The sequence below is a fragment of the Rhineura floridana genome, chromosome 4 (genome assembly GCF_030035675.1).
Source record: "Rhineura floridana isolate rRhiFlo1 chromosome 4, rRhiFlo1.hap2, whole genome shotgun sequence".
NCBI lineage: Eukaryota > Metazoa > Chordata > Lepidosauria > Squamata > Rhineuridae > Rhineura > Rhineura floridana.
In genome coordinates, this window is record NC_084483.1 from 36,881,055 (window position 1) to 36,953,143 (window position 72,089).

Genomic DNA, 72,089 nt, shown 5'->3' on the forward strand with positions numbered 1-72,089 from the left:
TATTGGCCATCGGCCGCAATAAATGATAATTATTATGCTGTAAGTCCCCCAAAGGTAGAGAGGCCCTCTGTAGCACTGATGCTTCTTCTCTCTGGCAGTTATATTTATTTTATTTAATTATTGCATTCATAGCAAACCATTACTCCAAGGAGATCAAGGTGGTGTACATGGTTCTCTTCCCATTTTATCTTCACAACACCCCTGTGAGGAAGGTTGCGCTGAGAGGATGTAGCTAGTCACCAGTGAACTTCATGGATGAGTGAGGATTTTAAATGGGCTCTTTCCAATTCTCGTCTGCCACTCTAACCCAGTGTTCTTCAACCTTGGATTCCCAGAAGTTATTGGGCTACAACTCCCATTATCTGTTACCATTGACTGAGCTGGCTGTGTACGATGGGAGTTGTAATTAGGGAGGAGGCAGAATGTTGATTCATTTTACATTTAATTTACACTTGTTGAAGAACTATGCTAACTCAAACGCAGCCATCTTTCTAAATTTACGCTTCTCTGAATTTTGCAGTGCAGTTCTCCAGCCAAGCCATGCGTACAAACATGCATATACTAGGGTAAAGTGTACATAAAAATGCACATATTGGTCAAAATAACATGCACAAATGCATTGTTTTGTAAAAATGTATAAATTAGGCAAAATTGCATAAAATATGTATTAGAAATGCACACTAAAAAGCTGGTCAATTTTCATGAGCACTTTTTTTAAATTGCAAACTGAAGAGAAAATGTGAAAAACTGGATTTAAGATTAGAAAAATGAGGAACTGAGAGAAACCAAAACGGACAAATTCCTAGTTGTACTCCAATGATACCTGGGGACCTAGAGCTAAATAGCAGTGTTCTAACCACAGCACCACACTAGCTCGCTAGTTATCTGGGCAGTAACGCCATCCTCGATGGAGATAGCAAGGCTTCTGTGCTAACAGTCTGTGCTAGAACTAACAGGCACAGAAGACCCTAGAAACACTATTATTACCTGAGAAGCGCTGGAAAATGGGAGGCATCTTATTGTCTTGCATTTAATACCGGAAGATGATATTAACACTTCTATTGTGCAATTGCAAGGAGGATGCCTGCCCATTGTTTTGTAATCAGAGCAAGAAAATGCATAGGTGGTTTTTTTGAGTTTCAAGGTACATTTGCCTTCAATTATAAGGGTGCCCTAGCATGTTAATGCAGCCCACAAACCACATTTTGTGGTCTGCCAGGGTGCCTGGGTAGCTACCAGACAGGCAGGAAAAATGGGAAGTATATTGCACTCCTGTTTTCAGCATGGTGAGTCACAGGTTACGAAGGCAGATTCTACATAATCAGCCCTGGATAATTTCTGGGCAGTATGCAATTATCTGTATCTCCCTCTATCCCTTCAAAAGACTTGTTGCCCTTGATGCTTGCCTCCCATAAGACATGTGTGATGTCTCTTCTCTTACTTCCTTCAAATGCCTCTTCAAAACCCACCTTTCCCATGACGCATTTGACACAGCCCCCTAGTCCCTGTGCCCAGAGCCTGTAACTAAGCCCAAGTATGGATAGCTGAAATAATCTCAGGGTCTTCCCTTGTTTGCCCCTGCCTTTGTTTCCCTCCCTTCTGTCTATTTCTAGACCGAAAGCTCCTTGGGGCAAGGGCCTGTCATCTCATTCTTTGTAAAGTGCTATGCATATTGATGGTGGTAGTGATGATGTTGTTGCTATTAATAATAATAATTTATCATTATCAATATCTTCTTTTCCTTCTTGTAAATTCCCATATATATGCTTATTAATGTTGCATGCACTTGACTATTCTAAGTGCTTCTCAAAAAACACACGTGTGTGACAGTGCTATGCATGTTGCTTACTCTAAAGCAATCCCCACTGTATTCAGTGGACTTACTTCCAAAGTAAGCATGCCTAGGGCTGCAGCGTAAAACTTGTGGGCTGACAACAGCCAACTGATTGTATGCCCTGTTGCTTTGGCAGTGTGGATTGGACTCAGGCTGCTGTCAGCAGCACATGAAGAAAGAGAAATGGACAAAAGAGGCTCTGAGAGCAGATGTTGACACTAGAAGCATGAATTCTAGGATCCTCAGACTGTGGATGTGGAAGTCCAGCTGGGTGGAAGAGACAGGCTGCATTCATTGAGCCTCTCTGGGATCCTTGCCCCATGCAGGTATTCAGCCACTGAGAGACAGGAAGATGAAAGGCTGCTCCACAGATGTCACCTATGGAGGGTTCAGCAGCCTGTCCAGAAATGTCATGTTTGGCAGCTGGTGCAGGATCCCTCCCACCAGTTCTGGCACGCAGATTCTCACAGTAGTCTGGGAAACTTGCTTACACTAGGGCTTCCTAATGAGACTACCTGAAAGAGTTTTCTTTGGCTTCTCTGTGCAGTAGCACATTTGACATTAACCTAGCTGCCCATTTATTATACAGTTCCGCCGGAGATCAGTCACTCTAACAGAATGCATTTTAAAGGCAAGCAACATGTCAGATTATACTGAGTTAGCTCTGGATAGGCAGTGATACAGAAGGAAGCAGTGCCCTGGATCCCTGATATGTTCTCTTAGGAGGAAGCTGAGGCTCTTCCAGACAACCTGCTTATGGAGCATTCATCCTGATTTGCTTACACAAAGCTTATGTAGAGGTAGGGATGGAGGAAAATGTTGATGCAGTTCATATTTAAATGTGAACCTACCAAATTTGCACTTTCTGCAACAACACACCAACCAAAAACACAGCTAGCCATCTTTTGAAATTCACACTTCTCCCGATGTTTCAGTGGAGTTCTCCAGCAAAGTAATGTGCACAGAAATGCATACGTTGGGATATAAAGTGTGCATACAAATGCATATATTAGTGAAAATAACATGCAAACATGCATTATAAGGCAAAATTGCTTTGCAAAAATGTCTATATTAGGCACAATTACATTAAGAATCCCAAGCTGATGTGGAAATGTGAACTGAATTTAAGATTGGAAAAATGAGAACCTGAGAGAAGCTGAAATTGACAGATCTACCCATTCCTACACAGAGATTAGACTGTGTCCCATCTTTATCAGGCCTTCCTTTTGATTTGTTTGTGAAGCAGCTATCTGACAATGAGCTTTCATCCTGATTTACTTGTAGGGTGTTTAATATGTCTTCTTGTTAAATTATTTCTTCATCCCACACTTTTCAATACATTTCCCCATCACTTTCCTAACTGCAAATGTATGTATGTACGTATGTATGCATGTATGTTTCTTTTTTAAAATGGATATGTGGTCTTTGGGTGTCAGAGTGCTTTAATCCATTTTAATTGTGCATACCTCAATTTATGGTACTTGATTGAATCCCTGCTACAAAACAGTGACAGCCTGAAGGCATCCTTGGTTTCTCATGGCAAGAATCAAGTGGACAACAACACAACCAGCAACTTCTAAACAACCACAGATAGCTTCACCTATTGATCCTTTTGCATGGCTACAAAATATCAAAGCATTTCAGCATACAGCCCTGTGTAATGCAACAGATGTACTCCTTTTGCTAAATTGTAGCGAACTGTTTTCTCTAAGAATAGTAGCCAGACAGCCTCATGCGCCTCAGATGGCAAGAAGAAATAAAACTGATGTCACCAGCCTATGGGCAGCATCCAACTCCCAAATGCCTGGTGACCTCACCAAGAGAATTCATGTAGATGTCGATCAGCATGGGAGACAAGATGGAACCCCATGGATCAACTGCCATGGGGTGAAATAGAAGTTCTCCAATGCTGTCCTCTGAAATGTGGCCCTATAAATAAGAGTGGAACCACCATAACACTGTGTCTCCCACTCCCATCTCACAGAGCCAGTACAGAAAGAACATGGTCAATGTTATCAAAAGTTGCTGAGAGGTCTAGAAGAATCAACAGGGTCACATACCTCCTGTCTCTTCTCTGAGAAAGGGAAGGGACAGTGAAAGAACAGAGCATTTAAGTAAAAGGCTTGTGCATATATCACCTTATTAAAGCAAGACATGAGCATCTGAATATAGCCGTAGAGAGAGAACATAAAATTCTACACAGAATTTACATATTTGATTTTTGTGTTGGAGCACAAGGGAAGAGCTATTGTTCAGTGGAAGAGCCTTGTATGCAGGAAGCCCCTATTCCTCGGATCTTCAAGTAGGGCTGGGAAAGGCTTGAAACCATGGAGAGCCTCTGCCAAACAGTGTACAGAGCTAGATGGGCCAATGGTCTGACTTGATACAAGTCAGCTCCTGTATTCCTAAGAAATTTTAGATGATGTTCAGCTCTACATTTAATTGATTTCATCTTCAGTGTTGAGCGTACCTAGAAAATCTAGAGAAATCTCAGATGTATCCCAAACAGGATATGAATATAAAGTTACATACTTTGTGTATGGTTTTAAAAGGTCAGCAAGTCTTTATTTAAATCCACATTTGGGGTTCTTTTACTGATTGAAGTGGTTTCTGACAGAAACATATTAATTCATTCCCCAAGCCTGTATGTGGAGCCTTGGAAATGATCATTTGACAGGAACTCTTGAAAAGTCTAGTATGCAGGACAAGCTATGCCTGTGTTGGTGCACTGCACATCACTTACCCTTGAAGAAAACATTTCATGTTCTTTGGTTACCTGCATCCACCTCCTGCAGAGAATTAGAGACATCATTTTCTTAGGATAGAGAAAATGAGACCACTGCTTTTGATGATCTTCTTTAGTCAGATCTTTCGTTAGAGAGCAAATTGCTCTCAAGCGGAGCCGTGGGAGACATCAAACACACATCTGAACAAGGCACTGAAATATTTAAAAAGCAAACATGCCCCACCAACAGACATGCACACACTTTAATTGGGCCCAGCCTCTGCCATGTATCCTGCCAAATGTGATGTCATTGCATATGCCTTTGCAGCAAAATAAGGAATATAATCTCATAGTCCAAGAATACAGGAATGACAATCTAAGCTTTTAATTGCTCTAAAGGGAAAGGCAGTGCATATTAAGATCTGTCGCAGAAAGGGCCATGTCCACTGTGAATGACTAAGTCTAAACACTGCAAAAGTTTAATAAAAACAGAAACTACATTGGCTTAACCTACTTTAGCTGTGTTTTTGGCTCAATGACTGATAATTTGTTTTGGAAGCCAGGGAGCCTGGTTTTGATCCCAGTGTTAATGAATTGTATGCTGTGCTCGCTCTGCAGTTCATGAAGGAAGGTAAAAGACAATGCTTGGATGTGAATTATTTATGCATTAACAGCTCTTCCAAATGTCTTCATTGGCCAAGTAATGACCCACTGGAAAAGCTAAATGCCCAAGGAAGGAGGATCCAAATGTAGAAAGATCATCTGATGATCCAGGGGATACTTATGAAATTATTGTTGACTTTTTTTTTCTTTTGTAATTAGATTTATTTCTTTGGAATATTAAAAAAAACTGACTCCAATTAATAACTCACTTTTGTATTATGGCCAGAACACTTTCTATAGCAGACAGAGTCTGTTAAGTCTTGGTTTGTTTAATGAGAGATTATTTTTGTCTGGGGCAAAAAGACAAAGTAATAAACTGTGTATGTAATACACAGGAGGGTTTATTCAATGAAATGTTCTGCTCAAACCATGCAGGCTTTGCTGCAGTGCATGTTTCATTTTATATGCATTGGGTTGTATCAAATGTTGGTTCAACTCAGAGAAGACCCATTGAAATTAATGGACATGACTAATTTAGGCTTATTAATTTCAGTGGATCTACTTGGAATCAAAATTAGTTGGATAGAATCCTTAGAGACCTGTTTTCTGTGAAGCATAGGCTGAAGATTTGGAGAGCTGTGCATGGTTTTTGACACCTGAAAATAACTTCCTCCTAAGCCCTTTAGGATGTGTGAAATCCTCCTGAAACAGTTTATTTGGCTTATTTAGAATTCTGTTTGCTTCTCTCGGAATTCCTCATAGGGTTTGCCCAAATAAAGAACCCCCAAATGCAACTCAAATGTTGTTTCAGGTAAACTTCAGTAACAAGTCTAAATATGCAGGACAGCTACATATGGTCTGAAGGCACATAAGGCCAGCTCCCTGCTGAAGCTAAACAGGGTCAGGTCTGGTCAATGTCTAGATGGGAGACCACCTGGGAACCATATGTAAGCCACCTTGGGTTTCAATCATGAAAAGAAAGGTGGGGTATAAATGAAATAAATAAATAAATAAAATGATTACTGGACTGACTTCCAGATTTGATCTCTCAGTGAAGAGATACTAGGCCATATCAATGTCCCTTCGCGATTTGCCAAAGTCCAACCATGAGCATCTTCTGAACATAATAAGAGCCTCACTGGATTGGACCTAAGATTTATCAAGTCCAGCATTTTGTTCCCACAGTGGCCATCCACATGCCCTCCAGTAGGAAATTAATGTAATAGTCTGCTGTTGTTCCACAGAATTGGTATGCTGCCTCTGATACTGGAGGTACTATAAAGACATCGTGACTAGTAGCCATCAATAGCCTTATCTTGAAAGCCCTGTGTGGCCTATTTTTTGACATGAATGTGGGAAGTACAATGTCATTAGATAAAATTCAAGGGCACTACCCTGTTGATCTGTTGTAGCCAAAACAACCAAGAGTTCTGTAACCCTTTAAAACGGGTGGGGAATCATTTTGGCCCAGTGGGCTAGATCATTAGCTGTCCTCATCCCCATGGCCAACTTTGACATTATAACATCAGATGATTGGCAGGTGGGCTGTCTTACTCACCTGTTGAAGTTCCTTGTGCAGTGCTTCCCATGCGCTCTACAGCCAGCTGATTGTTGGGCGCTTGGGAACTGTAGCACAATGGGCTTTGCTAGCTCCATGCTTGGTGCACAGAAAGCAGAATTGCTTTCTGCAGGGAATTCTGTCATGCAGCTGATCCAGCAGGCTTGAACTCACCACCCACTAGCCCATGAAGGGTAGCTTCAAGCCTGCTTTCTGCAGGGATTGGCTGTGCAATCAAGTTCTCCACAGGGAACTCAGTTGTGCAGCTGATCCAGCCGTAACTACCTGCTCCACACCTGATATAAATGACATCAGATGTGAGGCAGGTGGGCCTTCTGAGCCAAATTAGGACCTGTGCTGGATGAAATTTGGCCCACAGAGCAGAGGTTGTTCCACATACCTATTGGTGTGTAGTGCCTGGAAAGCTGCCCAGGGAGGAACATGGCCCTTGGGCTGAAAAAGATGCCCCAACCCTGGTGTAGTAGAATTGCACCCTGTCTACTATGTTTTCAGGGTGAGGTTAGACTTACCTTAGCATTTGTTCTGTATTCAATTTTTTTGTGAATTTTGGTAGCAGGTATAGAAACTCTATTAACGCTTCTGCTTGAAACCTTGCTTGTTGACATTTGTCTTTTATACTGTAATGTGTCTGGAGTACTGAGACTTTTTTTAATTTGAGATTTATTTATTTTCTCTTCTCAGGAAGTTGAGTCTGTAGATTAACATTGCTGGGAGTTTTATCATAAACAGAAGGATGGGTCAGGAATCAAATAAACAAATAATACTCCATGAAATGCTCCGCAGTGTTACAACACAAGACAGGAAGTTTAACACACAGTCCAATAATGTCAGTGTCTTGGTAGGCAGCACCTGTTGCTGGTCCTGGGTTTGTAGTGCCAAATGTGGGCATTTGAGTAATATTTTCAAATAGATATATGAACAGGTTTTTAATACAAAGACAGGTTTTTATTATGAAATATGGTGCTGTGGATTTATATTAAGATGCAAAAGTGTTCCATGCATCAAGAAACTCCTTGCAACTAGGGACTGAAAGATGTGTCAATTTCAGTTCTCTCAGTTTCTCATTTTTCCAATCTGAAATTCAGTTCTCTAAATTTCTGCAGAAATTTGTGGGTTTTTTTTTAAAAAAAAGAATCCATAAAAATTCTCCAGGATTTTAGTGTGAATTTCTCCTAATAAACACATTTTTGTAGGCAGTTTTGACTATTGTACGTGTTTTTGCAAAATCATTATCCTAATATAATGAATTTTTGTATGTTATTTTCATTGATATATTCATTTTTATGCCCACTTTTCCCTGACATATGCATTTTTGTAAACATTATTTAGTTGGTGAACTGGATTGCAAAATTCAAATAAGTGCGAGTTTTGAAGGATGGCTGTTTCAGTTCTTGTATGGTTTTGAAAAGTGTGAATTTTATAGACTCAGCTTGAAATGCAAACTGAATCGAATTTCTCACCCATCCTTACTTGCAACTCAGATTTTAATTTCAGCATCATAAATACCACCTTGACACACACAGAGAGCTTTCAGGTGGAGCTGTATCATAGTGATGGTGGTTCTTTCTCTACCTGGGGACATGATACCCTGGAAGCACCAAATTACAGGAATAAATTGCATGGCTGTATTATTTTGTGGTATTTAGTCTGGCTCTTCCCCACCTGCATGAAAATGTTTCTCTTGCTGTGTGTCTAGACAAAACATCTTGATAGTCCACAGAGGAATGAACAGGCTTGGTGCTTACCAAATATATAATCAAAGTCTCAATCTAGTTACTATGTCTGCAGTTTTATTATTACATTTGAGCTAAAAATATTTCAGTGCTATCTCATTCCATGTGATTTCACCATAGGCAACATAGTTCAGTGCCCTGTTAAAATGTGGTTTCCTCACATTTGGGTCCTTTCCTCAGCACAAGTGCCAATTTCATGAAATGTGTATTCAGTTAAGTAACCATTCAGAAATACAATAATCATTGAGCCAATGGGTGGTGAAGTTTACTGTACTAAAGTCCAGTTGATATAAATTGACTTAGACTACGGATACTTGGGAGTTCTGTACGGTCTGCATTTTTAGCAAACTGACCTGACTCGCACTTCCCAGACTAATACCCGCATCAAAATACAGCTATCTTTCCAGTTTTTCACTTCTCATAATTTTGCAGTACAGTTCTTGTCTCAAGAAATGCAGGTAAAATGCTTATTTTAGGTTAAATGTCTACCAAACCACTTATTAGACATAGAAACAGGACAAAATGGACTTAAGAATGACTACATGGGGAATTGACACGTACAGGAAATAGACCTGTCCATCCACCACTGGCTTAGACAGAGGAATGGTATCAGGCATTTTCCTTTAAATATATTCTGAGATTTCATGGAGTTAATTTGGATCTGAAGAAATGCAACTTTATTCTTGATGCAAGTTCTCATTTTCTTCAGGAGCTGAGATCAAGAAAGAGCAATGAACCAGAAATGAATGTAGTATTTTCTACCTCTAGTTTCTACTGTATGTATCATTATCTAACCACACAGTTTTTTTTAGGGGGGAGGGGAAGGAGGAAGAGAGACTAGTCCTTTTGTCCTGGTACATCCTGTCACCAGAATGGATTCCCATGTGTGATGCGATTCTTTTTGATTTGATAGGTTTATAAAGATATTTTGCTATCAATACTGTTCACAATTTAATTACAATAATTAACATAGTTTTCCAATATTTTTTCTGCATTTGATTATACGCCTAAAAATGTTGCAGCTGTGTTTACCTATATGCCTTTTGTCTCGGGCTTCATCTGAAATGAGAAGTAAATATCATTTTATATATAGCTTTCCACTTGCTTTGTGAACTGTTTTTCATAATCCCCCATTTGAAGATTCATACACATTTATACAGATGTGCTCAGATCTCTCAAATTAGGGCCCTTCTGGGACAGAAATCAGGGTAAGCTGAAAGTCCCTGTTGAGAGTGAATAACTCCCCACACCATCATTTTTATAAATAATTTTATGATGTTCAGACTTCTTTGCCAGAAAAATATATGAAAATCCTCCACATCTAGGTGATAAAATGAAATATAGCTTTAATCATGAACACCATCTGGGGTTCTGCTGGACAAGCAGAACCTTGTGGCTTAGGCCTCTATGACCAGAGGTTGTGAAGACTCCTTCATGAATCTTATTATCCAAACCCAAATATGGGGCTACATATGCATGGTAATTGGCTTCCATGTACATCTAGGGCCTAGATAGATAGAGAACCATGTGCACAAATGGATGCAGCATGTATAGTTTGCCAGCCTGATAGATTGCCAGGCTGCATGCGCATAAGTCTAGCAAAATGAGCTGAAATCTAGCCAATTGGCTCCTGAGAGGAGGACTAGGAGATTTAATCTGACTGCCTTGTATAGCTCCTTGCTGGATTTAGATGATACATATCATGACAGTGCCTCACACTTCTGAACATGTAGCAGATATAGCCGCTGAGCAGCATGGACTAGTAAAACATGAGGATAGCCCAATAAAATGAAGCTGGAATCCTACCAACTGGTCTTTTTTTTTTTGGAGGGGGGAGGATAGGGGAGTAGGAACAAGGTATCTGAATCCAGTCTCCTTGTTTCCCTTTCTCCACCAAACAGCTGATCATTTTTTCCCCAGCTCCTTTTTCCTAGGCTATGTAAGTGGAACCCCTGCTGCTCTGTGCACATTGTGTTGGATCAAGACCCACTGGAACAGGATGAACCTTCCCAATTCAAGTGACAAGCAATGAAAAACAAGTCCCAAATACGACTGTGCAAGAGCAGATCGTGCTGGATCAGTTACAATAATTATCTTGTCTAATCAAACCTAACAAATATGGTATATGGACTGTTTATTAGGGTTGCCAGTTCCATGGCCTGAGATTGATCCTGTATCTTTAGGAGAAGAGAAAGTCAGCCAAGTGCAGGTGTTCTTGCAACACTATAATGGGAGTTGCAAGAACACCTGCACTTGGCTGACTTTCTCTTCTCCTAAAGATACAGGATCAGTCGCAGGCCATGAACCTGGCACCCCTAATGTTTATGAAATATACAAACAATGTAACCCTAGTAAGATAACATCACTGTAGACAATACAAGAAATAACAGGCACAGTCTGCAGCCAGGAAGAAACTAGGGCCCCATCTGCACTGTCAATCGAAAGCAGTATCATACCACTTTAAACTGTCATAGCTTTCTCCAAAGAATCTTGGGAACTGTAGTCTGTTAAGGGTGCTGAGAGTTGTTAGAAGACCCTCATTCCGCTCACAGAACTACAATTTCCAGAGTTCCCCTGAGAAGTAGGATTGCTTGTTAAACAACTCTGGGGCTAGTAGCTCTGTGAGGGAGAATTGGGGTGTCTTAACAACTCTCAGCACTCTTAACAAGCTACAGTCCCCAAGATTCTTTTGGGGAAACCATGACTATTCACTAATAGCCAAAAAATCTTGCGGTTTAAGAATGTACCTATAGCCCACAGATATTTCTATCCAACTTTAAAAAGCAGGGAAATTGGGCAGCTGTAGTGAATGCACCAGGGGAGCAGGAGACCTGACCACCTCTCTGAGATATTGGACTGCCCTACAAATTTGTCACAATGCAAACACAATTTGGGTTGATCTTTCACAGTCCAATCCACTTGCTGTGTAGCTTGGAAGAATTTGGTAACATGTGCCTCTGAGCATAGGGTGAGTGGTGGCAATACCTGCCATCTCCAAAGATGGAGAATTACATTTTTGTATGTTTGTTCGTGTTCTTACTTTGCTTCATTCCTATGTTACTATTGTTTCTACAGAGAATGTAATCTAGAAAATTTTATTTCCCTCATTATTCATCCTAGAAACCTGTGTCAAATTTATTTTTATTAATTTCAAAGCCTTTTTATTGGTCAGTGTCATATGATGGTGAAGACAGCCTTTTTTGTTTCAAATTGGAGGTTATGTTCTTTTTCTATTTTGGGTGCATTAACAGTTGAATCTGAAACTGAAGTTTGTTGTAAAATCAGACTGATTACAATATGTTGCTCCTTCAGGAATGACTCTAGCTGTTGGAAAAAACAAACTTAGCCTGCACAAGATGCATGTTTTCAGCCTGCTATGTTTAAACCACTTCATTTAAGGCAAGGTGGGCACAGTCAACTAAAAATATAGAGCACACCTAGAATATATTTCACCTCCCACTGCTTTATCTTGTGCAAACTGAGACACTCCTAATGTCCACTGGAGACTATTCTGCAGAATAGTCAGTGACATTATTCCATAATTATATTTGGACTTTTTTTAGTGTAAATTTTGCAAAGTGTTGCTGTACTTCACATATTCACAGAAATAGAAGCAAAAGAAAATGATTTCCTATAGGAGCCTTCACTGAAATTGCAAAGTAAATCAGACATATTTAAAGTGAGTATCTGAACTATGTTAACTGACTTAATAATGTTGCTTCTTCCCTACTAAAACAAGATCAGCACAGCACATGTCTTGTTCCTATTATTTGGGCTGATTGAGTTTTTACCTGATGCCAGAAGCTGAATACTGCAGGGGTTATCCATGCCTCCTGGGAGACGGAATTCTACACTTGGGCTGCATTCAGACAGCACTTTATTCCACATCCTTGATGTTTCCTTACTTATTAATTTTTGTGTTTTATCTTTCACATGATATTAAAGCAACTTCAATAAATCTAGCAGAATCAAGTGGAAGTTTAGTGCCTATTTCCATGTTTATTGCTTAAAAATATGTTTGCAACCTCTTTAACTGGAAAAAAGCAGGAGTTTGACATTTTATTTTTCCTGTTGTTTTCTGGGTATCATGCTACTGCCATTCATATAATGAAATTTGGGGCAATACAGAAGTGCACATGCACATAAAGGGTGCCTGATTATGTCTGCTGTTGTTGTGTCACACTACGCCCACCGGTGTGAATGAAATTAAGCACAACATGACAATATATTAATGAAAAAACACAGATCAACACCTTGAATTGGGCCCAGCGTCCAGTGCAGATCCCGCAAAAATTGTGTTTTATTTATTTATAAATATATTTGTATACTGCTATTTCATTTAAAAACATCAAACTATATAACCAGTTTTATTTTTTAAAAACTATACAGTAAAAGCCATTAAAAATACAGTAAAAACAGAGGTCAACTATTAATTTTTTTTCTTTTATTGCCTGCATAAGCCTAGAGGAACAGGAAAGTTTTCAGAAGGCATTTATAAGTTTAAACAGAAAGCGCTTGCTGAATCTCTGTTGGCAATGCATTCCAGAGAACTGAGTGGATGACACTGAAGGCTTGATTTTGTGTCGATATTAAATGAGCCTCACCAGCTCTGGGGATGACCAAAGCCACTCTTGCAGATGATCTCAGTGGTAGAGCTGCAATATAAGGGTTCAGGCAGTCCCTAAAATATGCTGGATCTAAGTTGTTCAGGGCTTCATAAATATAAGGACCTTGAACCAGGCTTGGTAGTGGATGGGCAGCCAGTGTAGATGTTTTAAGAATGGTGCCATGTGTTGTCAGCCACGTGCCTCCATCAGCAGTCTGGCCGCTGCATTTGCACCACCAGGGCCAAGGGCAGCCCCACATAGAGCACATTGCAGTAATCCAGCCTCGAGGTTACCAATGCATGGAATACAGAGGTCAGGTTATCCCTGTCCAGGAATGGCCATACCTGACAAACCAGACAAAGCTGGTAAATGGCACTCCTAGCCACAGAGGATACTTGGGCCTCTAGTGACAAAGATGAATTCAGGAGTACCGTAAGCTATGGACCTGCTTCTTGGGGGGAGTGCAGCTCTATAGAGAACAGGTAACCTGCCTATGTCCCAGGCATGGGAACCACCTCCCCAAGGAGCCCCCATCTTTCCAGTCCTCAAAGTATTTAGCCAGACAGTTACAGCTGGATACCATGTGCTCCAGAGGTTCATCCCCCTGGACAGGAGTGACCAACCTCTGGACCAAACAGAACAATTCAGCCAGGTGGCTCCTCAAGGTCACAATGGAGGCAGCAAAGTAGGATCTCTTTGCTGCTCCCACTGCCACAAGGTAGGTCCGATTATGAGCCTGAACATGTGCTCAGTCAGCTCTGGAGCGAGATCTAAGCCACTTATGCTCTAGCCCTTGCACAATCCATGGCTTCTCAGTATACCAAGGAGCAAAGCGGGCTGCATAGCACCAAAGAGGACCTTCAGGAGCGATTGTGTCAATGGTCCTACAAGTCTAACCTTTCCATAGTGAGACAAGGGCCTCCACAGGATCACCTGCTCTATCCACTGGAAAATTCCCCAGAGTGGTGAAGAATCTATTAGATTCCATCAGTCTCTAGGGATGGACCATCCTAACAGGTCCTACACCCATGCAAGGGATAATTGTCACTGCAAAACCAAACCTCACCAGGAAGTGGTCTGACCATGACAATGGGGTGATATCCATCCCACCAATTTCCAGACCACCATCCTCCCCGCGTGGAGTGAAGACTAGATTGAAGGTATGCCCTGCTCTGTATATTGGACAGATGAGCATTTGAGACAGGCCCATAGTTACCATGGAGGCCATGAACTCCCAAGTTGGACCTGAGGCAGCCTCAGCATGGATGCTGAAATCACCTCAAACCACCATTTTGGGTTCCTCCAATACCATACCCGAGGACAACCTCAGCCACTGGTTTTGTGCCACTGTTGTCTGCCACCATGTTGTCATGGCAGCCATGAAGTCCTGAGCTGACCCCAACAAAGCAGTCTGTGTGGAAGTTGATTGCCTCCAGCAAAACTCTTTGGAGGATCTCCAACATTACCTTCAAAGCCACCTCCACCAGCTCAGTCAGGGAGACTGTTGGACAGTGTTACACCAATGGAATCCCTGTTCTGTCTCTCTGGCCCAACACCAGAAACAACCCCTCAAATCTGGTGTAGATATACTGGCTTACTGGTGAGAAAGGTGGCATCCATGTGGATGGCTGTGCCCCCTCCCCACAGCCCTCCAATCTGTGTTGATGTTGCACCAAATACCCTGGGGAGAGAGGATACCTCTGGATGTGTTCTGTCTCACTCAGCTCTTTTATCCAGGTCTTGTGATGCACATGAAATCAGCTACCTCAACCATGATCAAAACTTGGATTAGAGTTGTTTTATTCCAAATGGGCCTGGTGTTCAGCAAGAGCACCATCAGGTACGGAGGGCTGGTTGTCCTCACAACTGTAACCTTGCTGGCTGAGTGAGGGATGGTCCAGGAGAGGGTACTGCCCTCAAGTGTCTATGGTTTATTCTCCTTACCTGAATTGAGCACCCCCAGCACCATCTCTCTCTCTGCCCATAACCGTACTAACTGGGTTCTGAGATGAGGAATAGCCTACTTATGGGTAAAATGCCCTGTGGGCACCATTTGTGAGGAAGAAACAGTCAGCATTTAAAGGATTAGGAACCCATCTGTCTCCCCTGTAAATGCTTCACCGACCTCCTCACTGATTTCTTTTCTTGTGATTTAGTTCTAGAGAAGTTCTGATTGTCCAATATGCTTGTGCACTTATTCCTTGAGAAACCATTATCAAGTTATTATGGTCTAATTTATAATATTCAGTATTCTTCATTCATTCAGTACACTGCTGCCCTGAGCTGCTGCTGGGAGGAAGGGCAGGGTATCAATCAATCAATCAATCAAGTGAATAAATAAATAAATAAAATTGAATGTCTTTCTAATTCCTGGGAATACCAAGCATTTAAAGGGGAAGAAACCTAAAGGCTTAAGTCCTGGATTCAAAGCCCATACTTTCCAATCTGACAACTGAAAGGCATTTTATTTTGTCAAATATGCTTCCGGTTGGAGTCTGCTGCAGGCAAGCAATGGGACATGATAGCCCATGATATTCTTTCTAACTCTATTATTCTATTGTGATAGGGACAAAATGGACGTGACAGGGCAGCCATATTTGTTAATTCACCTTTCTGTAACATCTTATATATAAAGTGGAGGGAGAGTGTATAAAAAGAGATACATGAATGAAGAGGGCTTTTTCAGGCACAGAAGCTTGGAGGGGGTAAGGAAGAGTTCAGGTGATATACTGTAAGAAAGGTGAAGTCTGAACTCCCTTCACAGGCAAATTCCTTGTAATGTTAATAATAGATATGCGCCGCCTGCTTTATACATGAATGGAACAAGCATGTGACCAATATGCAACTGAGCCAAATATTCTACCGAGCCAAATGCAAGGTATTAACACTGGAGGGCAACTGGGGCACTGCCCCACCAAAGTCAGTCTGCCCTTAGCCAGCCCCCACCTGCCTGCCTTCTTGCCATTCCAGAGGGCGCAGTGACTGCTAGCTTTGCCTCAATATTGCCCTTGCAGAAATCATCAGAAAGGAAGATGAAGACAAAAGTAGAAGCAGTTGTCTCTGCCTTGTCATTGACTCTAGCTCTACCTACTGGTTTGCCACTGTGAGAACAGGATGCTGGATTGGTTGGGCCACTGGCCTGATCCAGCAGGCTATTCTTATGTTCTTACTGTTAGGCTCCCTGCCTTCCACCCTACCAGTCCCAATGGGCACCTGCCACCGCTGGCTGTGCCCACTGTGCATAATGGCAGGTGCATATGAAGATTCTCCATTCAATTCACATTATGCAAACCATTAACAAATCCTTTAGGTTTCAACACCAGAGAATCTGGGGAAAGTGATTTGTATCAGAGAAGAATACATAGTATTTGGGTCATATCTGGACTGAGTTCATGTAGCAAAAAGCAAAGAAAACCCCAAAGCCCCTCTGAACATTGTAGGTCTGCTCCAACTCCAACAGAAACTCATGAAACAACTCCTAACCAATATTCATTACATATTCCTGTTAACAGCTGTCGGCTTACAAAGGTTTGGCTGGTCTGCTGGACTACATATGGCAGCTAATAACATGGTGACATAGAGGTCTCTACAGTTTGCCCTCTGCAAAAGTCCGTTGATGACTCCCCCCCCATTTCTACAGAATGAAGTGTGTCTGCAAATATATGCACTTTATATACAGATTTATAAGGAAAATATAGCTGATCTAGACTTGACAGAGGAAGTACAATAAAATACTTAAAAGCAAACAGTGCAAATAATATCAAGATAAAACAAGGGCAGATAAAACCTTAAAACAGTGGCAAATATCAAACACCTGGCCTAAGCACTAATAACTTACAAAGCTCTGTGCAAATAAATAGGTGTTCAACAGGCAACAAAAAAACTAATAAGAGCCAGTGCCAGCCATATCTCATAAGGGGGCAGGCATCCCATAAGCAGGGTGCCACTGTGACGCCCTTCCCTGGTTCTCCCGGTCAGGTTCCCACCTGCTTGTGGCTACTGCCTTTCACTAGGCACCACCAGGGACACCACCAGTCCGGACCGTCCTTTATATGGTTTCTCACTCCGCTCTAGCACAGATCTCACTAGATCCCACTGCTAGGCAGCACCACCAGTCATGTCCTGTAACCAATACTCCCAGAGACTTTGCCTGAGTCTCTCTCTAGCTGGTTACTTTTGTGACTGCATGCTTATGCTGTTCCCAACCCCCTTGTATCTTTATATATAAAGCATACAACTCTGGGTTGCTCTGGATACCTGACTTGTTACAATTTCTCCCTTCACGCTGCCACCATTAGATACTGTTTCTGTTCAGCCTTGGTAATTACCTTGCCCTCCCTTCTGGTCTGTATATTCCCCAGCCAAGGATGAGGCCTTTGGTAAACCAAATAAGTATTTATTTACTAATAACAGGAAATAACAAGATTACTTTAGGAATGTTTCACAAGCGTATGGTTTCATATATGGTTACTCTTTATGTGTCTGTGCATATATATCCTATTTAAATATCAGCCAAATCCAATCCAAACTTCCCTCAGAACTCTGCCAACCAACTCAACAACCTCTCTCCAACCGACTCCAACTCTCCTCCACTCTCTCTCCCCCTCATCACTCACCAACCTACATTTATACCTTCAGCCAACCAGCCACTCAGCCAATCATCATCCAGCACACTTCAGCTTCTCACCCATGTACTCCCCCTTTCTCAGTCAATTACCATACATCACCCAATAGACCCGCACTTACCATTTACAGATGCTAACTTACAGGAACATCACAGCCACCAGAGAGAAGGCCCTTTCCCAGTTTGCCTCCTAACTGATCTCAACCGGCTGCAGCACAACTAAAAGCCTCAATACATGGGGTACATCTATATGGGAAGAGATGTATTACAAGTATTCCCAAGTCATGGCAGGCTTTATAAGTCATCACTAAAGGTGACATAATATAATAGTACATTCATATTATGCTGTGCCTCAGATCTGAGACCGATCTTCCCTCCTTTTCGGAAGCCTCTGATGTTTTCCCCACTGACTATAAGGAGAAAATCAACAAGTGCCTACAGTGTTTTTATTTTGGGGCAGAAGTGGATGCAATCTGCAGTAGCTGCTCTGAGGGAATAAAGGTTGCCAAATTTCAGATAAGGAGAAGCCTTGTTCTCATCTCCCCCCCCCCAAATGGGTGCACAATTGAGGACATGCTGGAAGAATGTCCAGAGTTGCCTGGGCCAGCCGATTGTGGGGTTTCTTTTGGGGGGGCTTCACATCCCCCTATCCCATTGGGGATTGTCAAAGGGTCCAGCAGGCTGTCACCTTTCTTTCTGAGGAAGTGTCATAGCTCAGTAGCAAAGCATGTGCTTTGCATGCAGAAGGTCCCTGGTTCAACCCCCAGCATTTCCAGGTAGGGCTGCAAATATTCCTTGCCTGAAATCCTGGAGAGCAGCTGCCAGTCAGTGTAGACAATACTGAGCTAAATGGACCAATGCTCTGACTCAGTATAAGGCAGCAACCTATGTTCCTATGTACATCCTCACATCTCCTTTTCCTTTGTGGTAGGATCTTTAGATGGGCAGCAATGGGAGAGGCACACAAGGAAAAAAAATCACAAAGGCAAAATGTCTGTGGAGCAATTGCTTATTATTAAGGTAAATCAATCCTTTAGCATTTTCCAGTGAATTCAAGACTCTTTTGCGCCTGACATTTCTACATAAGGAGAGCGGTGGATAAATTTCTTGGGCTGCATCGCTCCCCTCCATCAATTTCTTCCATGTACAGTTCACATCTCCCTTCTTCTTCCTCAGGCACATGATTGATTGATTGAGCAGAATCAAACTGTTGTAAAGAAAGAATCTATATATTGTTGGTCTTTACAACTCCAGCAGAATTCAATAGTTCTCTCACACCTACCATACCCTAGTTTCTGTGTACAACCGCATAATCTAAAATTGTACTATTTGAAATTATTTCTATCTTGGCACATTGGTCCAATTAATCTTAAAGATTTAGTTAAGATTACTGTTTTGTTTAATTTTCCCACTGAGTCTACAGTATTGGTTTCTTTTGTATCTTGTAAATTGGTCAATTTATTTTTAGCCAAGAAATTCTGGCTCTGGGAGCGAGGTATTTCTGTACATAGATATTGTTTAAATTCGGCGACTCCTTCCCCCCGATCATTAAGCGGCCAGAAGTGAGTTCCTGTGATCAATCACCACTTCTCAGAGAATCATATCAGGATCGTGCTGTTTCCTCACTTCCCCCTAGCCTAGATGCTTTGATGAGTTCTAGGGACTCCTTAACCAACTGTAATGATTATAAAGTATCGGCGTCTTTGCCCACTGTATCCCCACTTTTAATTGAGTACCCTAAACAAATAGAGCCAGCTGATCAGCCTCTGATACTCCAAGGGCCCCATGTTGAAGAATTAGTGACTAAATTCCCTAGTTTCTCTGACATGGCTCAACAAGACATCATTAATGACCTGCATAATCTCCTTAGGCTGTTGCAGAATACCAGGTTGTCACAGAGTACAAAAAATTCTGACCATCATTCAGTAGCCGAAATTGCCTGTAGCTCCTCAGAAAAAATCGCTATGACGGATTTGGCACTTTCTGTTTCTCTTGGGGACCAACCGCATACAAACCCTCTTAGATATAGATCTTTATCAGAATCTGATGCCGCTCGCTTTTGAGTTTCATCACAACTAGATTTGACCTCCTTTTGTATGCCTCCCTCCCCGGAGAATCGGGGTGGATGTTTACCGAGGGTCTTTGATAGAAACCCCATTCCCACAATATCGGGTAGAGGGAAGTATAATCAGTTAACACCATATGACCGCCCCAAGGAAGGTAGAGCATATCGCCACTTACTAACCCCTGCACAATTAGCTCAAAAGGAGAGACAGACTTCTTTCCCAAATAATTTTTTCGGGTCCCAGATTCTGCTTCTTAATGCAAGATCTGTAAATAGGAAATCTGTGATTATTCAAGATCTTATTTTGGATGAACAAGCTGATTTATTATGCATTACCGAAACCTGGTTAGAGGAGGCTGGCGGAGTGAACTTGATTAGTCTCTGCCCGCCTGGCTTTTTGGCCTTACATCAACCCAGACTTGAGGATCCTGGAGGTGGAGTAGCAATAATATACAGAGAGACTATCTCTCTGACTAGAGTGCCGGTTCCATCTCTCCCTGGTTTTGAAGCCCTTAGTCTAAAATCTGGCAGCCAGGATGGTTTGGCAATTTTACTGATCTATCGCTCCCCATGTTGCTCTATGACCGCCTTGCAGGAGCTATCGAAGTTGATTTTGGAACTAATGTTGGTGTCCCCTAACCTGTTAGTATTGGGAGATTTCAACATTCATGCCAATTCCTCTTTATATGGTGCGGCCCGTGATTTTATGACGACTATGACCACCTTGGGATTATCTCAATTAATTAAGGAACCCACACATAGAGCTGGTCATACTCTTGATCTTGTTTTTTATACTGGCCCGGATGAAGAGGACTTGGCACTTAGTGATTTATCTATTCACCCATTACTTTGGACAGATCACTATTTGATTAAATTTAAAATACCACCATTACATACTCCTTTTAGAGGAAATAATCCTTTAAAAATGATTCGCCCAAAAAGGTTATTAAATCCAATTGTTTTCTTATCTACTGCTGAAAAAAATTTTGTTCCTCGAACTAGTGACTCCATTGTTGATTTAGTAGATTCTTGGAATAATACAATGTCCAGGACTATAGATGCTGTTGCCCCTTTACGTCCACTTACTCACTCTCGATCTAAGGTGGCCCCATGGTTTTCTAAGGAATTGGCAGATATGAAACGGACTTACAGGGGCTTAGAGCGTCGTTGGCTGAAGACACGGAGCCTTTTTGACCAACTTCAGGCCAAGAACTTTTTGAAGCATTATATGACATCTAGATCTACGGCACAAAGAGCCTTTTTCTCGGCTGCTATTTCGTCTGCCGACAGCCGACCAAAAGAACTCTTCCAGGTGGTTAAGGACTTGCTTAATCAAGACCAACATAAGCCGAATTTCGATCATTCTGCCTCCCGTTGTCAAGAACTAGCCACATATTTTAGTACTAAAGTTGCCCAGATTCGTTCTGATCTTGATACTAATAATGTTGTAATCGATGCTATGCCCTCTACTACAGTTACTATCTGCTCTTCCACTTTAGACTCATTTCAGCTCATCCATCCCGCTGATATAGATAATCTTTTGGAAGGGATGAGACCCACCACGTGTTCACTAGACCCATGTCCCTCCTGGATTATAAAACAGTCCAGAAAGGGACTCGCAGACTGGATCAGTGAGGTGATCAATGCTTCCCTCCAACAAGGCCACCTTCCAGGCAGCCTAAAAGAAGCAATTGTCATTCCCTTATTAAAAAAGCCTTCTTTGAACCCTTCCAGTTTAGATAGTTTCCGTCCCGTGTCCAACTTACCTTTTTTAAGTAAAATTATTGAGAAAGTGGTGGCCTCTCAGCTCCAGAGTTTCCTGGAGCTGACAGATTACTATGACTCATCTCAATCTGGTTTTAGGCCGGGTCATGGAACTGAGACCGTATTGGTGGCCTTAGTGGATGACCTCCGGAGAGAGTTAGACAAGGGGAAAGTTTCTTTGTTAGTCCTTCTTGATCTTTCAGCAGCGTTTGACACGATCGACCATGACATTCTCTTGGGCCACCTCTCCGAGATGGGCTTACGAGGCACTGTTTTTCAGTGGCTCCGCTCTTTCTTGGAGGGCAGATCACAGAGAGTACTATTTGGGGATTTTAGCTCTGATCCCTGGCCATTGTCATGCGGAGTACCACAAGGCTCGGTGCTTTCACCGATGCTGTTTAACATTTACATGAAACCGCTGGGAGAGATCATCCGGAGGTTTGGAATTCGGTTTCACCAATATGCTGATGACACCCAGCTTTATTTTTCCTTCCCTCCGGATATGAAAGATGCCATCCTTCCTTTAAATAATTGTCTAACAGCAGTTAAGACCTGGATGACACAGAATAAGCTGAAATTGAACCCAGATAAAACAGAGGTGCTGGTGGTTGGGCACCGAACCAAGTTGGAAATAGGGAATGTACCGTTACTAGACGGAGTTTTACTCCCTTTAAAGACCCAGGTTCATAGTTTGGGTGTCCTTCTGGATTCGGCCTTGACTTTGGAGGCCCATGTCTTAGCAACTTCCAGAAGTGCCTTTGCCCGCCTAAAATTGGTTCGCCAATTGCGCCCTTTTCTGGAACTCTCTGACCTAACCACGGTTACCCATGCCTTGGTTACGTCTAAGTTAGACTATTGTAACTCGCTTTATACTGGACTTCCCCTTAAAATACTTTGTCAACTGAAATTAGTCCAAAGAGCGGCTGCCAGGATGTTAATAGGAGCAGGTTGGCGAGTTCACACTACTCCGCTCCTAAAACAACTACACTGGCTTCCAATTTCTTATCGAGTTCAGTTTAAAATCCTGGTTTTAACGGTTTTTTTTTTTTTAATTAAATTTCTATACCGCCCGACTAGCATAGCTCTCTGGGCGGTGTACAACAGAGAAATAATATAACAAAGAAATATAAATATACACAGTATATAAGTAGCCAAACAATAATAATAAACAACAAACTAATGAAAACATCTCAATAAATATACAATTAAGCAATCCCCACACACTTCACAACAGTGTCTAACAAAAATATGCTGTAGTCCAGATAACAGCAAAAATGAATCTCCAAAATTAAATCTTGACCCCAAAAACAACTAAAAAACAACTAACCCCAGTAGTCTATAGACATCCCGAGCAGCAGGTTCACGCGCACATACACACACACACGGTCTCTGGCCCCTTCAGCAGTTGCTGTTTTTGTAGCTGGAGAGGAACAGGGCCCCACCCCTCCAGGCCAGGTGGAAATTAGCCAGAAATACAGGGAGCAGGTCTTGCAGAAACTCACACAGATAGATGGTCTTTGGCCCCTTCAGCAGTTGCTGCTTTTGTAGCTGGAGAGGAACAGGGCCCCACCCCTCCAGGCCAGGTGGAAATTAGCCAGAAATGCAGGGAGCAGGTCTTGCAGAAACTCACACAGGTAGATGGTCTCTGGCCCCTTCAGCAGTTGCTGCTTTTGTAGCTGGAGAGAGACAGGGCCCCACCCTTCCAGGCCAGGTGGAAATTAGCCATTAATGCAGGGAGCAGGTCTTGCAGAAACTCACACAGGTAGATGGTCTTTGGCCCCTTCAGCAGTTGCTGCTTTTGTAGCTGGAGAGGAACAGGGCCCCACCCCTCCAGGCCAGGTGGAAATTAGCCAGAAATGCAGGGAGCAGGTCTTGCAGAAACTCACACAGGTAGATGGTCTTTGGCCCCTTCAGCAATTGCTGCTTTTGTAGCTGGAGAGGAACAGGGCCCCACCCCTCCAGGCCAGGTGGAAATTAGCCAGAAATGCAGGGAGCAGGTCTTGCAGAAACTCACACAGGTAGATGGTCTCTGGCCCCTTCAGCAGTTGCGGTTTTTGTAGCTGGAGAGAGACAGGGCCCCACCCTTCCAGGCCAGGTGGAAATTAGCCAGAAATGCAGGGAGCAGGTCTTGCAGAAACTCACACAGGTAGATGGTCTCTGGCCCCTTCAGCAGTTGCTGTTTTTGTAGCTGGAGAGGAACAGGGCCCCACCCCTCCAGGCCAGGTGGAAATTAGCCATTAATGCAGGGAGCAGGTCTTGCAGAAACTCACACAGGTAGATGGTCTTTGGCCCCTTCAGCAGTTGCTGCTTTTGTAGCTGGAGAGAGACAGGGCCCCACCCTTCCAGGCCAGGTGGAAATTAGCCAGAAATGCAGGGAGCAGGTCTTGCAGAAACTCACACAGTTTAGAGCTTTATCTGGTTCAGGCCCTAGTTATCTTTCAAATCGTATTTCGTTTTATGAGCCTGCTCGTTCTTTAAGATCTTCATTAGACCCCGGCCTTAATATTCCTTCTTTTTCCCAAATTCATCGGACTGGTACTAGGAATAGATCGTTTTCGGTGGTAGCACCAACTCTTTGGAATTCTCTTCCGCAGGAAATTCGTTCTTCCCCTTCTTTAATTAGTTTTCGTCGCCAAGTTAAGACCTTTTTATTTCGGTTAGCTTTTGAATTGTAATGTGAGAGATAATTTATATTTTTTTATATATTGTATATTGTATAATGTGTTTGCACTATGTTATTGTTTTGGCCGCTTAGAATTCTTTGGAACTGAAGCGGGATATAAACTTTTAAAATAAATAAATAAATAAATGGCACAGGGATGGAGATGTCACTGAGAATTGGGGTTGTTGGGGGAGAGAAGAGGAGAATGTGAGAGTGCATGTTGGAGTGTACATGGAGAGCATAGCGCTTTGGAGCTATGCACAAAGGCCAAGCTGGACAAGCTCCCCTGTTAGGTCTGGGGGCAAGGCAAATGGTCTGGGAAGGGGGTATTGAAAGGTCTTCCAAACACAGAGTGCTTGGTAGGGCCAACCCTATCCTTAGGTAGAGGAAGGCAGCTGATTTTGAATGTTATCAAAGGCAGCAAATTGTTCGTTATTTAATTTATTGCTGTTTTATTTGTACTGCCAGGGTAGAGGAGAGCAGGTCTGGCACCAGCAAGGCAGCCAGGTTTGGCACTGGCCAAGGGCCCCTGCAGTGAGAGGGGCCCCTGCTGCTGCTGGGCAGATATAGCTCCTGCTCTGCACTCTGTGTGAGAGCCAGTGTGGCATAGTGGTTAAGGTGTTGGACCACGACCTGGGAGACCAGGTTTTGAATCCCCACATAGCCATGAAGCTCCCTGGGGGACCTTGGGCCAGTCACTGCTTCTCAGCCTCAGAGGGAGGCAATGGTAAACCCCTCTGAATACTGCTTACCATGAAAACCCTATTCGTAGGGTCGCCATAAGTCGGGATTGGCTTGCGGGATCCACTCAAAGGCAGTCCATTTCTATTTTTCTGCAATTTGTGCTAGCATTCGGTCATGGTGCAGGCTGGCTGCACCATTTTCCAGGTTGTACTACCATCGCTGCTGGGAGCTTAAATAAATGTGTCAGTACATTAGAGCACATTAGAAGATGCACGCATGCTTCCCATCACCCAAAATGGCAGTAGGGACAGCAATACATCCCCACCACCATCTTGGGTGATGGCAGGCACACATGTGCTGTGTGCTAATGCACTGATTCAGCCAGGCCTGTTTCAGCTCCTGGCGATAACAGTAAGGCTGCCGCATTGCTACCACCACCTTTGAGGGCCCGCTGTAGTCCAGTGCTAGCCCTGGGGGAGAGGCAGTTGTGGTGTTTTCTGTCTCAGGTCTCAAAATACCATGAACCTTGTCTTGAGGCAGGGAAGGTGTTTGCTGCTCTGCATCAGGCGACAAAATATCTCGAACAGGTCCCGCATCTATTCATGGTTGATAATTCATATTAAACAAGTCTTTGGCCCTGTCTGCACCATTCATTGAAAGCAGTATTACACCACTTTAACAGGCATGGCTTCCCTCAAAGAACCCTGAGAACTGTCATTTGTTAAGAGTGCTGAGAGTTGCTAGGAGAGCTGCAATTCCCATGCTCAGACCTGTACATGCAGGCCCGGTGCCAGGCATGCTGGGGCACCATCCTGCCCTGGACCCCGGCACACACACGCACGCCACACCTACCTACCTTTCCCTTGGTGAATGCTGCCCCACACTGTGCGCGCATGACTGCCATCAACCAAAATGGCAACTGAGGCTTTGTTAAGGGGCTGATGCCTCTGTGGTTATCTTGGTTGATGGCACGCATGTGTAATATGTGCGCACATCCCTGCCACCAACCAAGATGGCGGCCGGGGCATCAGCCCCTTAGGGAAACCTCGGCTGCCATCTTGGTTGATGGCAGGCTTGCACCAGCAGCGCGACCACCATTTACATCAAGGGAGACGTAGGTGGGGCATGCACATGGGCATTGAGGGCCTGCACAGCAGTAGGGGGGTGTCTGGAAGCTCCCTCTTGCGATCCATAGGGTCAGAAGCTGACACTGCTGCAGATTGCAAAAGGGAGCACTACGCACCCACCCTAAGGAGGGGCCCTTCAGGGGCTCTCGGCCAGGGCCTGACCTGGCCACCCTCTGGCGCTGGCCCTGTGTACATGTACGTTAAGTTTAGCACAACTGCTAGCATCAGTAAAACTTTCATTGGAGTAATGTGATCAGAACCTGGCCATTAACTTTTAAATAAATGTTTGTCCTGTATTTACCTGGCAGTAATACTTCTCTCTCTCTCTGGTCCCATCTGTGCTATATATTTAAAGCAGAATCATACCACTTTAAACAGTCATGGCTTCCGCCCAAAGAATCCTAGGAACTGTAGCTTGCTAAGGGTGCTGAGACCCCTATTTTCCCCTCACAGAGCCACAATTCTGAGTTGCCTGGGAATGGGAATTTGATGTTAAACCACTCCCAAGCCACTCCCCAAATAAAAACAACAATCTTCTGTGTTAGAGTGAAAAAAGTCATTGGATGGATTTCTCATGCAACATTCTACATTTGGATGCAGATATCCAAGTGCAGAATGCAAACTCTCTCTGTGTCTGTTAGTGATAGTAGACAGATGGCCACATTCACACCAGACAATTATTCCACTATTAATCAACTTGAACAGGCATGGCTTCCCCCTAAGAATCCTGGGAAGTGTAGTTTGTGAAGAGTGCTAAGAATGCTTTGGAGACCCCTGCTCTCCTAAGAGAGAAGAGCTACACGGAGCTACAGTTCCCAGAGTTACCTGGGAAGAGCGACTGACTGTTAAACCACTCTGGAAATTGTAGCTCGGTGGGGGAAATCAGGGTCTCCTAACCACTCTCAGCACCCTTCGCAAACTACCCTTCCCAGGATTCTTTGGGGGAAACCAAGGCTGTTTATAATAGTGAAATAAACATCTGGGGTTAGTGTGGTCAGTGTGTATGTAAATCACCGCATGCACCTTTTCAGAGAAACACACACATGTCAAAGGGGAAGGACTGGAGCCTCAATTCTGTGTATTTTAAAGGGACTAGTGGTGAATAATATAGACATGTACAGTATATTCCACATCTGATGTGGTGGGTACATTTTGTACTGTAAAAGAAAACACTGCATGGCTGCCACCTTCAGATCACTCCCTGTTAGCCCCCTCTTTCATGTGACTGAAGAAGACTTTCTGGTGTGAGAAGTGGATTAGGAGAGGAAAAGCAATCAACAAAGGGTGGTTATACAAGTGGTTTCTTCAGGGGAGTTGTATGGATAATTGTAAAGGAGAGAGGACAGCACAGCTGACAAAGAAGAGGAGAAGCAAGGATTGAGAAAGGGCTCAGAGAGGAGGCTTCAAAGTGATCGGAAGTAAATTGGGTCTGTTAATGGGTGTGCCAGGGAAGAGGCAAATGGGTCTGGCTCAGTTGTAGCCTTAGCAAAGGGAAGGAAGGGAAGAAGGCCTTTAAGGAGAGTTAAATGTGATTCAAGAGAGAGCAAAAATGGTTGGGACCTAAGCATAAGTTGGGCTAGGAGACTATAGTAGAAGCCTCATCAACCAGACTTGGCATGTACAGCTTCTTCTGGCCAGCTGGTGTGGAGTGTGCTTGGGTAAAGTGCCTACCGTGCCAGCTGGCTGAAGCTCACTGCCAGCCTGCAGGGAGCACAGGAGTGTGGGTGGGAGGAATTGCTTCCCAGATGGTTTAGCAATATCTACGTGATTGCAGTACTCTAGGAATGCTAAAACTTGTTTGATAATTATGGTACTGCGTGGGGGGGGAGCTTAATAGAATGATAAACAGAATGGTCAGCATTTATTTTGAACCAAGGATGAGTATCATAAAGTGCAGGAAGATGTTCTTCCACATCCACAAGCAAGTCTTTGGCCCCAGTTTAGCAATGTCATCCCCCCCAAAACAAGCCACTTTCGGTTTCCTATGGAAATTATTGCTGGATGATGACAGCACAGTTTGGAGTTCTCATTTTGACCTATGGTACATAAGAAGAGCCCTTGGGATCAGGCCAAAGACCCTCCTAGCCCAGCATTCTGTTCTCACAGTGGTCAACCACATTCCTATGAGAAGTCCACCAGCAGGACCTAAGTGTAAGAGCACCCTCCCCACGTGTGATTCCCAACAACTGGCAGAAACATATTGCCTCCAAAAGTGGACGATAGCCATCATGGCTAGCAGCCATTGATAGCTGTATCCTCCATGAATTTGCCTAATCTGCTTTTAAAGTCATCCAAGTTGGTGGCCATCACTATATCTTGTGGGAGCAAATTCCATAGTTTAATTATGTCCTGTGTGAAGAAGTAATTTCTTTTGGCTGCCCCTGAATCTTCGAACAGTCATCTTCACTGGATGCCCATGGCTTCTAGCATTAGGACATAGAGTAAAAAAAACACCCCTTATGTCTATCCAGTTTCTTCACAGCAGGCATAATCTTATACACTCTTTTCATGTCCCCCCTTACTTGCCTTTTTTCTAAACTAAGAAGCCCCAATGCTGCAGCCTTTCCTCATAGGAGAATTGCTTCATTCCCTCAGTTATTTTGGTAGCCCTTTTCTGAACCTTTTCAAGCTTTGCAATATCCTTTTTGAGGTGCAGCGATCAGTACTGTATACACAGTATTCCAAGTGTGGTTGCATCATAAAATCTATGTAACAGCTTTATGATATTGGCAGTTTTATTTTCACTCCTTTTTCCAATGATCCCTGACATGGAATTCACCTTTTTCCACAGCCACCTCCCACTGGACTGGCATCTTCATCAAGCTATTGCCAACGACCCCAAGATCTCTTTCCTGGAGAGTTACCTCAGACTCCATTAGTGTATGTGCGAAATAAGATTTTGTGTACTGTAATACCTCAGTTAACAAATCCTCCAGGAAGGAAGCTCCTTTTAGGGAAGGCTTTTTTAATGGTGAAACTGACCGGCTTTGTTTTGCTATGGATAAATTTTCAAGCCTCTGACTTTGCTTTAAGGTGAAACTGACCAGCCTGCATCTTTGCTTCGCTATCAATAAAATGATAAGCCTGAGCCTTTGCTTTGCTAGAGTGAAACTGATAAGCCTGTATCTTTGCTTTGCTTTAAAGAGAACTCTTGCTTTCTCCCAGGGCTGAGGAGAGAAGGATCCAATGCATTCAGAGGAGGGTAGGGGGAAGGAGAAAGAAGGAGGGGGAGTGGGTGGATGCTAGGTAGACAGCCTTTTAGCCCCTGTTAAAGCTGCCCCCACCATCTATAAGTGGGTGTAGGAACCAATCCCTATTCTTTCCACATTATTCCTACATCTGGTACCAAAGTTTCTGTTAAAGTAGTAATGTCCAGGTATGCATCTGCTTTCTTAACTGAAGTATTCCTGTATACAGATAGGGTTTTATAATTACTCATTTCCTCCTTATCAAGACTTTCTGATCTGCTTCCATGCAACTGTTCCAAACTTACTCAGAACACCACATCTTCTTGAAATGTCTGCATGTTTCATCTCCTAAAAACTTCAGACTGAAGGCCAGCGCACGTGATCTCTTAATGTTTCTTGATTCTTTATCTGTCACCAAGCAAAATTATTTTAATCTATGATTGGTCATTCAAGTCACACTGCCTAGAAATGGGAGGAAGACTGTGGTATAAGCAGCAAGAAATGCCAATGATAGAAGAATGAAGCTGATGTATAGTGCAGTCCTATACATGGCTACTAAGAAATAAGTCCCAATGAGTTACATTGATCCAGCGACTGAATTCACTTGTGTCCAATACCACAGTGTCATCCTGATGGGGCTCCAATGACAATATTGCTGTAAAGAATCTCTCATCCAAAGGAAACTAAATCCCATACCATTTTTCTGGACCTCTCATTGCTCCAAGGAATGGAGAGCATATACCAGTGAATATCTTCGGCATTCAAGCTGGGTCTTGGCTTATTACAAGTGTCTTCCCTAGTAAGTTTATCAACTTTTTTCATGAGCCTATATCTTGAACAGTAGCTTTGTCTACTACTGTTAGCAGATGATTAGCAGATGATAATACTTAAATTCAGTTAAATTCATCGAGCCTATTAACTCTAAGAGATCAACTATTGAAGTCTCTAGATCCATTGGAATTTTATAATAAAATAATAACGGCAGTAAGGCCCTTACTGACCTCTTCTTATCCGACCAGACAGATAAAACATGGCTGGTTTGATAAGCAATGTGCCACTTATAAACGTGCCCTTTTAAGAACCATAAGTAATTTAAGGCAGGCTGACTCCTCAAAAACTTTTGAAACTTATATTATTTTACGTAGAGAATATAAAAACTTCTGTGTTCAAAAAAAGAAAACTTTATTCTCCATCATTGGAGAGAGCTTGGCCTTGCCTCTCTGGAAAAGAATTCGGCAAGGTTCTGGGAGCTAATTGCAAGGGGGTTAAGGGAGGGTTATACCCCTTTGGATAATCAAATCACCTCAGAACAATGGTGCGCACATTTTGTAGATCTTTTTTCAGTGATTAATACTGCCTCTTTAATAGACCCCCCCCACTTTTAAAATTGACTCCTCTCGATTGCTGTCGGAAGTAGTTTGGGCCACTCAGGTATTGAACAATATTATTTATATAAAAGTTAAAAAGAAAAGGAGCTAGAAGACATTCCTGGCGAACCCCTCTGAGAGTAGGAATAAGTTCAGATAGTAGACCATTTGCTCCAAGTCTGACCCTGAGTGAAGTATTAGAGTATAACATCTGAATTAAATAGAGTAATCTCCTATCAATATTATCACTCAGGGTCAGACTTGGAGCAAATGGTCTACTATCTGAACTTATTCCTACTCTCAGAGGGGTTCGCCAGGGATGTCTTCTAGCTCCTTTTCTTTTTAACTTTTATATAAATAATATTGTTCAATACCTGAGTGGCACAAACTACTTTCCTCCCGCAATTTTAGATACCAAACTTTCAGTCCTTTTATATGCAGATGATCTAGTTTTATCTCAATCACACAAATTGGGATGAGAAGGTTACTTAGAAGTTTAGATAAGTTCTGTGCCAAGGAACACTTACTGATTAATTATGACAAAACGAAGGTGATGGTCTTTGGTAGGAAGAGGAAAACTCACACTTGGAATTTGAATGCTAAAACGATAGAACAACAACACAGTATCAGATATTTGGGTATGAGATTTAGTGCTAATCTCACATGGAAACCCCATTTTGCAGCAACCAAATTGAAGGCCTCTCTTTCTACTCACTCGCTGCTTCGTTTTTATAACATCAAAGGCGGGAGCCTGGTTGCTCCTGCTCTTGAAGTATTCAAGAGAAAAATAGTCCCCCAGCTTTTCTATGGGGCCTAGATTTGGGGATACACGTACCCCTCCTCCTTAGAGTGCCTTATCTCCATGCTCTGAAAACCAAAGTTCCACATTCCTGTACCTTTAACAACAGCCCAATAATATGAGTTGGCCAAGCTGTTTTGTTTTGTTTGGTCAGTTGGTGGCAACACTAATTCCAAAGCATACAGTGAATGTTATCTAGATTCCTGAGTTTCTGGTTGCATTTCTCATGCCAGAATGAATAAAGATCAAGTATATTGGTCCAGCCACTGCTATTGATCTGTCATACATACAGAGAAACTGTTCGTCCCTAGAAAAGCTTAATGAACACTGGGTTTTGTTCTTAAGTCCCATTACTTTTGTAACTCTTTGCAGAACTGTGGAATTTGTCCAAAAAGTTTGTCTAATTCTTTCTAGCTCGCTGCTTTACTGAAGGAGGAGGCAAGAAAATTTATCATTCCTTGTAACACTGCTGAAGTATGTGTTGTGCTCTACATGTTGTTGTTTTGACAGGCTGTTGGAGGTGATAGGCTTGCTTGCTGGCTCTCCTTGGCCTTAACATTCTGTAGTTGCAAGCATGTGTCAAGGCACAGCAAGGAAGATAGTTTATTGTAACAGCAAAGCATTTGCCTCTTGATTTAGACAATCCTTTTCATTTCATACATTTGCTATAGTGATGCTATTTTTGGGTAGGGACTGCTATCATGAATGATCTAACCTTGATAAATAAGCATAAGGTATAGTTTGCTAAGAGGTTGGGCTTGACACATAGAAATCACAAGTCTGTGGTCATGATAATACCAGCCAGAATTTTTTTAAAAAATTGCTATAGTTGTATGATACCTAAGACATGCCTCCAGTCCTATAACTTCCTTGCCTTCTGTAGATGTTTCACATGAGGAAGCACCCAACGTTTGCCTCAAATTTCACTTTAGGCAAAATTTCAGTGGCAATTCCACCTCAGATGCATTCTGAATAAGTTATTCATGCTGGCCTAACATGGGCAGTGAAAGGGAAAAAAATAAATTCAGAATGTCTTGGAATTATAAGTGTTGGTGGCAATCTTTTCTAAGGAGTGGTGGTAATCAAATTCACATGTGGAGAGATTTGGGAATGGGCCTGGCTTTAATCTGCTTTAGCTTAGTAAACGAAAAGGTATTGCACTTGGTGAATGAGGAAGGTTTGGGAGATCCTGTGTTTTCTGTCCTGGTTGCTTAGCTGTAAATTAAATGGAGGGACTTTGAAGGATGTTTTGAAATGGAAATGTTAGATTTATGGGAACAAAGTTCCAGTGGTGCTATAAAGTTAAAAAGAAACCAAACTGTATGGAACACAAAGCAATAGTCAAAGATTAAGAACCTACATAGTGAGTCAGTTCAATCACGGTTGCCGACAACCTTGCTAGATATCAGAAAATAACGTGCTTGCATCCAACATATGACAATCATACAGAAGAGAACATCTTCCAGTTGCCTATGATAGAATAAATTTCCAGGAACATAGTTGTACTCAGAAGAACTATTTACAGTAGTGCATTTTGGCAAATTCAGTTGGATGCCAAAAAGCTCAGACTCTACACATTGAACACAACTTTGGACAAAATTACATTTGGTATCTCTTCAGCTCTAGAGATGTACCAAAGGATGACCCAATGAACAACTGAGAGGCTTGATGATGGTATCATATGTTTATATAGGTGATATCCTAGTGCAAGGAAATTCAGATGAGAACATAATGTGAGGATAAAGCAAGTCCTGTGCAGGTGCTGGGAGAGGAACGTGAAAGTGAATTAAGGAAAAAGCAAATTTGTTATGGCTGAAATAAAATATTTAGGAATATTTTTTTTAAAAACATACTTTGCTGTGGCAATGAAAATAATGGCCACAGCTGAAAAGTTTATTTATTACTAGTGAATGCTCACTTATCTAGCAATGTTTATTCCAAACGTGGCAACAGTGATAACACTATGGGATGGTTTTTGGCCCAAGATAATTGAGTTTTACTGGATGCCAGTTCAAAAAAAAAAAGGATTGAAGGAGTATAAAGAGCCATTAACGAAAGCACCTGTGTTGAAATGTAACAATGTGAAAGAAAAGAGTAAAAGAGTAACTGTCAACAGATGTAAGTTCCACATTGATTATTTTGTTTGTTCACGGCCCTGAGAGCTATTTCGCTAAGGGCGGTATTTAAATTGAAATAATAAATAAATAATAAATATGTGCTGTTTTGTTGCAGAAAGGTTAACCTGTTGCATATGCTTCCAAAGTGTTGCCAGAACTATGATTAAATGGAGGGAAATGGCAGAAGTGTTGAGATGCACAAGTTTCCATCAGTTCTTCTGTGGAAAAACAGTGACTGTAAAAACAGAGTACAAGCCATTGGAAGCAAACTTCAGGAAACTTTTGTATAATGCACCTCTCAGAATCCAAAGATGACTATTAACACTACAAGCAATATCAACGATCAGTAGTATATAGACCAAGCAAAGAGAGAACAATTGCTGGTGTTCTGTCCAGGGAATAGATGGGACAAAGAGAAGTAGCAAATTCTGAAAGAGCTGATGTTGCTATAATCCTCATGAGGTCTTTTCTGAAGATTTGACCTGATACATTACTGTAATAAGTTTTTAAGTTGCATTCACGTACAATGTTTAGTATTTTTCCCCTTTGGTTTTTTTTTTAAAGTCTACTGTGTATCCTAATTCATTTCTTATATTTTAGATAAACATGGTTAGCTTCCAGAGCTTCCATTGTCAGAAACAACTATTCCAAGGGCATTTTCAGATTCTAAATATGGCTACTGGGCTTATGATTAGCTCAAAAATGATGCATTCATAAGACCACTAGAAATACCATAAAAACTCTTGAGATTTCGTCTATGTAGTCTGAAGTGGTATAGCCCATGCAGCTCAGTGATCACTAAGCCACAGAGGAACAGAGAAGTGTAGGTTGTGGATGGGGTCTTCATTGGCATGAGAATTTAACAGTGGAGGCCCTCATGAAGGGCAGGTGGGGCACTGCCCATCCTAAAGCACCAAACCTATAGCATAGTCTCTTCTCTGTTCCTTACATTCATATTCAATAGAGTACCTCACATTTAGAGACACTCTGGACTTGTTTCTGTCCATCTTTTGTTCTGTCCAACCATCTTTGGATAGCACAGCCAATCATAACCATTGTGACAGTCCCACCTCTGTCTCCAGGAGTAATAAAATATTAGTAGGAGTAGCTTAGGGAGGGTAGGGGTCCCCTCAGGACCTCCATTTTAATTTTGTTTCCCATGGAGTAAGCTCTGGCCAATCAGGAGGAGTCCCACAGAAATGTATTGGAAGTTCTGTAGTATTAGGGCAGGACTATAAAGAGCCTGTCCAGTGCTCAGTGGCATGCATTTCAATCTGAGCCATTCAGAGGCATGCATTTGCAAACTGCTTGTTGCTCTTCTATGAGACTAAGTTACTTTCCCTTCCTTTTGCAAGCACCACATTAAACCAGCAGCAACCATATTTCTCTTTTCTTTTCTGTGACTAGTCAGCCTACCAGTCTTTGAAATCAGCAATATATCACTGTGAGTTAGGGTTGCCAGGTCAGAAGCATCCCAAACCCTGAGATTTCAGGGCAGGCCCTAGTGATGTCACAGGGGGTGGGCTCAAATTATTTGAAAGATAAAATGTATATGCCATTTTTTGCAAGTAAAAAATGACATGTATACTTTTATGCCTAGCAAGATCCTGCTGTGATCTTCTGTTGTCGTGCAATTCTATGCATGTTTACTCAGAAGCAAGTCCCAATCCTGTACAGAGAAAGTACTCTTTATGCTGCTGAAAGCTATATATTTACTGAATCCCAAGCAGAAAAAGGAAATTATTCTCAGAACTCGAACATAGGTTTAGATACTGCTATTGTCAATCACAATCCTGACTACACTTACTGGTTAAAAACCTGAAAGGGCAGAAATTAGAGCAGCAGGTACCAACAGAAGTTACAGGGGGCCCCCCTGACATTTTGGTTTATATCTTCTGAACCAGACCACCTAGAAACTTAATATTTTAAAAAAATGAATGCTAAGGGTCCGGAGATTAAGGTGACTCACCTGGAGACCCGGAGACAACCCCCCAAAACCAGAGTCTCCAGGCAAAAACCAGACACTTGGCAACTCTACTGTGAGTTCATTGTTCTTGGTGGTAAACTGCCCCTAAAAAGGTTTGACTGACATCATAATGGTGGGTGGGGTATCTGATTTCTTCTTCATCTTATTCAGAAGTAACCCTCCACTGTGTTTTGTGGAGCTTACTCATAAGAGCAAGCACAGGACCAAAGCCTTTTGTAGTGCTTTCTCACTCATGTTGTGTGTGTGTGTTTTTAAACAGAATTGGGAGAGCATTACTGAATGAGCAGAGATCCAGGTTTCTGTTCACTACTGAGGATGTACAACTTAACTGTGCATAGTCATCGGGGCAAGCATAGCACCAGAGCTTGGTAGTAACTTCTTACAAATAACAAGTTACTTGTAATTTATTACTTTTTTAAGTAACTTCATTATGTTTTGTGGTAATAGAACGACTAGTAATTTCCTTACTTTTTAGCAGCAACGGTAACGTTTCTGGTGTTACTTTTGGATGTTACTGGGGGGAGCAGGGGACGTCTTCTGTTCCTGTGATTGGTGGATAAAAGACATGTGCCTCGCACTGGGCTTCTGTGCAGCGTTGCACTTCCCTCTTGCTCTGTGTTAGGGAGTACGAGGGAGGAGGTGAAGAGGCAGAGGGTGGTGGAGTGCCAGAGAGAGAGAAAAAAATGGACGGTGGAGCAGAAAGCCAGGGCAAGGATGAAGGAGGAGAAGGCAGCAGCAGAATGGAGGTGAAGAGCTGAACTGAGTGATAATGTGTGTGTGTGTACCCCCCTGCTCATCGTGCCACCCCCACTCATCCTGCCACCCCCTCATGCCTGCTGTCCCCCTCCCCCCTTGTGCCTGCCGTCCCCCTCCCCCCTTGTGCCTGCCACCTCCCCCTCTCATGCCTGCCGCCGCCCTCCACTTGTGCCTGCTGCCTGGCGCCTCCCCCTCACACCTGCCGCCTCCCGTCTTGCACCTGCCGCCTCTCCCCCTCATGCCTGCCGCCTCCCCCTCGCGCCTGCCGCCTCCCCCTCGCGCCTGCCGCCTCCCCCCACACCTGCTACTTCCCTCCTGTGCCTGCCACCTCCCCCCTTGTGCCTGCCACCGCCACCCCTCATGCCTGCTCACCTGTCCCCCGCTCTCTCCCCCTGCCCACATACACAAACAAACCAGATGTTCCTGCAAGGACATCTCTATTCAGGGAAACAAGCAAGAGGCATCACACTTCAAGACACTTGAGGAACACACAGAATAGGATCAGTGAGATGTGTGGTCTGGCTTGGGGAAAGTTCCACGAGCCAGATAGGGAAGCCGGGAGGGCCGTATTGAATGCCCTGGGGCTGAAGTTTCCTGCCACTGAGGTCCATGGTGGTTGTTGCATTTCAGATTAGTCCATTTTTTGTATGAATAATATCCAAGCTACCTGTGGCTGCTATGGGGGTTGTTTTGTTTTTATGGTATTATGTATTTATATTAATATTTTAAATGCTCTGTAAGTCAGCTGGAGACCTTTGGATAACAAGCGACTAACAAGTCTAGACAGTAATGATAATGTATGATTGTTCGTATGTATGGACCAAAAATCTTTATAAGACCAACCAGGCTTTTTAAACAAGAAGTTTGGCATGGACGCCTGCAAAAATATTTCAGGACAAAGTACTCCTTCATGCTATGCAGAGTTAATTTGGGGAGCTTGCTGTTGCCAGATGTGAGGGCAGATGCTAGCTTAGGTGTTTTAGGAGATTAGAGGTGTTTATGTAGGAAGTGTTTATTAAGAGCTGCTGATAAATATTTAAGTAGAGCCTCCAGATTCAGAGGCAGTCTACCTCTGAATGCCAGTTGCTGGAGGAGAAGAGCAGGGAGAGTTGTGCCATTCATGTTATGCTTGTGGGCTTTATGGAATGCAGGTGGCTGGTTACTGTTGGGAACAGTATGGTGGATTAGGTAGACTAATCTTTGCTAACCTGGTGCCCTCCAGATGCTCTCCAGCTGTGCTAATTGGGGCTGATTGGAGCTGTAGCCCAAAACATCTGGAGGGCATCAGGTTGCCAAAGGCTCAGATAGACGTTTGGTCTAATCCTGCAGACTCTTCTTATGCCTTGAACCCCATAGGCAAATGCCTTGGTGTGTATGTGTGATGAGGGAATTCTGAACTGGCCACGGCTAAGCAGTTTGCCTTTGAATTAAAGAACCCACCAGGTGTTTGATGCTGACTAATGTCTGCAAGCTACCTGCCAGGTGATTAATTTTTTTCCTTTCAGGGAGCCTGCTTGGCCAAGGAAAATAAATATTTGCAAAGGGAATTAGAAATCTCACCTTAAGAAGCACAGATATGTTTCAATGCAAAAACCCCAATATTTTTTTAAAGATACAGTTATTAAACTTGTGTCCTCTTTGTAGTTTGCCATTCCAGGGACTGACCAGGTGCACACCTGCTTGGCTTCAGCCACAGCATCAGATGCTCCCAGATTGCTTACTGCGCTCCAGACAGATCCCAAGGTTAGGTTGTCAAGGCACCCTTGCAGATGGATTCTGAGTCAGGGACACCTCCTTGCCAGTGAGTTGATTCCAAAAATAGCTTCCGCACATCCTTAGCTCCAGCAAGCTAAGGCAGTTTCAGCTGCTCCCAAAGAAAAAAGGGAAAACCCCACACAAACCAATTTGGACGTTGCACTCATCATCTGAGACCATTTTCCTTGTGCCCCCTCCAAAGGAAGTGTGAAGGGTAGTGGCTTGAAAATGGGCCTTCTCAGTGGTGGCTCTCCATTTGTGCAATGCTGTACCCATGGAAACATGCATGGCACCATGATTTTCTATTGTCAGGCCCCAGGAAAAACATTTTTGTTCACCCAGACTGTTGGCTCTCAATTTGGATAGTAATTAATTAGGTTGTTTTATTGCACCCATCTTTTTAGTGGGATGAGTAGGAATTTAATTTTTAATATATATTTATTTTACGGGGGGTTAATTTGTGTTTTTATAATTTGATTTTGAATGTTTCTTACGTTGTTTCTATTATATTACTTTTGTAAGTTACTTTGAGACACTTTCATATAAATACAATTAATAATAATAATTTAAAAATATGTATGTATTGCATTTATGTTTCACCTTTACTCCAAAAAGCATAAGCAAGCATATATGGGTCACCCTCCTGCCTAGTACACTGGTTGTCCTCTCAACAACCCTGTGAGGTAGGTTAGCCAGAGAGACAGTCAGGCGTGCCCTTAGCATGTGCGGGGCTCAGGGCAAAAACATAGTTGCCCCCCCATATTCTCTCTCTCTCTCTCTCTCTCTCATTTACGAATGTATGTAATTATAATATTTACATATGAGGCTAACAACCTCTTAAATACAAATATGATTACCTTCACTTCAGGGAATAGGCCTCTAGTCAACCTGTTCCATACATATCCATTTCTTCACTGGTCTCTCGACATCTGTCTTCCCTTTGTTGATATCTGCTAGATATGGCATTTTATTTCTAGGCATATTTTCCCATCTTTATCTTCCTAACTAAACAATTGAAAACACGTTGTGCAGAACCATTGTTTTAAATATCGAGGATGACAGAATTTAATCATTTATGTAGTCTGGCTGCTTTGTTGACGGGCAATTACGTTCAGATTAAAATTAAAATAATACAAATATAAGAAACCATATATTTATTCTCAAAAATTTATTTTCCTTGCTTTCACTTCTGCAAAATCATTAATCAACTTGTCAAAACCTAGATTTTCACACAATTTATGTTCTATTGATAATAAAGTCAAATTAGACAACTTTCTTGAGACATTGTAGTTCTTAAATAATTTTTCAATATCAGTTTAGAGAAACTTCGCTCTGCTGATGCAGTGGTAACAGGAATTGTCAATAAAATTCTTAAAACAATAGTGAGATTTGGAAATGAATCATGAACCTTAGAAATCAGGTTTAAACATTATCACAACGTAAACAAAAATGAATTAAGTAAAAAGGAGATGCAGTGGTACTTACGTTTTAGTTATCAACACTCAAATGAACTAGCGGCACAAATATTTATAATCAAATTCACGCCTCTGTTGTCTTGGCACTATTTTTTTTCCTCAACGCGAACAGTACTAGATACACTATTTTCACGCTACACTACACGAATAGTTTCTTACTAACGTCAACGACACCACACAGAACATGGTCCGGCACGCAGCCAAAGAGCGGGAGATTCAAACCTCCCACCCAGAATAAGCCGGCAAGCGCTGTAAACCCACTGCACAGCTGATTTATTTATTTATTTATTTAATTACATTTCTAGACCGCCCTATAGCAGAAAGCTCTCAGGGCGGTGTACAACAAATAAAATCACAATTAAAATATGAGCAAGTGTGAAAAATATAATACAATTATAAAAACATTAAACATGATAAAAATCCGAAATAGAATTGCCATTGAGTTTATAAATTAAAATCCATATTAGGTTTAAAATTAAATTTAAAATGTTTAAAAAGCCTGGGCGAAAAGGTAGGTTTTTACCTGGCGCCGAAAAGATAACAAAGAAGGCGCCAGGCGTATCTCGTCTGGGAGGGCATTCCATAGTTCGGGGGCCACCACAGAGAAGGCCCTAGATCTAGTTGTTGATCTCCGGGCCTCTTTATGAGTTGGGACCCGGAGAAGGGCCTTCAACGTCGAGTGTAGTGAACGGGTAGGTACATAGCGAGAGAGGCGCTCCACCAGGTATTGCGGTCCGATGCCGTTTAGGGCTTTATAGGTAAGAACCAACACTTTGAATCTGGCCCGGAAACATATCGGTAGCCAGTGCAGCTGCACCAGGACAGGTGTTATATGGTCAAATTTCTTTGTCCCAGTGAGAACTCTGGCCGCAGCATTTTGCACTAGCTGAAGTTTCCGAACCGTCTTCATAGGTAGCCCCACATAGAGTGCATTACAGTAGTCCAATCTAGAGGTTACCATAGCATGGATAACTGAGGCGAGATTCTCCCTGTCCAGATAGGGTCGTAGTTGGGCTACCAGCCGAAGCTGGTAGAATGCATTCCGTGCCACCGAGGCTACCTGAGCCTCAAGTGACAGGAGCGGGTCTAATAAGACCCCCAAACTACGTACCTGCTCCTTTAGGGGGAGTGTAACCCCATCTAGGGCAGGTCGAACATCAACCATCTGGGCAGAGGGCCCTCCCACCAACAGCATCTCAGTCTTGTTAGGATTGAGTTTCAGTTTATTAGGTCTCATCCAGCCCATTATCGCGGCCAGGCAGCGGTCTAGTACATCAACAGCCTCACCTGACGAAGATGAAAAGGAGTAGTAGAGCTGCGTATCATCAGCATATTGCTGGAAACGCACTCCAAAACTCCTGATGACCTCACCCAGTGGCTTCATATAGATATTGAAAAGCATGGGGGACAGAACTGAACCCTGCGGGGCTCCATATTGGAGTACCCAGGGACTCGAGTAATGTTCCCCCAGCATCACCTTCTGGAGACGATTCCCGAGATAGGAACAGAGCCACTGCCAAGCAGTGCCTCCCACTCCTAAATCCGTAAGTCGCTCCAGAAGGATACCATGGTCGATGGTATCAAACGCCGCTGAGAGATCAAGGAGAACCAACAGAGTTACACTCCCTCTGTCTTTCTCCCGACAGAGGTCATCATACAGGGCGACCAAGGCCGTTTCTGTACAAAACCCCGGCCGAAAGCCCGATTGAAATGGGTCCAGATAATCAGTTTCATCCAAGAGAGCCTGGAGTTGGCGAGCGACCACACGCTCTAGGACCTTGCCCAGGAATGGAACATTTGCTACCGGCCTATAGTTGTCCAAATTATCAGGGTCCAAGGAGGGTTTTTTAGGAGCGGTCTCACCACCGCCTGTTTCAGGCAGGGTGGGACCACTCCCTCTCGTAAAGAGGCATTAATCACCTCCTTGGCCCAGCCGGCTGTTCCATTCCTGCTAGCTTTTATTAGCCATGAGGGGCAAGGATCCAGAGCAGAAGTGGTCGCCCGCACCTGTCCAAGCACCTTGTCCACATCCTCGAGCTGTACCAACTGAAACTCATCCAGTAAAACAGGACAAGACTGTGCTCTGGACACCTCATTAGGATCAACTGCTACAATAATGGAGTCAAGGTCCCGGCGGATGTTCATGATCTTATCACGAAAGTGTCACGCAAACTCATTACAGCGGGCAATTGATGGTGTTATTGCGTCCTGGGGACCAGAGTGTAAAAGTCCCCGGACAACTTTATAAAGTTCCGCTGGGCAGTTAAGAGATGACTGAATAGAGACAGCAAAGTATTGCTTCTTTGCTGCTCTCACTGCCTTCACATAGAGTTTGGTAGAGACCCTCACAAGTGCATGATTACAGCCGTCGGGAGTTCGCCTCCCTTTGCACTCAAGCCGTCTCCTTTCTTGCTTCATCACTCTTAGCTCCGGGGTAAACCAGGGAGCCAATTGAGCTCTGCAACGGAGAGGGCGCGCCGGGGCGATTGTGTCAACTGCCCGGGCCATTTCGGTATTCCACAGCGTGGCCAGGGTTTCGACAGGACCGTCAATTCTATCAGCCGGAAAATTCCCTAGAGCCATCAGAAAACCCTCAGGATTCATTAGTCTCCGGGGACGGACCATCTTAATTGGTCCTCCACCCTTGCAGAGGGGAGAAGACAATGTGAGTCTAAACCTTAAGAGGCGGTGATCTGACCATGACAAAGGAATAGATGTAAAATTCCTCACTCTCAGATCACCATCCCCTAATCCAGAGGCAAAAATCAAGTCCAGAGTGTGCCCCAACACATGCGTAGGGCCAGTAGCAAATTGAGACAGCCCCATGGCTGTCATGGAGGTCATGAAGTCCTGAGCCGCTCCAGATAAAGCGGCCTCAGCATGAATGTTGAGATCCCCCAATACCAAAAGTTTGGGGGAACGCAACAATAGATCCGAGACCACCTCTGTCAGCTCACTTAGGGAGGCTGTTGGGCAGCAGGGTGGACGGTACACCAACAGAATTCCCAGTCTGTCTCGCTGACCCAACGTTATGTGCAGACACTCTAGACCATTAGCCATCTGGATAGGGTGCCTAACAAGAGGGATGGAACTTCTATAGACCACAGCGATTCCCCCTCCCCGACCCTCAGATCTACCCAGATGCTGAACCGAATACCCAGGTGGGCACAACTGGGAGAGATTAATACCTCCCAGATCGCTCACCCAGGTCTCGGTAATACATGCCAGATCGGCCACCTCATCCACAATTAGGTCATGGATGAGGGAGGTTTTATTATTTACCGATCTGACATTAAAAAGCAGCAACTGGAGATCCGAGGGTTGGCTGATAGAACTACCAGCAATCCTGTGGGTGTGGGGAGGACCGGAACACGTCACAGCCACCAGTTGTCTGGGCCGAGTTCCCCTTAACTGGCATGTCCTACTCACAGCGCCATACCTCCCATTACCCGTCACTACACTAATAGGGGCCCCCTTTGGTCCACCCTCCCACAACACTGTCCTCTCGCCCAGGCACATAATAAAAATAAAATAAATAATAAAACTCATGGCATATACACACAATCACACACTCACTCATACAACCCACTCATACATTCAGACAGCACAGCAGCATCCGAGGGGCTTCAGCAACCGGCAGTCCGTAGTAGCTGATGTAATAGGGGCCCAAAAGCGATGGACAGCAGGCAATGGGTCTCCCAAGCCCCCTCAGCCAGCCGGCTTATATATCCCCTCCAAAGAAGGGACAGATGGAACAGTATCAGGCACAGCTGGCTGAGTACCTGAGGCCTGGTCCTGCAAGGTGCCCACGTGCAGAGCAGGAGCCCAAGAAGTAGAGAGCAGAGATGTTGGCCAAGCAGCAGCAGCAGCAGCAGCAAAGCAGGCAGATGGCTCTCCCTCCCTGGGCGGTGATGGTCCTCTTCCCTTGCAGGCAGTGGCTCAGTGATGAGCGGGCGGCAGCACAGGGAGGCCACTCAGGCACGCAGCCAAAGAGCAGGGGATTCAAACCTCCCTCCTAAATTAGCTCGCTAAGTGCCGCACACCGGCTGCACAGCTGATGAGTGGGCAGGCAGGATAGCGAAAAAACCGCTCAAGCACGCAGCCGAAGAGCAGGAGATTCCCCAAGAGCGGGAAATTCAAATTTCCCGCCCAAAATCAGCTCGGGAAGCGGCTGGTGAGACAGCCGCTGCATGGCTGAAGAGAGAAAAAAAAGCCCGCCGCAGCCCAGCTTCTCTAAATATGCAGATCGCCAAGCGTGGGGGCCCCCAAAGTGCGGGGCCGGGGGCAACTAGCCTGCTTCCCGGTGCCTAGGGGTAGCTCTGGAGACAGTGACTGGCCAGTGAGTATCATCAACGAGTGGGGATTTTTTTCCTGGCTGTTCTTAGTCCTTGCCTGACACTCTCCCCCACCTTCCCCATCCTGGTTGGCCACTGTGAGAACAGGATGCTGGACTAGATGGGGTGAACAGTATGTTGCTAGTTGGACCAATGGTGTGACTTGGTCTGACTTTGCATAAGACAGCTCTGTATAACATCCTAGATCATCTTCCTCCAATCTGACACCCTCCAGATTTTTTGGAATTCTAACTGCCATCATCCCTGACCATTGGCCATGCTTTTGCTGGGGCTGATGGGAGTTGGGAGTCCAATGACATTTGGAAGACACCAGGTTGGGGAAGCTTGTCCTAGATTAAAAGCCATTCATTGGTCTTGTTTGCCATGTAAAACAATAACTTCAAAAGCTTGTTCATATGCTGCACTGAACTAAGGTACAAGCGGTGTTCTATACACTTGTACAAGTGTAGGCCCCTTCCAGCTCTACTATGCTCACCCTCCCTTCATTTTATTCTCACAACCCTATGAGCTAATAGGTTAGACTGGCCCAGGCAGGGTTATTCAGTGAGCAAAAATTATGCAAATAGGATCTTTTTAATTGTGCTATCGACCTGCTTACTTCCACTCTGACAGGGGGGTTCTTGCAAGACAGGGAAGAGATGGGGGCACACTTCACATTATTCTACTACCCTCTGTGTGTGTGTGCTTAATTTTAATGTTGTTTTAGGCTACTTAGATGTGCAGCAGTCAAGGCCAGCACCTTGTAGGCCTTTTCTTTTTTTTAAAAAAGGAACTAAAATGTAATTGTAGTGATTACTTTTAAGAAAAAGTAAAGTAATCAGTTACTTTCAGAGCAATTGTAATTGTAACAGTAATTACTACTTTTTTGGGCCATGTAATTGTAACTATAATTTATTACTTTTAAAAAGTAATCTTCCAAGCTCTGCATAGGACTATAGCTCTGTTAGGTGCTCAGTATTGTTAAAACTGCAATGTTTAAGTGCCCACTGTTTATTTGCAAAGGAGAAGGATAGGGAAAGAACCAGAACAGGTGGAGGCCACACAAATTTTCTCCCATCTGAGAAGCTACTGTGACAGCAGGGACCCTTTCTGAACCAAAGTAAGCCACTTTACTGTTTAGTTTGCTGCTGTTTATAAAACTGCGGTGCTTAAGTGTCCACAGTATGTTTGCAAGGAAGGAGGGTGGGGGAAAAACAGAACTTGGCTATGACCTCCTTGGTCACGCCCCCATAGCAGCCCAGTCTGGTGGGCACCAGCTGCCACTGGAATTTAAGCATCTGAGGTGAGGTATTGGGAGGAAAACTTACAATTTCCCTTAAAAACTCCCTCATTCCTTATTAAAATATAAAGCACTATTAAAAATACTGGGCTGCATCCACTGTTGGCTTTGCACCTGATTTTCACTGATCCCTCCTACCCAATGTAGCCTCCTTCCCCCTTCCCAAAAGCTTCTCCTAAGTATTAGGGGACCCTCTGGAATATTACAGGGTATGGAACAGAGGGCTACAATTGGCAGGGGGGAATTAGTGCTAGTGGAAGCATTTCTCTAGTGCAAAGCAACCAGAAGATAAAACTCAGAGTACCTTTTCTTCCCTATTGGGTACAGTTTTAACATAATGAGCCCCTCAGAGCTTCAGGAAATAGGCAGGATAAATATTTATTTATTTATTTATTAAAGTTGTATCCCACCCTTTCTCCCAAGGGAGTCCAAGGTAGCAAACATCAAAATGTTAAAACAGTTTGCTGTTTATTTAAGAAAATAATTATCAGTAGGTACATCCCCAGCACTGAAAGCATCAGTATGATCTTCATTTTTTAGTAATTACATGTGTGTATAGCAAATAGTAAAAGACCTTCGTTTCAAGCCTTTATGCATAATATTCGCTTCTTACTGTAAGCATAGATTATTTTTGTGTAAATGTACCTGGTAACATGAGGTTAGAAATGGGCTCTCCTGTCTTTTTTTATAAATGGCATCCACAGAAAAGGCACATATCCTTATCCTCATCTTCATTTTCATGATTTGCATCTTATTGTGGAACTAAGCATGTGGCATGGTTAATTTATGCTGCCAACACTCTGCTCAACTAAATGATTGTTTAGCCTAGAGTGGAATAAAATACTACAATGACTAATACAGTATCATTATGTAACAGAAAATTAAAAATCTGATAATTTGATTGGAAGTCTCAGGTGAGTTTTTTCTATGAAAGCGTTAACCCCAAGTAGCTATAAACAGGTAAATGTTTTATTCATCCAACTGATAAGGAATAAATGCATATGATATAAATTATGTATAATTAATACTCTTGGGGTAAAAAAAGCCTCCTTATGCTAATAGGTTGTTGGTTAATTAAGAAATGGAATGTGAGGCAAACAAAGGTGATTAGAACATACCATGGGACCATAAACAGAAATCATGCCTTAAATAATCTCTCTATAAAAACACGTTATACAGCAAACAATTTTGCTTTAATCCAATGCAAAAGTGTAATGCTTTGTGGAGAAAAAACACAGGGAAGGGCTTTAAATAAGGAAAAACAGCTTGCAATAACAATTCATGGGCTACAGAAATGCTTAGTGTTGTGGTTCTTTGTTTTAAACATTGACCTGAAGTAATTTGAGTTAAAGAGGAGCTGAAATGTTCACAAGCTGTGAAAACCTTATGGTTCTTCAGATGCTGCTCAAGTTTAGGTGTATCATTGCCGCTATTGTGTGCGTTGTATGTTTGTTCACCCAGAAAAATGGAGAGAATGTCAGCTAGTTAATATAAGCTTTACCATAGCTTGGCTTGTTAGGGCTTTGCTGCAGTCCTGAACCCACTTACCTGGGACTTACTTCTGAGTAGACATGTAACTCTAGGATTGTGCTGGTATATTTCCATTGTCACCCTATGCTTTAGCACAGTGGTTCCCAAACTTTTTTCCCCCATGGGCGACTTGAAAATTGCTGGGGATTGTGGAGGGCCACTTAATTTTTTTCCTTCCTGTTGTAGCAATTGCAATGTGCTGTGCTAGATGCTGTAGGATGATTTTAATTGTGTTTTTTGCTTAATTTTTATATTGTATATTATTGTATTACAATTTGAATTCTGTGGAATACACTAAAATAAAATCTGTAAGAAATAAAAGAAGCAATTAAAATACAACCAAAAATCAATAGGAATATTTAATGTGATGGATGTGATGTCTTCAACCACAAAGCCACAGACATGCTGTGGACCACCTGAATTAATCTTACAGACCACAGTTTGGCAACTCCTGCTTTAGTTTATCTCTTTTGGGGCTTTCAAAAATAAGTAAAAACTGGCCCCATCTGCATTATACATTTAAAGCAGTATCATACCTCTATAAACAATCATAGTTTCCCCCAAAGAATTCTGGGAACTGTAGTTTCTTAAGGGTGCTGAGAGTTGTTATGAGATCACTATTCCCTTCAAAGAGCTACAATTTTCAGAGTTCCTTGGGAAGAGGGATTGCCAGTTAAACCACACTGAGAATTGTAGCTCTGTGAGGGGAAGAGGGGTCTACTAACAATTCTCAGTGTTGGCATAAGTCGTTCCAAAGTGTGACATCTCTTGGCCTGGTTCACACATTCATATCTGATATTTATCTATACTTGGATTATTGCACAGTTAACCGGGGCCTCCAACAGATGGGAAGAAAGGGTAGTTTTCTAGCAGGCCTGGGGCCAGCAGGAGGCCTGGACTTTTAGCTTTCTTTTTTCTTTTTAAAAAGCAACTTTCTAACTGCTCTACATAGAAAGCTAGAAACCAAAATGTAAGCTGTCCTCCCCCTGCCTGGAACACCCTGCCCCTACCTTTTAACATGGCTGCTCCAAACTTCTTTACAGATTTGACCCTTCACTTCAGAAAGAGGTCTGAGAAATTAGTAAGAAAATTCTCTACCCTTTTCTGTCTACTCTGTGGGCTGCTATAAACTCACTTTGACAGGCAACCTAATTCCAGTGAGTAATAATTGACAGGGAGAAAACACATGATTTCATCTACCTTCACAGGCAGGCAGCTTGGGAACAATGACAACTGCAGCCACGCTTCCAAATATGTGAATTTTCTTTTACCACTATTGGACAAGAAACAAACCGTCATGCAACCAACATCAGTGGGTTTAAGGAGATTGAGCAGAGTGCATGGAACCACTCTGGTTGCTTTTATAGATGTAAGGGAGTGAGGTTAAAGGTCAGTGAAATGCAAATAGAAAAGAAAAAGACAGTGATGATTTCCTAATATGAATACCATACAAACCACAGCAAGTTTCCTATGAGTAAGGCAGAAAACTCAGCATCCCACAACCAGTCAGGATTCCTAACCAAAAACCAAAACTAAAAAATCCTGGCAGCCAGTCAGCCAAGATCACAGAAATTCCCATGCAGCACAACCTGACTTGGGGGCTGCAGTTAATGCAGAATGCTGCGGCACGATTGCTGACATGAGTGAGACCCTATTGGCACATAATACCTCTCCCCTGAAATCTGCACTAGTTTCTGATTTGCTACCAGGCCAAGTTCAAGGTGTGCTTTCTGTTTTATGGATTCCACATAGTACTTACTCTGCTCTTGTAAGAAATCAGTCCTTTAGTGTGGCAGCACCTATGCTTTGGAATTCCCTGCCTATTAACATTAGGCAGACACCTTCATTGAACTCTTTTTGGCACCTGCTAAAATAATTTTTGTTTAGGCAAGCCTACCCAGGCATGTAGAACCTATTGTGTTTTTTATCTGTTTTTAACTCATTGCTTGTTTTATTATTTTGAATGTTTTTAAAAACCTGTCTTTAACTATTTTTGCCAATAATTTTATGGTTTTAATTCCTTCTGTAAACCGCTTTGAGATTTTTTTTACAATAAAGCGGTATATAAATGTTGTTAATTTGGGCACATCCACACCATTCATTTAAAACACATTCAACACACATTTGAAGCATATGAATCCCACTACAGTATCATGGGAACTGCAGTTTGTTAAGGGTGGTCAGAACTATAACTGTGAGGGGGAAACTACACTTCCCAGGATTCTTTAGGGGAAGTCATGCACTTTAAATGCGAGTTGGATGTGCTTTAAATGTATTGTGTGGATCTACTTAATAAACTTTGCCTGCATGTAAATAGTTTAATTAATTTATCAACATGGAAATGGGCTTTAAAGTGTACTGGGTGACCATGGGCTACTCACCATCTCTCAGCCTATCTGCCCCTCAGGATGAAAAAACAATGGAGGGCAACCATGACCACCCTAAGGAAGAAGGGCACAGTTAAAATGTAGAGGAAATAATAATCTACAACCATAGTGTGAAATTAAATACTTATTGGGACACAGTATGAAGAAATGTTTATATAAGCATGACTGTCAAAGATGTTTATTATTTAAACAACTTGTAAAGATATTTATAGTGCAATCCTGTGTTTGTTTACTCAGAAGCAAGTCTCATTGTATTCAGTGGAGCTTATTCAAACAGGGAAGCATGCAGAGAACTACAACCTCAAGAGATAAGGACCTTCATTCGCACAACCCAAAATTCAGAATCATGCCACTTTAAGCTGTTTTGCATCTGTTTATACTTGTTTTTATGGTCATTGGATTTTAAAGGGATTTATTTCTTATTGTGAGCTGTCTTGGCTTCCAGTCTGCAACTCTACCTCACAGGGTTGTTGGAAATACTCCATATACACAAACACTGCAGATGTAAAAATACATACACCCCATATAATAGTTTATTGTCTTGCCTTATGTCTCTGAGCAGCACTTCTAGAACCAAAATAAATAAAAGAGGGGACAGTGGACATCCCTGTCTTGTACCCTTTTGTATTTCACATGAGTCCGTTAAATCCCCATTGACAATTATCTGTGCCTTCTGTGATGTATAAATCGATCTGATCCATTTTATAAAATTATCTCCAAAATCCATTTGCTCTAGAACCTTAAACATAAATTTCCAATTCAAATTATCAAATGCTTTCTCAGCATCCAAAAAAATCAAAACTGCTTGTATGTCATTTCGTTGTTCTAGATATTCCAACACATTCAAAACATTCCTGACGTTATCACGTAGTTGTCTTTTAGGTAAAAACCCCGCTTGATCTTCCTGAATAAATTGTTGCAATATTATTTTCATTCTTTCTGCCAAAATCATTGTAAAAATTTTATAGTCATTATTCAATAAAGATATTGGCCGATAATTTTTTGTTTTAGTTAAGTCCTGCTCCTCTTTCGGTATTAATGTTATATTAGCATTTTTCCAACTATCCGGTATCTTCCCCTCTTGCAAAATTGAATTCATTGTACATTGTAAAGGTGACAAGAGTTCCTCCTCCAAACATTTGTAATACGCTGCCGATAATCCATCCGGTCCTGGTGCCTTTCCTAGTTTAATTTTACTTATTGCATCGGATATTTCTCTTAACGTAATAGGACCATTAATAGCTTGTCTCTGAAAATCTGTGATTTTAGGCAAATTCTGTTTGGATATATACTCTTCTATTTTTTCAGAAGGAATTTCCTGACATTTGTACAACATTGAATAATATTGATGAAAAGCTTTTTGGATTTTTACATTGTCTGTCAACATCTCTTCTCCTTCTTGTATCTTTAAAATGAGATTTTTTTGTCGTTCTTTTCTTAATTTATATGATAGCCATTTCCCCGGTTTATTTGCAAATTCAAAATTCAAGGATTTCAGGAATAAAGATAAAAAAAGAGGAATATAAACTGAGAGCATTTGCTGACGACTTGATAATTGTATTAGAAAATCCCTTGGAAGGAATTAAAGTATTGATGGATAAACTAAAAGAATTTGGACCATTAGCAGGATTTAAGATCAATAATCAAAAAATAAAGATGTTGGTGAAAAACTTATTGTTAAGGGATCAAAAAGAATTAATGGAGAAGACAGATTTTAAAATAGAAGAAAAGGTGAAATATTTAGGTATTATTATGACAAATAAAAATTCAAAGTTGTTTCATAATAATTATGAAAAATTATGGACAGAGATTAAGAAAGATTTGTTAAAATGGAATAAATTACAGTTGTCATTAATGGGTAGAATATCTGTAATAAAAATGAATGTATTGCCGAGAATGATGTTTCTATTTCAAACAATACCTGTAATATCCTCTGATTTACCTTTTAAACAATGGCAAAAAGATATTTCTAAATTTGTTTGGCAGGGGAAAAAACCAAGAGTTAAATTTAAATTATTACAAGACGCCAAAGAAAGAGGAGGACTGGGATTACCAAATTTGAGACTTTATTTTGCTGCTTGTTGCTTAGTCTGGATAAAGGAATGGATTGTATTGAGGAACAAAAGACTATTGGATTTGGAGGGTCACAACCTGAAGTGGGGATGGCATGGATATCTATGGTATGATAAAGTAAAAGTGAATGTGGATTTTAATAATCATTTTATAAGACGTCCTTTGTTGAAAATATGGAATAAATACAAAACAAGGTTTTTTTTCGAAAATACCACTATGTGTTTCAAGTCAAGAAGCATTTTATAGAAGAGAAATGGCTGGAAAAGAGAAATAGTTAACTTACCAAGAATTATTAGAAAATGTGCATGGAGTATATATAATGAAAGAGAGAGAACAACTAATAAAGGAAGGATATAGTTCTCAATGGTTTGCCTATTTACAATTGTTAGAAAGATACAAAATGGATAAGAAAACGTATGGGTTTGAAATAAATAAATCTGATTTTGAAATAGGTTTGTGTACAAATGATGACTGTATAATTGCAAAAATGTATAATTTTTTATTGAAAATGGACATGGAAGAAGAACAAGTAAAAGAGTGTATGGTCAAGTGGGCAAAAAATTTTTGGTTATAATATACAAATGGATCAATGGGAAAATATGTGGAAAAAAGGTTTGAAATTTACATTATGCTATAATCTTAAAGAAAATTTTTATAAAATGATGTATCGTTGGTACATGACTCCAGAAAAGTTGTCAAAAATGTATAGTAATGTTTCTAATGTATGTTGGAAATGTAAACAACAAGAAGGATCTTTTTATCATATGTGGTGGTCGTGTAAACAGGCAAAATTATTTTGGGCACAGATAGGTAGGATGATGCAAAAAATCTTAAAGATAAATATTCAGTCAAAGCCAGAATTTTTTTTATTGGGTTTTATGGATAAACAAAAGGAAAAGAAATATGGAAGAATAATATTATATATGATTACGGCAGCAAGATTATTATATGCACAAAAGTGGAAAATGGAATTAATACCAACAACGGAAGAATGGCTATTGAAATTAATGGACTTAGTAGAGATGGACAAATTGACATGCCTTCTCAGAGAAAAAACGACAGATACATTTCTTAAGGAATGGAAGCCTCTTTTGGACTTTTTGTTGAAAGAAAAAAAATGAAATGATGATAATGGGATTTGACGATTAATTAAGATAGACTATGGAAAAAAGTGAATTTCGTATGTTTTAGGGGACAAGTTTGATATATATTATATACTTATAGCTGATCTGTGACAAATCAGAAGTCAAGTTTTTCTTTTTATTTTTGTTGTATTGTTTTTGTTGTTTGATTTTGTTTTGTTTGTTTTATGAAAATTTGAATAATAAAAATTATTATATAAAAAATAGTTTATTGTCAAACTAGCTGGTCATTGCAGAACATGTAAAAAAAATATCAAGATTAGTTTCCTACGTAATAAAAGCAGTGGTACCTATGTAAGCCCTGCCTAATTGCTTTAAAAATAGGATTGGAGAGGGAGAGAAAGATTTACAACACAAACACACTGTTTATCTGAAAATCTCATAAACTGAGTAAGTATATAGTTTTCAGTTTTTTTCTTTCTTGTGTGCAGGAGTCTGTTAAATTTTCATGGGCTGTTGAAGATGGCAGTGTTCTGAAAACCTTCCCAATATGAAGCTTTAATGCAATACTTGTTTTTCAGGGAGTACAGCTGCAGTGCTAATCCCACATACCTGGAGTAAACCCCACTGAATTCAATAGGACTTACTTTTGAGTAGACATGGTTAGGCTTGTGCTGTAAATTAATGGGACTTTTGAGTGAACATAGCAAGAATTGTGTTTGTGTTGTAAGGGCACTGACTCCACCCCTTTTGTCTTTTGTGGAGGTTCTCTGCATGACATGGAACCTTGATTTTCTAGGGTTGTATCTTGCACTGGGAGCCTACAGAAATACAAGCAGGCTCTCTGCTTCAGACAGTTGCGCCCTCCAATTCATGAAGGTTGACAAGGATCAGGTGCAGAACTAGCATGCTTCTCCTCATGCACCCTTTCATGCTTTGGATTTTTGGATTGCCCTAATGCCTGGATAGGGTGAAAGAGAGATCCTCATTAATTTCATTTGGGAGATCATTCTACAGTCATGATACAACCACAGAAAAAGACCTGTCTCTCACGTTCACTTGCCAAGTCTCCCAAGATGGCACTCAGAGCAAGGCCTCTGACATTGATCATAATTCTGTCTGCTGCTTTGTATTCTGTCCACATACTGCTGCTCAGTAATGATAAAAAGTTTGATCCAAGATTGCCAGGTGTGTCTCATCATTGAGTTATTTGTCTTTAAATCTTGCAGGGTAAGCTCTACCTGGGTGCTAGCTTCCTACATGTCTGTTAATTGATGCTGTTTCCACCCATGGCAGTTGCACTCCATCAGCCTCCTAGAATCTGTAAACTGGAGCCAAATTAAAAGCATGCAGATAGAAAAGCTTTATATATTCACCAATATTGGAAGTTGGCAGATAGGTCTTTATTCAGCCACTATTTTGCATTATGTCATAAGAAAATTGGTAACAGCCTTAGCTACTTATTTAAAAATAGGCTATTTTAAGTAAGTGAACACAGTATTTAAAGTGCATAGCTAAGACATAGAGCTGACATAATTAAACAATATCAGAAGTCAAATGTACTTACTTCATTATACAGGCTTGGAGGGCATGCTCACTAGAACTGAACAGAAGCACATGGCAACATCTTATTGCAGGTTCTACATATAGGAATAATAATGCATACTGTCCCTGTGTACTGCAGGCCATGTGTTGAAGAAATCAAAGAAGCTTGTTTAAGGGTCAATGGATTGTGATGAAGCTGCTGTGTTTACCTCCCAATAGGGCATTCCTTCCAGCACAGAACAAGCCACGCCAGATGTGTGGTATAATCTGGGCTGTGGAAATCCTGTTAAGATTTGGATTTGGAGGAAGGGACACTTTTATTACACATGCCTCATTTAGAAGTGTGTTATCTATCCAAGATCTCTGACGTGGGGAAAAGAGGCTGTTAGGCAGAATACTACAGAATATGAGAGTTGGAAGGGATGTTGAAAGTCATCACCATACTTTTAGTTCCATTGAGATCAATGAGACATGCCCTATTGATTTAAATGGGACTAAGGCCCATTTAAAGCAGTGCCATACCACTTTAAACAGTTATGGAGAACTGTAGTTTGTGAAGGGTGCTGAGAGTTGTTAGGAGACCCCTATTGCCCTACACTTCCCTGTGTGGTTTAACAATAAATCTCTCTTTCCAGGGACCTCTAGGAAATGTAGCTCTGTGAGGAGAGGAGAGGTCTCCTCACAACTCTCAGAACTGTTAACAAACTACAGTTCCAAGGATTCTTGGTGGGAAAGCCATGCCTGCTTAAAGCGGCATGATACTGCTTTAACTATATAGTGCAGATGAGGCCTAAGCTATGGCTTACAGCACACCCCTACACATATTTACTTAGGCGTAAGTCCTACTGTGTCCAATAGGGCTTACTCCCCAGTCAATGTATTTTTAGGACTGCGGCTTTAGTCTGGGTCCAACCCATTAAGTTTTTTTCTTCAGAATAAAGGAGTACAAATGAGACAAAGGCATGTGTGTGCGCACACATATGCATTTCCACATTGTCATTTAGCTTTCTAGGTATGGCAGGGTATAGCTGCTATAGCTCATTTTATGCAGATTGGCATTGGCACACGGAGAAAGCGGACGAAATAAGAATAAACATGGGGCAGAAGCAACAAAATAAAAGAATATTTAAATGATTTCAAATGGATTGTAAAGTGTTGAATCATAAAAGGTTGGCAAAAAATAAAGCCCTCTCCTCATGAGGTCTGGCTAATATTAGGAATTACTGCCTCAAACGCTGCAGGTGTGGATCCATTTCTTTCACTGTGAGCAAATGGGGTTGCAACTGCCTTTGACAATGTAAAAGCTGCACCAGCCTCATGCCCCGGGGCAGACAATGATGTTGGGGAGATGCTGATTTTAGGACAGAAAATTACAATGGTTATGTAGTAAACAGCACCTGGAAGTTTACTAATGATTTTTACAATTAACAGCAGCACAGTGGTCTTGATTATTCATGCATGCTTTCTATGAAAGAAAAGAAAAGAAGCAGATGTTGATGAAAGTCACATGGGCTGAGGTTTTTGTTGCTGGATTTTAATTTTTTTTATGCAACCGGAGGTAGAACCTCCTTCCTGTTACCAATTCATTCTAGCAATAACGTGCAGAAAACTGAGATTGGCTGATTTTAACTTTATTTAATGCCATGTTATACATTCTTAACAGATATCTGTGCATGTCGGATTAGTAGGATGCATCCAGCAGCTTATTTGTTTTTCCACTACAAATGTGGTTTAATATGTAGACTTGGCATGCAAAGATCAGGCCACCCAAAATGACATAACTGCACAATTCTCTTGTGTTCTCACCATGACAAGATTCCTCTGGGATGATAAGTCCAATGATGCCTGGAGATGCTTTTAAGGTGTCCAGGTGAAACAGAGGCTCTTGTACCTTTAATAGGTGTACAAGATGAGCTATGCTGAAATTCCATCTGCAATTCAACTATTAAAGGTGCCTTTGTATCATCTGGCAACTAGTGATGGACTGGTCAACTTATTTCCATCCCATGCTGGTTTCAGAACAAAACCAGCTCCATCTCACCCTGTTTGTAGGCAGAGTTTTGAGGGAACATCCTAAATTCTCACAGTTTTACAAACAAACAAATAATGAGGTGATCTGAGGGATGCCTTTCTTTCTTTAACCTTTTTACTGCTAACTTCAAGCAGCTAGTAAATCCACTGTGGGTTTTTCCCCAAAAACGAACAAAAGAAGATGACGACTTTTAAAATGCTTCCAGGAAGCAACTGTAGTTTTATGGGGGGAGGGATTGGTATTTTTAAACATTTTAAATCACATGACTACATGGATAGAAAATGATCCCCGCTTCAGAAATTATCCCTCAATATGTCATGGGCTGGGATGAGCTGCATGACCTTAGATCTGGGGCTAAATGTGTGGGGGAAAGTGTCTGACTCATGTTAAGGTATCAAGAGGGTAGTAGTCCACTGCCTATTGTTCTGTATGCATCTGCTGGTGCTCTGAGGAGGGATGCAAGAAATCTGAGTGGAGCAGCAGCATAAAATAATTTCAGTTTTTTGCCTGGAATTTTTAAAGAATAGCCTTAGCTTCCATCTTGAACAGAAAAAATCTGGCAAAACCTTGTTCAATTTGCCCAGGGTTGGAGTAGGTAGATGAAGCAGAATTATGTGGAATAAGAAGATTTGAAATGTGATATTCATCTGTGCTATTGCTATTCTCGTTAACCATGACATTGGACCAAAGTCATGTACACAAAGTAGTGATGGATGGATCAGTCTGTTTCTGCTGCTTGTCAATTTTACATGTGTTCACTCATCAGCCATTCTGTCCTGTTTCCAGGACACATTTAGATCCATATTTATCCAAAATATGTATTTAAAACATACTTTATTTAAGTATATACATTTTTAAACTTACTTTATTAGAAAATATGCACTTACAACACATTTGGACACATTTTCTGAGCCAAGAACTGTATCACGAAATTTGGAGGAGTATGTAATCTGAAGGATTATGTTTTGATCCACGCATTAGAAAAGGAGGTATGGATCAGGTTAGTTCACATCAGAATTGACAGGTGTCAGATTCCTCAAGCACCCTTTTAAATAGTTCATGTAGGAAGGGAGAAAGGTGAACCTCTAAATGCTAAGATCCCACTCTAGGATGCACACCTTAATGCAGTGAGGGTGTTGAGAGTGTTGGAGAAGCTGAGAGCAATGCTGTCAGGTGTCTAGACCAAGAGGCAAACTCCTAGCAGGGGCACCCCAGGCAGAATGGTCAAAGCTGAGACTCCAGACTATGATGCATCCAAACTCAGAGGAAGGCAATGGTAAACCACCTCTGAATACCTCTTACCATGAAAACCCTATGAACAGAGTATCCAAAGTGCAACAAGAGATGGTGCTGGAAGATGAGACCCCCAGGTCAGAAGGCACTCACCGAGCTACTGGGGAAGAACAAAGGACGAGTAGCGCTGTGACTAATGATGCAGCTGGGTCAAAGCCATATTGAATTCTGTGAAGCCAATAATTTGTTTGTTGCAAACACATTTTTTGAGCAACCGAAACTGTATACATGGACATCACCAAATGGTCAATATAGGAATCAAACTGATTATATAATTGGTAGCAGAAGATGGAGAAGTTCCATACTTTCTGCAAAAACAAGACAAGGAGCAGACTATGGTACAGAACATGAACTGGTCATATCGAAAATCAGAGTAAAGCTAAAGAACAACAACAAAGCAATCATAATGCCAAAATACAATTTAAATAACATCCCAGAAGAATATAAACATCAAATAAGGAGCAGATATGAGGCTTTAAACTTAGTTGACAGAGAACCAGAAGAACTATGGAGGGAAGTCAGAGACATTATCAGGGAAAAATGCAAAGGGACAATACCTCTAGTTAAAAAAAAGAGAAAGACCTCAAAGGATGACTGAAGAAACTCTTCAAATGGTTCAAGAGAGAAGGAAAGCAAAAGCAAAAGGAGATAGAAACATGGTTAGGACCCTAAATGCAACAATACAGCAACTAGTATGTAGGGACAAAAGAACTTTTACAATGATTATTGTATAGAAATAGAAGAGGACAACAAAAAGGGTAGAACAAGAGCCCTATTCCAAAAGATTAGAGAAATTAAAGGGAAATTTAAACCAAGGTCCATGGGTCAGGATACGTTTAGTAACTTATATGCCAATATAGCTTTAATTTGTTTTTATAACGTTATCATATTTTATTAATCAAATGGTCGCTGACATGTTTTTGGTTGTTCAATCAAATGTGACGTGTTAGTGGACAGTCAGCTAGTCAGATTTTTTATTGTTTATAGCCAGTGGTCATTATTGTTTAAGTCACAAAAAATGACAGGCAAGACAATAGAAGAGTATGTTAAATATACAATTGTTTGGAAATAAAAGTTGCCAAAACTTAAAACTATAAAGTTCCCCAAATCATGTAGATTAATTAATCCCCTTGATAGTTGACGCTCTTTTGGGTCAATGAGTGATATTCTATTTCTGCTTTTACTTTTATTACTTTGTAAAATATGGTGACAATGGCAACTTGTACATTTTTAGAAAGGCTTTAAAAAGTCAATAACACTTAAATTGTTTTAATTTTGTATTTTCTTGATATTGTAGTACCTTTTGTTGTTGGGGATCATTCTTATACATTTAGGCAGTCTCCAACTTAAATCATACTCTACAGAAGTTAATCCGGTGTCTATTTTAAACCATCCAAGGGAAAAGATCCATCAACTTGTTTCATTGCCTAGCTACTTACAAAATGCAAACACATGGAGTCCAAGATCAGTGCTGAGACTTATTACAGAACACACCAGCTTGTTCTCCCCATTATTTCAAAGCATGCAACGGGGATTCTAATCCTTTTGCTGATTTTAGGCACAACATATAGATGACATGAGTGGTCTGCAGGGATGGGGGAAAAATTTATTCGGTTCACATTGAATGATGAATCTTTCTAATTTGCACTTCCTGCAACTATATGCAAACTGAAACAAAGTCATCCTTCAACATTCACACTTCTCTGAAACTTGCAATGCAGTTTTACAGCCAAACAATATGTGCAAAAATGCACTTACTGGGGTAAAGTGTACATAAAAATGCACATATTCATTAAAATAACATAATTTTTTACATTAAGGAAAAGTGCTTTGCAAAAATGTGTGTATTGGAGAGAACTGCTTTCAAAAATGTGTATATTAGGAGACATTTGCACTAAAATGCTGATGAGGATGTTTAAAAAATGTGGAGAACCAAACTTTAGATTCAAAAATGGGAAACTTAGAGAAACTGAAATTAGCAGATTCATCCACCCCTACTGCCCTGGGCCCCTCTTTTACATGGCTGGATTATCTGTTGGAAAAAGCCCTCAAGATACCTGATGTTGTCATGGGAAGGAAGAGAAGGCAGTTGTCTGTCCATTGTGGTTCCTCCTAATCAATGTTACCATTATGGATGGAATTTTCTGAAAATTGTCAATGCTGAGTTTATCAGCACAGATTTTTTCTAATGCCCATCTCAGCCCTTAATCTTGCCGAGAAGCGAGTCTCTGTTTCCCCGCCCCTTTCGGTTCCACTAAAAATATGAACAACTGTAGCATATTATATAATACTATAAAGATATTATCCGTGTATACACTCCAGGTTTCCTAAAGTAACCAGCACATAAGCAGATACTCACAACAATGCATATCATAACTATATAAAAACATAACTATAACTATATAAAAACAGGTATGTATTAGTATAAAATGATGAAGCAGAAATATAGTACAGCATGGGGCTTGACTTTATATGCATTTTGTGTATTTGCGGGTGGGGTTGGTGTGGGCTTTCCCCCCATATAATTCTGGATATAGTTAGGTTTTGCAACGCTCAAGTGGCTCAGACATAAGCAGGTGCTCAAAGCAAAATGTGGGCTGATGTGAACAAGGCTTGATTGCGTTGGCGGCCTCAATATTTGTGTATAAACAGATTCCTCCTCCATCCCTGGTTACCATAATAGGATAGGATCTAGCTGCATGGATCCAAACTGCTCAGGTAATATCAATTGGCCTTTATTTCAGAACCGTTTTTCTGGTTTTTCTGAATTAAATAATTTGGGATTGTAAAGGTATGATCCTGCACATACAGTATATTTCCACAGTACTTAACAATATTTAAGTGGCTATTAGAGTACAACTACCTTCTAAGTCAGCCCACTAGCAATATATTGAGTCCATTAAGGCTTTTGCGCTTTGCCTGGGACTGCCATGTTCTAGGACACAATGCATGGCTGCTGAGCAAGGCTTTGCTTGGTGGATGACATGTTATGCAGGCTGTGCCAAATGTTTGCCTAAATATTAGTCTCGGTCTAATATTAGTCTAGGACTAATTGAGGTCACTACAAATAGATGCTCTTAAAAGTTATATTTCTTATAGATGAAAAGCATCATTTTGAAGTAAAACCTGCTACCTCCCCATGATACTTCTTTCTAAGCTTTGTTCTACAGTACAGATAGGAAACCTGTGGTGCTGCAGATGTTGCTGGACTACACCGCCCATCATTGCACCCTGTGCATCATACTTCAAGTGTACCGGCGGGCTAATGTGGAGGTAAGCATTCCTTTAGGTCAGGGCTGGGAAACTGTTGAACTTTCAAATGTTAGTGGACTGCAACTCCCATCATTCCAAACCACTGACCATGCTGGTTGGGAATGATGGGAGTGGGAATCCAACAACATCTGAAGGACCACAGGTTCCCCACTCCTGCTATACAGGCTAAAACCACCACTGTAAGGTGTCAGCATGCTGCGATGCATCAGTTTTCAAAGCTTCACTAAATACTTCCAAATGACTTTCTCTTCCTACCGAAGGGTATTCTCCTGGCCTTATCTTCTTTGATCTGAGAATGCTTCATATGCCAGACTGGCATGTGCACTACGTACACTACATTTTATGTTCCACTTACCATCTGCCTTAGCTAGACATGCACACACAAATATATGGGCTATTTAAATACATATTGGACAGACACTGCCTCTGTGAGAGATGGTGGGAGGGAGCTCTTTCAGTCAGGTGAAGTAAGGCAAGTATAAGATTATTGGAACCATAGTAACAAAAGAGGTTTTTAGTAATACTGTAGTACATATAATACCTTACTATATTATATTTTTGTAAGCTTCGTACTACCTGTGAATGCTTCTGCACAGGTATGAAGCGTTCACAGGTAGCATAACACAGGCGAGGAGGCAAGCAGAGGCAAACCCTGGCTGCGATGGCAGCCGCGAGGAGGAGAAGGCAGTGATGATGACCAGAGAGGTGGTGGGGGGTCTAGCAGGCGGGGCCTAGGCAGCCTCAGCCAGGGCCTAGAGGGCGAGTGAGGCAGCAGCAGAGCAGCAGCAGCAAGGCCATAAGTAAGCGGGGGTGCATGGAGGCTTGGAGACCCATGGGAAGGGGGGGAAATGGAGACCCATGGGGAGTGGGGGGAATGGAGACCCATGGGGAGTGGGGGGGAGGTTTGGAGACCTGTGGAGGGGGCAGGGGGAGGTTTGCAGACCCCTGGAGAAGGAGGGGGAAAGGTTGGAGGCCCTTGGAGTGGGAGGTTTGGATACCCTTGGAGCTTTAGAGGTTTGGAAACCCATGGGGGGAGGGGGAGGTCTGGAGATCCATGGAGAGGGGGGAGGTGGTTTGTAGAGTCCTGGAGACCCTTGGAGGGGGGAGGGGGAGGGAGGAGGTTTGGAGATCCTGGGAGGGGAAGGGGGAGGTTTGGGGATCTGTAGAGGGAGTGAGGGAGGTTTGGAGACCTATGTAGGGTGGGGGAGGCTTGGAGACCCTTGGAGGGGGAGTGATAGGTTTGGAGAGCTGTGGAGAGTAGTTTTGAAGACCTGGAGGGAGAGGAGGGAGGTTTGAAGACACCTGGGGGACAGGGGGAGCTTTGGAAATCTGTGGGAGGGGTGGGAGATGTTTGGAAACCTTTGGAAAGGAAGAAGGAGGTATGGAGACTCTTGGAATAAAGGAGAGGTTTGGAGACCCTGGGAAAGGGTGCGGGGAGGTTTGGAGACCTGTGCTGGGTGGGGGAGGTTGGAGACACTTGGATGGGGAGGGAGGGGGAGGTTTGGAGACTCTTGGAGGGGCAGGGGGGAGCTTTGGCAACCAGTGTGTGCATGGCGACCCATGTGTGGTGGGGTTGGTTGGGGTTGGTGAGGGTCAGGGGTGGCTAGGGGCACTGGGCACATGGCAGAGAGGATGGAGAGATGGCTAGGGGTGCCTGGCAGAGGGGTGGGTGGAGGCTTTGGGGGTGCTGTAGGGTGGGGTGTAGGTGGGGTTGGCAAGGAAAGCAAGCAGGGGCGGCAGCCCATAGAACTTAATATAAACATCTGAAGAACCAGTGCTATCATTAACAGGATCCTACTATTTCCATCAATTGAACTTGTAAGGTGAATTGCAAAATGTTTGAAATGACTGGTGCTTGCTTGGAATAAACAAGAAGAGAGGAGATTTTAGAGGGGATAAGTCAAATACGGGGAAATATGGTATCAGTTAACGCCATAGATTTTTGGCTAATAAACATAAGGCTGATAACACGAGAGTTTAATACCTTTATGGTACCCATTTATGAAATCCCTTATTCAGGACCTATAACTGTAAATGTCTGCTTTGTGATGGAAGGTAGCCATTATGGGGGAGTGTTGGGAGGGACATGAGGCCTAGGTTCAAATCTCTCCTTTGCCATTACTCTCACTGGGTGATTTTGGAGAAGCTAATAATTCACAATCTAACACCCTCACCGCATTCATAGTATTTATTTAGGGCATTTTAAGTGTTCAGTGTGGTTTCATGCACTTGCACACCAAAAAACAGTATATTTTAAAGCCAAGCAGAACCAGTCTCTACGGTTTGGTTAAAAAAAGAGGCTTCTCTGTTTGACAAAATGTGAATATATGGATTTCAGGACAAAATCATAATTTGCAAAGTTCAGCTCAGCACCAGTATATTTTAAATCTCTCATCCATTTAAGGCTTTAGGGCTGTAAATCCTAAACATTTCCCATGTAAAATGGGAGTGAGTCCCATTAAACCTAATAGGGCTCACTGGTGTGGGGAGTATGTGTAGGATTGTTGGGGGATCAACTGAAATATTTTTGAACTGTTTGTAATCTTATAATGATCATTCATATCTACCTGGTGTTTGTGTTTTTTGTGGGGGAGGAGTGTCTAATTTTAGGGCATTTATTAAAATGCTTATCTTTGTTGTTAATTTGCTTGCTAATATGAGTTATGACAAAGTTACCAAAAAGCTGAGTTGCAGTACTAATTGCTAAGTTTCTGAAATGAGCTCTTGGAGACTAGTCTATTCTCTGTCTCTTAGATCCCCTGTCAAATCAGCAGCTTAAATACATTACATAATATACCAAACATAATATTTTGCAAGGTTCAAAAATGTCACTCCACAATTCAAGCACTTTCGTAAAAAGAAATGAAGAAGGATGGCAAGTCCTGACACTTAACTCCCATTCTCTTGTTAAGGTAGCTTCTTATCAAGAGTGAACCCAGTGAAGAATATTAAGCACATTCTACTAATCAGCGTTATCAGCTGTCACAGTCTTATTATCACAAACTATGGGGTAGGTGGGTGCTGCTTCCTTGGAGGATAGCAAAACTAGGCTAAGTGTAAGAGCATCTTCCCATCGCTTGAGCAATGCTCATGGGAATTTCTGTCATTGAAAAGTTGGCATCTGGCCCAGATATTTATTATTACATTTAGATCCTCCAAGGAGCTTAAAGTTATATACTGGGAGACCCAGTGCCTGCAGGAAGAAGGAGAACATCGCCACCCAGGGAAGGAGAGCCTGCTGTTGCTGCTGCTGTTGGAACACCACCTCCACCACCCTTCCCAGTGGGACTGCTGCCTGGCAGACGTGCCTCCTGCAGGACCAGGTCCCAGGTACCCAGCCAGCTGTGACTAATTTCCATCACCTGTCCCTCTTGGGAGGGATACATAAGCCGGCTGGCTGAGGTGGCCTGGGTTGTTGTCTTTTGTTTTTGTTTTCTTTTGGGTGCCATTGGTTTTAGCTATGGGTGGGTTCGGTTTCATTTTATATTGTAGTTCTTGGGTTTTTATGTAGTTTGTATGTTGTATTTTACTTGATCTTGTACGCCGCCTAGAGTGGCCGCTTGTGCGGCCAGATAGGCGGCCTAGAAATAAAATTTATTATTATTATTATTATTATTATTATTTATTATTATTATTATTATACATGATCCTCTCCCACATCCCTTATTTTATCCTCACAACAATCCTGAGAAGTAGGTTAGACTGAGAGACATTGACTGGCCAAAGGTTACCTGGTGAACTTTATGAGTGGCCTTTGGACAAGATATCCTCTGTGGGCCCTGTCCCTCTGTTGAGACTCGTTCCACAGTGCCATGATCACCAACACCTGCTACTGGGCTTCCTGTTCTTCCTCATCACCTTTGCTACCACTTTTTTGTTTACCCGGCGGAGAGTCAATGAGCAAGCAGGCAGTAGTATCTACTGCTTCCCACTGCTGTCTGCACCTGAGCAAGAGGCAGATGAACAAGCAAGCAGGTTGTAATGGGACTCTTACCAGGGGACTCTTGCCAGTGGGCTCCGGGATAGGGTTTGGGCCCTTGGCAGATACTTGCTCACGTCACAAGTCCTGTGAAGGACCAATCAAACGTGTGATTCCACATGTTCTGAACTAGTACAGTTTTTGGAGGTCTTTATCACATAGTTGTTGTTTTTTCTGAAGGCGTAGATCAGCACTTAGTTGTAATTGAACTTTATGCTCCAGGCTTCTACTAAATAGTACTGTGATGCTGAAGTTGCTTTCTTTTGGATGAGCTATCACACCAAGGTCCTGATAATTTTCTAATTAATGATCTCTTGTCACTTTTTTCTATTAAAGATCTCCTGGCACTTTTCAAAAGAGATAGTGTTAGCCTCAGTGAATTGGCTAAATTCCAGCTTGGGTAATTACATTCTGTGTCCCTAAGTACTTTGGATAACTTAAAGTCGATGGACTTCTTTACCCTTGTACTCACCCTGCCACCTCTTTTTGTTCTTCTCTGGATCACACTCTTTGTGTTTTATTTTTAAAAGGTTATATACTAGAGGTATTTGAATTTCGGATAGGGAGAAATGTCTTTGAAGAGAGTTTTGTGATCCATTGCATTTCTGTAGATGCTGTGCTAGGTATGAAAGTGCTTTTCAAATAAAGGGCTGTCAAACATAAGAAAGACTTCTTTGCAACTCGAGAAGGCAGGACTAGAGAGAGAGAGAGAGAGAGAGAGAGAGAGAGAGAGTTTGTGTATGGGTGGATTTTGGTTGAACATTAGGAAAAGCTTTGTGATATTACAGCATGAACTACCAGCAGCTATGAAATCTCCATCTCTCTGAAATATCTCTTCACCGCAGACCATAGGAAAGATTTATTCAATTGGCATCATATTGCTTTGGCTGAGACTGTTTCCAGCTGAGGAACGGACAGGAGCAAGGAATGCAGTCTACTCTCAGGTGCACCATGGAACCATGATACCTCAGTGGAGAGCAGATGGAGGCTCTGACAGTGATAAGCATCTGCCAAGATCAGAAGCCAATGGCTGAAGGAAGAAATGTAATCTTGGATGGGGGAGAAGAATGAACCATTAATAGAGGAGGCCCTGTTAATGGCACCTTGTGATGATGGTATGGTACAGAATCTTCTCTGTGGTGTCATCTACTCTATGGAATGATCTCCTCTTGGAGATTAGGCAGGCACCAACTGTCAGGTTTTTCCAGCATGCTTTAAAAACTAGTTATCTATTTGCTCAGGCACTCCCAGGCTGTTAATGCCAGTTTTTAGCACCCTGATTAAGGCAGAGAAATAGCTTTATAAATAATAAATTCATAGCAGTTTAACAATTGAACAAATCATCTGTGGGGTGTTTGTGTGGGGGAGGTCTCTCTCCCTCCCTCCCTTACTGGAGGTCTTTAAGCAGGAGCTTTGGCAGCCATCTGTTGGGGTAGATGGTCTACAAGGCCATCTCTAGCTGTAAGGTTCTTTGCTTTGATGCAACCTAAAGTGCATGAAAACTTCTTTGACAACATGAAGCAAGGCTGGGAAACCTTTGGCTCTCCACACTCCAGTTCCCATCAGCCCTAGCCAGCATTGTCAGTGGTTTGGAATTATGGGAGTTGTAGTCCAGCAGGATTTGGAGAGCCAATGCTCTCCAGCCCTGACCTAAAGGAACACTTACCTCCACACTAGCCTGCCCGTGCGCTTGAAATATGATGCAATCATGTCAGACGCTTTGGTTAGATATTTCTAGGGAGAGATGAGCAATAGACATAGCAGGCATGCATTTCCCATAATGCCTAGTTCTGTCCTTCATGCTGTGTTCAGGTGCATTTAAGGAGTCAAGTTACACAGAGGCATGGCGTGTCAAAAATGCAAGAGTGGAGCTTTGAAGATATGGTCCAGTAGTTAGCCCTATCCATCTCTAACACTGATCAGAACTTAAGTGGTTCCTTGTGAGGGAGCAAATGGAAGTAAAAAAGAAAACTCAGCAATATAGTCCTTTAAAACAAAAACGAAAGCATTACTTCAACGAGCGTTTGTTCTTGCCTTCAGTTTTGGAGTTGCTGTCCAATGTTTTTATTTACTTATCAACGTGGCATTCATTCACTATTCATTTCACTGATCTTTCATTTGCGTAGCTCCATGGCATATTATTTCCATTGTATTTTTTTAAAGTACCCAAGCTGTTGCTCTACAGAAAAATAATAAAAATTACACAGAAGTCTGTCATTACTACATTAGCCTGCAATCATGACAAACAAATTCCTGTATCTGTTTAAATAATAATCCTGCTTTTATTTGGTTGCTCTGTACAGCATTATATTTTGACTACAAAAGGGGGGGGAGAGGGGGGAGAAAGTGGGAAAGAGAAAATCGCAGCCAAGACTGACTTGCATCCCTGTTTTGAATAATAATCATGTTAAATGAGATCATAGACTTTTCTCAGAATCTTATATAGGTGGCAAACGTCTGGGGGCCATATACCTGTGACCAGTGGGACTGGAGGCAAAAGAAGTTGGTGAATCATGTGAATATGGAGTTGTTGCAGAATCAGGTCAGGTAAGTACTGGGAGTATCCGTTCAGGAAAGCTGGGTCAGAGCCTCGTGGTTCTTTGGAATGACTAAGGAATGCATGGATTTCCTTCCTTTTCATGAACTTCCTTTTCCATGACCTTTATGTTCTAGCGTGTGAATGCATGTGTGCGCACAAACATTCACCCAGGCCTTATCCCAAAGAAATAACACAGCTGTACAGAATACAATGCAAATACATTCCTCAATATATTAAAGGGATTTTAATTTCCCATGGAATGGGGGAGGATCATTTAAAAGCCACTCTTTATAAAATGGTGTTACAGTCTTATTAAAACAATTACATTTCTCTATTTTAAAAATAGAATTACTCTTATATTTATGCCTGAAGCACATTATATCCCTGTTCTTAACCGGGAGATTGCTTTAAATAAATTACATTCTAAGGCAGTGCTCTTTTTGCTATAATACTAATAGATCTGCAGCAATGTTGCCCCACCAATCCAGTGCTGGTTGTTCAGGAAGCAATCCATGCATCTCTGTTAACTCCAGAGAGCAGTCTCACTGGACTTAATCTTTAAATTAACAGAACTACTCCTGTATAAACTGGTTGCAGTTATACGAGGCATCCAGTAGTTTTGGTAACCGAGAAAAGTGTTCGACATTTAAGAATGCCTCGTAGTCTCAAATGTTTACGTCAGTTCAATAAGTGGAATAGGGCCATTTTTAAACTGAACGTACATTCTAGTTCAGGAGCAGTCAGTGAGGAGTGGTGCCACCATGCACCTGTCCCCTCAGCAATGGAATTGCTGCCACTTGCCGGGAGGGTCAAGGCGACAAGGAGGTCAGCTGCTATGTGGGCACATCAGCACAAGTAACATGGAGCAATTTAAGAAATGATTGCTAATGTGCCAGTGCTCCGAACCTGAAAGAAGCCTATGCAATTGAGACTAATTAGCCAGGAGAATATCCCTAAAGCTTTTGGGCTCAGGGAAATTTTACTTTTGCCAGGGCCAGTGGGCACTCTTGTATTAATTTTTTTTCATCGTTGCCTCTCTCTTCAGCTGACAAATGTTCCCAGTGCAGCGTACAACTACCAGTAATTGGAATTGCTTTTTAAAATGTTTTTAAACATTTTTTTAAAAAGAAAAATGATTTTAAAGCTTTTAAAAAAGTTTTTAAAGATGTTTTGTTTTAAAATATTTTTAAAGTCTGTTTTTATGATGTTTTAAAGTGTTTTTAGTGCTTTTGTTTGCCACCCTGGGCTCCTACTGGGAGGAAGGGTGGGATATAAGTCTAATAAATAAATAAATAAATAATAAAATAAATAATAAGAAAGTCCCTGCCTTCTGGTTTACAATATAAAAGACATGACACAAAAGGAGACGGGTATTAGGAGGGAGAAGAAAAAATAGCAAACTCAGGCACTAGTTCTTAATTAAATGATTATTGTAACAACCAGCTGGAATACAAGGAGTTCAAGGATGGGATGAGCCAAAAGCTGCTGGTCTCTCAACTGAGCCAATGGAAAGGCCCTGTGGTCTCTTCTCTCCCTCTCCTATGGAATCACTGCTGATAGATGACAGTTGAAGGAGAAGTCTGATGGATTTGGTCTCTTAGCAGAGCCGATTAACATTGCCAGGGGAAGGGTTTTACCGCAGGACTGAAACTCTGCGGAACTAATATTTAGGAACATACTTCATTAGGTCCAGAAAATGACCACATCTAAATGTGTGCAAAGCTAATCTTTGCCAAATTATACCATTCATCATTTCATTGAAAATCGGTAATGTTGAGGGGAAGGAAAGGGACTTAGCTCAGTAGTAAAGCTTCAGCTTTGCATGCAGAAGGTCCCAGATTCAATCCCCAGCATCTCCAGGAAGGGCTGAGAGAGAACCCTGCCTCAAATCCTGGAGAGCCTCTGCCAGTCAGTGTAGGCAATACTGAGCTAGATGAACCAATGGTCTGACTCAGTATAAGGCAGCTTCCTATGTTCAAGAAGGCAATCAGAACACCAAATCCAAAGATTCTCTCTTAAGCTGTGTTTATATCCTCACCTACTAAAAAGACTGAAACTTCAATACATTTCACTGCACCAAAGACATGAGATCTTTTTCACTCCCTCGCGGGCAACCTCACAGGAGCTGAATGGCTGTGGTAGGCAAGAACAGAGGCAAAAAATGGGTGGAGCAATGGATTTCAATTTAAGCTTTGCACCATAGGCTACATTCCAGCCATGCAAAATGTCCTCGCTCCCGCATCTCTCCAGCTAGGCAAGTAGGACATATCATTACAGTTCAATAACCCATTCCAGCTAAACAAAAGCATTTGAGGAGGGTGCAAATCAGGACCAGTGAGGGATGCGGCCTGGGGAGAAGGTAAATGTCCTGGACAGAATCTTGAGGGCTGGACAGAGAAGCCTGTAGATCCGCATTCAGCCTCGCAGCTTGAGGTTCCCACTAAATGCATTTCATCAAGATACCCAAGTATGCATAATTGAAAACTGATGTACGTGGACAATTAAAAGGGATACATTTAGACTGTCCAGCCATTTTCCTGAAAAAGTGAGTTTGGACCAGCGCATGAGGGTGCAGGAATGCGACAACACATCAAGTAAGCAAAGTAGTATTCCCCCAAGAGAAGAAGAGCTTTCTGTGTCTTCTGAAATCTGAAACATTTCCATACTGTCACTCTATTATACTGTCATTTATGAAACCCAGGCATAATATTTCTTGTAATAAAAAAAATTCAGAACATCTGGACAGCAGATACGATGCATTGTTCAAAGTGTACTGAGTTGTGTACAGCTAGGTTTAAAAGGAAACAACGTCTCAAGAAAATAAGAGACAGCACAAGAAAACTCAGCGCTTATCTGACACAATCTTGAACTGGATGTCATCCCCCCCCCTATAATTTGGGCAACCACTTGGATCATATTAGGTAAAGGGCTTCTTCTTTCCCAAGACATTTTTATGGTTTTAATCTTTTTTCTCTCTCAGTGTAAAGACCATACTGAAATTTTGTGGGGATTACATTTTGGTATATAAAACATGAGCTCTTGATATAAAATAACTTCATCATAATGATTTCTGGCATTTCTAACATTCTAGATGTCTGTATTAAAATATATGCACAGCAGGATTTTGAATTGCCAGCATTTTTTTTTCTCAGTGGAGCAAAACAACAAAAAGGTTGCTCAAGTAGGAATGCTTGAGGAATTCATTCTTTGGGAAGTCTGATACCAACTGATCTGATTTACAGTTCTGATTTACAGATTAAAGTGGATCAGAACAAGTTATCCATTGCCTTTTGTGCTTCCTGAATTTTCTGATATAGTTCTCAGCTGTGAAAAATGTAGAAAGGTATATTTTGAGGGGGGGGAGTACATCAACATGTGTATTTTGAAAGTAAATGCATTTAGGAACACCTATTTTGAAAGGAAAACGTTTTAAAAGATGTATTACTATTTAATATATATTTAAAAATGAATTTTCATCTGGTTTTTTAAAATTCTCAATTGAAGATGAAATAGGGTGGAAAAGACCGACTGGTAAACATGTGAAATAGACTGATTGGCCTATCCTTATACTTGACACATGGACTTGGGTCCAAGAACTGAGAGCAGAATTCTGTTCAAGGCACAGGGCTTTTCTACCATCTCTTTCCCACTCCTAACCTTTGTACTACTCTCCCAAAAAACTATTAAAAGGTCAGGGAACCTTCCAGAATAGTGTTTGATGCAGTGCAGAGTATAACCCTTATGCAGACCCAGCAAAAAAACCCCACAAAACACTGGATGACTTTGGGATATATTGGAACCCCAATGAGATTTCCAATGGAAAGATAGGATCACTTTGTCCCCCAGAGACCAAGAAGAAATCCTGATTCTGCATGAGAATTAAAGTGCCAGACTTCAACCACGGACCGCACTGTCAAGTCCATTCCAGACTGACTGACTCACTACTTGGATCACCTAGGCTGCTGAGTTACTACTTGGCTCGCTGTAGAATCTTACATGCAAGGAACATAGCAGACTCTGGAAAACCTGGTGGGTAAGGCATTGTTCTTGGCTATTTCTTGTATTGAAGTAAATCTGTGGTTAACGTTGGGAATTCCTTGTATGTGAATGGTGTGGCAAGGCACCTAGCAGACATTGGTTCCCAAGTTTTGTGGGTGGGGTCTCAGGCAAGTGAAAAAGAAAATGTAACTGTTCATGAACCTGATCCTTGGGTGGTCCAAGGGTTATATGGGAAAGACATTATATAGTGAGTAATAGATGTATATGTGCACATGCCTCCAGACTGTCAGTATTTTGTGGGCTGGATTTAAGTGAATACTGGAAATTCAGGTTTGTACAATTGAAGGGGATTAAATCGCTTGGTTGCCCTAGCACAACAAATCCACTTCTTAAAAACCAAAAAACTAGACATTTTGCAGTAAGAAAAATTATGGGGAAATGCACTCAAAAGTGATGGAATGATTAACATGAAGGTGTGTAAACAACTTGTAAGCAAATCAGGATGAATGTTCATTGCCATATAACCACCCTGTAAACAAATCAGAACAAATCTCAATAAAGACTCAACATCGTTCATAACCAGTGCATAAATTTTGAGCAAGCAAATCATGATGAACGCTGCGTAAATAGGTCATGGAGGAACCCTTATTCTTGTAACAGATGTCACCTCTTGTTTTTTTTTTCCTCAGGAAGACGTAGGCTGCAATCCAATGCATGTCTGCTCAGAAGTAAGCTCCATTGAGTTTGATGGGATTTATTCCCAGGTAAGGCTGCATTGGATTGCAGTCTAACTCAGGTATACCTCACAGTGAATTTGTGGCAGTGTGCATGTCAGAACACTTTAAACTTGGGATTCCTAGGTATAAGGGGCTCCATCTGCACTATACAATTACAGCAGTATTGTACAACTTTAAACAGATAGGGCTTCCCCTAAAGAATCTTGGGAAATGTAGTTTGTTAAGGTGTTATTTCCCTCACAGACCTACAGTTGTCAGAATAGTTTAACAATCACTCTTTCAAGGGAACTCTGGAAATCACAGCTCTGTGAGAGGAATAGGGGTCTTCTAACAACTCTCAGCAGCCATAACAAACTACAGTTCCCAGGATTCTTTGGGGGAAACTATCACTGTTTAAAGTGGTTTAATACTGCTTTTAAATGGATAGTGTAGATGAGGCCTGAGATGTGTGCCGTCCGAGGCAGCAAGTTTCTATTTTCTTCTCTGCATTTTCTTCACGGATGATACTGGCAAGCTCAAAGTACTCCTTTTGTTT